Here is a 52,410-nt window from a genome sequence, read left to right on the forward strand (position 1 = left end):
TCAGAATTTATGTTCATTGAGCCAAACTTCCACAATAATTAATCTAAAAGTAAAGCTTAAAGATTTCTCTTGAAGACAATTGATATTTCAACATTAATTTTATGATAAAATCCAAAACAAGAACTGAGGAAAGATCAGGTTTTTGATGAGTTGAAATTGAATGACCCCATATTTAGTGAATTATATTACAAATATACCTTGCGCTTATGGCAGAACTTGCTCTCGTCAATGTGGACGATAGCGTTGACTCCACCGATTTTCTGGCCTTTTTCTTTCCTGTGCCTTTTAAGGCTTTTTAGGCAAATTCTTCGCAGTTTTTTAGACATCATTGAGAGTGTTGCAGTGCTTTTAGTGATGCCATCCTGAAGCATGTCTACCTGCCGTAGCTGCAAACCCTGTGCAAATCTACAAAGAAAACAAAGATTTAATCAGAACTGTTTACATAAACAAAGAAAATATGTGCTTGTTTGATCAATCCGTAAGTCTACTTTTGTCACAAAGCTTTTTCTACTGAAAAACTACTGTTGCAACTTGCAACTATAGTTTCAGCTTAAATTGTACAAACATTTCACACTCTGAACCTAGAGCTGTAATCTGTGAAATACTGGAGTTGGAGAAAACCTAAAATGATTACCTGTGAATGTACATCCATGTGAAGAGACTACAGTGTGAGTTTGAGAAAAGAGACTTGGTCCTTACACTTCTCCTCAAACGTCCACATCTTTTACGACGGCACTCCCTGAAAATTGCAAACAAATTGGAAATTTAAATGATGTCTATAAGTTTGACATATACATACATACATTGTCTACAAACTGCTCAGCCTAAAACATTGTGGCAATGTAAATAACCCTTATTGATGATCATGTCATAAATGATAACTTGATCAAATAGATATCTTAAAACTTAAACTAGCTTGATACTACATATCAAGCTACATGCTTCCGGCTATTCGCTGTGTACAAGCTTATTCATCATTTCAATCATGCATTACAAAGGGGTAGGATTAAGTGTATAGTTCTTCCTACTTGTTTCAGGCATATCAATTAAATATATCTATTTATTTATTTATTTATTTTTTGTGAATTGATTTGAACATAATTTTTGTCTATTGTATTTTCATTCTTTTCATTTTGTTTTGTTTTTTTTGATATGTCTGAAATAATAACATTGAATCAATCAAACCATTCATTAGCATTTGATCCATTACTTACATATATTACATTCAAATGGGAATTGTTAATAAGGGCTACCATACAAATATTTCAATATTAGCATTTGTTTTTTTGGGGCGGTGTCACGTTAAAATTGTACCGGGGGCGAAAATTGTACCGGCCTACGTCATCACAACAGATTACGTAAGGGGTTGTCCGTTGCCAGGCAGGTTTCAATTGCGCTCATGTTGCCGAAGACGAAATAATATAATACCGATAACGGATCGCGCTAGATAACACTTGTTTTTACTTTATATTTGTATTGCATTTAATTGTTTAATCGAATTTAGCTAGTAAACTGAGTGTTTAATGTGTTCATAGTCTAGCTAGCTTGTGTTAATTTAATTTCCTTAATTAAATTTAGAGAATAGATTATAGGTAATAGATAGATAATAGATAGAGAGATAGGTAGATAGGTGAGCAGGCATTTACTAACTGTTTTTATTAGGGGTCCAAGCCAACAGGTTGGATCCCTATTGTTTTTGTACGGATTATTATACTTCCTTCGTTTGAAGTGGTACTACAGCCCAAACCGTAAATGGTGCACACAAGCCAATTACATGACTAGATCCAGGTCCGTGAGCTGACGGCAGACGACAAAATCCAGACATGCCGGCCACTAGGTGGCGCTATACCAAGGAATACGCGTTTGGGGCTATAACTCCCACACCGAACCTCCCACAGTCAAAAACTTGTACCCACATATTCACTGGAGTCTGCTGCATCTTTTGACATAGGCCACGCCCATTTGCGTCTATAATCTTTTTTCGCAAAATCGCGAAAACCGCAAAACTGCTGTTTTTTCCCTACTCCTCCCACATTTCTTGACCAATCGACACCAAACTTTGCACACGACATCTTCAGACGCACACGCAAAGGAATCGTGAGACAGTTTTTTGATCCGACCTTCGACGACGAAACGGTAGCGTTTTGAATATTGGTTTATGAGCTAAATTAGACGTGGAAAATCAAAAATCCAAAGAAATCCAAAATTAGACATCGGAACGAGTCCAAATTGTACACACATGTTGGTGCCAACCTTAATGTCGTACGATAAAAATTTCGGATAATTTCGCCATTAGGGGCGCAATAAACGAGGAAATTGTATATCTTCTAATTGGCCAAAGGAATGTTCTTCAAACTCAAGGGAAACCATCAAGGGGCAAACCCGAGTCTATATAGAAAATATGGCCAAGAATTATTAATGTGGGCGGGAGTTATTTGGCAAAGGAAAATTGTCTTTGGAAAATGTCGCCATAGGGCGGCGCCAAAAAACGACGACATTGTCTATCTCCTATTTGGCCAATGGAATGTTTTGAAAACGCGTTTTAGGCTATAACTCCCACACCGAAGCTCCCACAGTCAAAACCTTTATATCCACATGTTGTTCACGGTAGCGTTTTCAATACTTGCTTCGCGTTGTGCCGGCGAAACGCACATTTCTTGTCGCGTTGTGCCGGCGAAATGCACACTTCTTGGACCCCTGCATAACTGCTTGCAGTTCTAGTTATTATTATTCACGTTATCCCCATAACATTTAGCTGTTACTGTGTAGGGAAATAGATAAATACAATGCCATACAATACAAATATAAAGTTAGGAACGCTAATAAATGTAATTTGTAAAATAAGTGTTATCTGTCTTGTCGCGCTCAATGAACGAGTTCGCGAATGTTCAAGAACCTTCCACGTCATTCGACGCGATCCCCCGTTGCGATCGTCTGTTGCCAGGCAGGTTTGGAATGGATTACTATGGATGACGTAGGCCGGTACAATTTTCGCCCCCGGTACAATTTTTAACGTGACAGCACCAAATCCTATGGCCCCAAAATCTGTGTATCTTCCGTTCAATCCATATCCGTTTGGAAATCAAAACACGAAAAACGAAAAGTGACTTTTTAAAAAATCATCCTCGTTGGGATAGCTTGACCAGAAATTCATCACATGTATTTCTCTTTTAAAACATGTATACCGGTGTAATAGTCTCTGTATGAGCTTTTACCAATAATAAAGTCGAGAGAACAGTTTGGGAAAGCTGAGCGGTAGGGAAACCGCCTCCCCTCTGCCGCGTTCCCTCTTTGAAATGAAGGGAGGCGACGAGCTGCAGCGCGGTGGAGGCGCGGAAACTCGCAATAATATCATATTCCAACCTAAAGGGTTGTGCCGATTGCCAAACAACTGATGGGCCCATGAGTTAACAATAATTAATAACATTAGCACACTTACCAGATGTGGAGGTCTGTGGACTGTGTGTAGTAGACCATCTTCATTTTGTGTCTGCAGTTTTTGCATTTCACTTTTCTTTGCAGCAACCTTTTCTTTTGCAACCATGTTATCAACTTGAATGATGTTTTTTTTGACTCCTTGACATTCACTTTTCTCAAAAGTGTTCCCACAAGCGAAGCCATAGCAGGAAATAACTGATGTTACTGGCCCCGATTTGAAAATCTGGCACACTTTTCTGTTATTAGTTCAATATGTGGAGGTACGCTTGATTTTTACATCTAAACACCTCCCACCGCAAAGGTTGGGCTGACTCCCTGGTTGTTGCCTGACTCAATCATAATAATCAAGCGCTTCTACCGTCCGATTGGCTAAGCCGCACCGCCAACTCTGTGCCGTTGAAAGAAGCTATTAGTCCGCGCAAAATAAATTGGATCTTGTCGCTATGGTAAGTATCAACCCTCTCTCAACAGTTATTGTTTTATTTCGAAAGCAGGCGCCATTACTTGTATGTGTGAACCACTTATGTTAGGCCTACCTTTTGTTTCAGTACCAGCATATGATTTTCCATCAGTTAAGTTCGGCGTTGCCTGGAAATATGATGGAAAGGCCTTAGCGCTCTACCCGGGCAAAAGGACAGCGGGGGAATGAAGGAGAAAGCTCCGATATGCCTACTGCTGGTAAGTTGGGTTGACACATTTGTAAAGTTATTGTAATACTCAAACTGTTTCTGGCCGGGCTCGGCAAGAGCTATTACCGTTAGCTTTGCTTAGCTGGGGGTTGACGACGTTATTACCCATAGATAGATATAGAACTAGATGTCTCGTCCACGCTGCTGGCCAATGGAGTTGAACGTCACCACTGGCGGCCATCTTACCACAATAAGCTGCTCACCCGTAACATTGTGTTGGTAGTGGTACATGTACTTTTTAAATAACCATAACTTGCTAAACTTTCAACAGATTTTCAAACGGTTTGGTTTATTATAAACGTCAGAGATGTAGGTATGACGGTACATACTTACGAATAATTGTTAGGTTCTAAGAAAAATAGAATAATGTTCTAAAATAGGTACAAGATTTCCTTTTACAAATATACATCAAGAAAGGCTGCATGTTGAAATCCCCACCCTGTACAGAGATTTATTCATGCAATTATTACCATGTGTTTTCTTATGAAATTATCATTAAACAGAACAGATAGGTGCAATAAATATACACATGCACAAGGTATTCATGTTATTTATGTTAAAGCAATACATGGGTTACTAAAACTCAGCAATCTATTGTGTTGGTAACTTCACTCAAATCTATCTACAGTCTAGTATGCATTTAGACAAATACGATAGAATATGAATATAATATGTGCAACCTTTGTGGTTGTTCAAGACACACTGAAGGCATGATGCCGACATAGGTTTGCAGAGAAATGTATACAATATGCACACTGATGGCCGTTGAAACCCCAGTGTCCATCCTCACGGGAAGGTGTGTGTGTGTGTGTGTGTGTGTGTGTGAGCCTGAATGAAGTTTTAGGTTCTCCAACAGAAAACACAACAGCATACTTTTCAGAATTTGTACAGGCTTCTCCACTTATAATAGGGGTGTGAATCTTTGGCTTCAGACGATTCGATTTTGATTAATGATTCAGTAGGCGATTCGATTCAAGGACAAATATTATATTTTGGAACGATTCGATTCGATTCTGTAAACCACGATTCGATTCAGTAACTTTTAACCAAAATTCTATATCTGTGAAATAAACATGCAATAATGTGACACCCCTTGTCAATTTTACCACTATTCTTTGCGAAGCCAAAATGCTTCCACACTTTGGATTTCAAGTTTGCTGGTGCATTAACAATCTCGCTGCCGCTCTCTGCCATGTTTGAAATGCACCATTAGAGGGTGAGGGAGAAAAAAAACTTGTGGGACTTCCTTGCAAGCTGACTAGCTGATGACAGAGTTACGGATTACCGAGCTGCACTTCACAAAATAAACGTGTAAACTAAGTCTTAAAACATTAATCATGATCGATTCATACGTTTTAAAGCATTTATATCGATTATTGGTGAAGCCAAAGCGATTCATTCTATTTATTTATTTTAGCAGATCGATTTAGTTGAATCGGTAGGACTGACAATCGATTCATCGATTTATCGCATGAATCGTTACACCCCTAACTTATAAGGCGTTTTGTGGCTCTGGACAAAAATATAAAGGTTGCCTACCCCTGGGTGTAGTTTCAATGTTGACAAATGTTTATTCATTCAAGTGTATGAGTGACAGAGAAAGTGAGGTAGCCAGTGGTTTTCAAACTTTTTAACAATGAGTACCCCCTCAGAAAATATTTGTCTCTTCAAGTACTGTACCACCATTGTGACTAACATTGACCCACAGTCACATGGCTTGTGAAGGGCAAAGTGTTGTAGCCTTACTGTTACTGTTCGTCACTTTACTTCACGCTGCTACAGTTGCAGCTTGAAGTCGTGCTGGTATTAAAAAATATTGTGAAGGTATTAAAAAAGGTAGTAAATTCAACTCAAGAATCTTTGTATAAACCCTCCCAATGACACTGATCTACTACCACTAATATGTAACGTAACGTCTGACTGGTAAGAGTCGTCCCTCCAGAGGTGCCTGTTGAGCCAGCGGTGCACCCAATTAGTGTTGCGAAGATTTAGAGAATTTGTGCGATGTGATTATGGTGACCAATATTGCGATTTACGATGCAATATATAAAAAGGAATTATGATTGTACTGGCTTGGTTTTCAAGGAAAATGTGAGAATTGATAGTTTTAAAACCTGTATATCTCAATTTAAAACATACACATATAAATAATCAAAATATGAATGTATAAAAGCTTGTACTATAGGCTAATGCCTTTAATGTGTGAAAGCCTTTATGTGTGTGAAAGTGATTCCACAGTGATAATGCCCTTTTGTCCTGTCTCTAAATTTCTTTATTTATAACATGCACTTCATTTGCTGTTTAACAATGCTAAATGTATTGTTTATAACCAACAATTTCTTGTGTGATTTTGGACACCAATAACATTAATATAGCCATCTGGTGCATTCATTTTGATGCATCAACTTCTGTCAGTAACCATCATTTTCCGTTGTGTGTCCTGATAATTCACCTATGACAAAGGATAGTAGTATGCCAAAACTGGGTAATACATGTATAGTTCATACCATTGTACAAAAGTTAACATGTTAAATTTTCCTACAAGTTTTGACTTGTTTATTCTATTTTTTATCCTATTTTGCAGTTAGTAATATCGAAAATTTTCAACCACACAAAGTGCAATGGAAGAAAAGGTCGGAAGAGCTGCAGTCCCGAATCAATGAGCTGGAGGAGGAGAATGCTTTGCTCAAGCAGCAGCTTGAGCAAAGGCCTTCAGCAAATCAAGGTTAGTAAAGCTGGAGTAAAGTTTTACTTAAGGACTTTCAAGAATGTATGTGGCTTCACTAGAATTTTACAACAATATACCACAACAATATTGGGGTTCACCCATCGTATGAGGGTCACTCTATGTCACAACGTCTGATAGACATATGAGCATATAAGCTCACATCGTGTAGCGACAGTACCTTTAGACTTTGTCTCACTCCGTTTTTCAAGGAAATCATGTCATTCAGATCTTCCTGAGTGGAAGCTAGCTTAACCCCACCTCCTTTACAGCCACCCCCTTCCCGACTATCAGCCGTCAGAACCTTGGTCAGAACGTATTTTTCGAAATTGTGCAGTGGGAGAAGTTATGCTGAGACAGGGGGTAAAGTTGTACTTTAAGGTTGTTTTAAGTTTTATTTTTCTGCTTTTTGTCATTTCTCAGGTGAGAAAATGGACAACACTGCCACCGACCCAGAGTCAGACACTGACTCGAGTTCCAACTCCAGCACTGACTCCACCGATTCCAGGAGCAGTGATACAAGCTCTTCCTCCTCTGATGGCCGCAAGAAAAAGAGGAGGCACAAAAAGAAGAGCAAAAAGGCTTCAAAGAACAAAGGACTTCGAGGTAAAGTAAAATATAGAGTTGTGCTGTATTTCTTTAGGTTTGGAAATTAAATATAGTGTATACAGCTTAGGGCAGAATTATTAGCACCCCTATGAAAATTTCATTTTTCTAAAAGTACATACTAACCCTTACCCTGCAACTAAGACAAACCACAACCATCTTTGGGGAGAAGTAAACTGTATATATATTAGTGTTTTATTGTTGTTAATTTATTTTCCATTTTCAGTGACAACAATATCGGATGTTGTTAAAAGGTACCGCTGGGTCCTTAAACTAATTCAAAAAGGACGCAAGATGTCGAGGGCATTCCTGAAGGCACGTGTTTCTAGAAATGCAGTTAAAGACACCGCAGCAATCGCGGAGCTCTACATTGCAGAGAGGAGTGTCCTGGATGGAATCAAAGGCGAACAGAGGCTCCTTCATTTAGCAAAGCTCTGCCAGTCCAAAATTGTTGGAGAACTTGCCCTTAAAATTGAAGAGCTGAAGAGGAAAAAAAAACTCATACCATTCTCCAAAAAGGGTTAAAGGGACAGGGGTGAAAGGAGAGAGTTTTTTTAATTAAACGATAAATCCTGTGTAAAATGGATCTGGGATATGTTTAATATGATAATGAGATGGGATGTTCGTTTGGGAGCAAAAAACCACATGCAGACGCATTCTTAAGTTGGCTGTTTTTAGCCGATTCTACCAAAACCCTATAAGCTTGGAACGATGTCTCGTGGTAAAAACAAAATCGCTATTTTAAACAGTTTAAAAGGCTAGAAATAGCCCGACACTTCTTTGGTAGTATAGTAAGGGTCTTAAAATATAAAACGATTTTAAATACAAGATGGTGTCGATGGGTGAACTTCTGATGGTATTGTGTGCTTAAAATATCATTTTTAATAAACAATCTGTACACTTACAAAGTTATCAATGCCTCGTTTTATATTTTAAGACCCTTATTATACTACCAAAGAAGTGTCGGGCTACTTCTATCCTTTTAAGTGGTTTAAAATAGCAATTTTGTTTTTACCACGATACTTGCCCCCATCTTTCCAAGTTTATAGCGTTTTGGTAGAATCGGCTAAAAACAGCCAACTTAAGAATGCGTCTACATTCACTTTTTTGCTCCCATATGAACATCCCATTTCGTTATCATGTAAAACATATCCCAGATCCATTTTACACCGGATTTATCCTTTATTTTTTTTTATTTTTTTTAAAAGTTCAAAGTAAGCCTGGTTGAAGTTCTTTGACTTACTATAAATGTACATTGCCCTTTGAACTCTTCGCCTTTGAACCACAATTTCTGATTACGTTTAGTTATTTATTTTCAAATAATAAAGTTGTTTTCCGTGTCTGATATCCTGCTTATGTTTTGTTTATTTCACTTTGTGGTCATCCAGTGTTACTGATTAGTTTTGCAAAACTTTTTTTCTATTTTGTACTGTTACTAGTCTGTAGACTACTGTTCTCAACTGTTTTCACTTTAATTTGACAGTCCTAAGACCTGTCTACTAATGCTTAATTGAATATCGACTGATAGTTTGTTGATCATCAACAGATAGTCAACTATTTTCTCTGTTTTGCTCTGTTAATAGCTTGTAGACACTAAACTGTTTTCACTTTAATTTGACAGTCCTAAGACCTGTCTACTAATGCTTAATTGAATATCGACTGATAGTTTGTTGATCATCAACAGATAGTCAACTATTTTCTCTGTTTTGCTCTGTTAATAGCTTGTAGACACTAAACTGTTTTCACTTTAATTTGACAGTCCTAAGACCTGTCTACTAATGCTTAATTGAATATCGACTGATAGTTTGTTGAGAATCAACTGATAGTCAACTATTTTCTCTGTTTTGCTCTGTTAATAGCTTGTAGACACTAAACTGTTTTCACTTTAATTTGACAGTCCTAAGACCTCGTCTACTAATACTTAGGTTGAATATCGACTGATAGTTTGTTGATAATCAACTGATAGTCAACTAATTTCTCTGTTTTGCTCTGTTAATAGTGTGTAGACACTAAACTGTTTTCACTTTAATTTGACAGTCCTAAGACCTGCTCTACTAATGCTTAATTGAATATCGACTGATAGTTAGTTGAGAATCAACTATTTTCTCTGTGTTGCTCTGTTAATAGTTTGCACACACTAAACTGTTTTCACTTTAATTTGACAGTCCTAAGAACTGTCTACTATATGCTTAATTGAATATCGACTGATAGTTTGTTGAGAATCAACTGATAGGTCAACTATTTTCTCTGTTTTGCTCTGTTAATAGTGTGTAGACACTAAACTGTTTTCACTTTAATTTGACAGTCCTAAGACCTCTCTACTAATGCTTAGTTGAATATTGACTGATAGTTTGTCGACAGTCATATGACAATGAACAGTGTGTCACCTACACAGGGTGCCTATTGATTGATAAAATATTCTCATCTTTATTTTGCAATGAACATATATGATCAACAGAGGGTTGAATGTTCGTTCATTAGATGTGTTCCTTGTGAGTGGAGGAAAGTTGATCCATATGAAACGTAAGTTGAGAATTGGTTAATAACAGCAGTTGATAGTCAACTTACTAGAGTTGACACTCAACTGATAGTTGAATATTTGTAAAGAACAGGTAGTAAAAAGCACAATGTCTGTTGCAGACTGTTTTTGTAAAAATAAATGAACAAAATAAAAATATACTATAGTTAACTAACACTTAGTTGAATGCATGTTACATATTTGTTGACAAGCTCTGTAGAGTATCAACTAACTCACTGTTGAATATCAACTAAACACCAGCTAATAGTGCAACGTGTAGTTAACTTAGTTAGTTGAATGCTTGTTTCTTATCTGTTGAAAGCTTTGTTGATTATCAACTAACCATCTACTAATAATGCAACTAATAGTTAACTGACAGTTAGTTGAATGCATGCTACGTGTACAAAACAACATCTACTAATAGCGCAACTTATAGTTAACAGACAGTTAGTTGAATCCATGTTTCTTATCTGTTGAACAAGCTCTGTCAATATATCAACTAACCATCTACTAATAGTGCAACTTATAGTTAACCTTAGTTAGTTGAATACATGTTGCTTATCAGTTGAGATAGTTCGGTTGAATGTCAACTCATTCACTGTTGACATGCAACTGAATATCTACTGATGGCTTGTTGAGTGTCAACAGTGGACTATCAAACTAAAGTGTTACCATTTTTTTGATCAGTGTTGGGTAGCTGAGGTCGTTGCTATAGAGACCATGTCCGTCCGCTTTGTTTGACAACTGGCAGAGCAACCCTATCTCATCAAAATTACGTTCCCAGAGAACTATTCGTCATTCTCAATTACGTTTGTCTGAAAAACGTATTTTGTCCGTGATTACGTTTTATTGAACATATCGCAAATACGAATTTGTTCTCAGCCTATTTTTTGCCATTTATTTACCTCTAGGATTATGTTTGGTTGAAACGTATCCCAGATATGTTAAATGTCAACATATCAAACATTATTGTCATTAAGGCATATTCCCCGAACGTTTCATTGAACGTATTTCGTCCCTGATTAGGTCTTATTGAACATATTGCAAATAGGTTTGTTCTCAACATATTTGTTGTTATTTATTTAGGCTCCCTCTTGGATAGTTTACATTAAATTGAAACATATCCTCAATAGGCTACGTTAAACATCGATAACATATTATTGTCATTAAGGTATAGCCTATAGCCTACATCTCGGGGTAGCCTACGTTTGATTGTAATGTTAATAGTCCTACGTTATGTCACAAGTGGCAACCCAGGCGTCAAAAGCATACGCTGACAGTGTACGTTTTCTTGAACACACTGACGCCTTGCACAGGCCCTGGCCATCTCCTACCACCTGCAGGAAGCTCCCTGTGGCGTAGAATCGGAGGGCGGCCAAGAGCTGCACTTGCGGTGTGAGCGCAAAGCTCCTCCTTGTAGCACGTCTGAGGTCTTGCCTGATCGCCCCAAGCAGCTGTCTGATGGCCTCCCTGGGCAGCCTGTAGCGCTGTATGACTGCTGCGTCAGTGTAGGACCTCGAGGGAGGTTGGGGCAGCCGAGGTGGACTGGTGGGCGATCCTGGGTTCATCATCCTCCTGCCATTGCTCACGTGAAGGATCTCCCTCTTCCGGGATACCCGCATGGATATCCATTCCCCCGGGATGCCGCGGGAGGCAGAGAAGCCTATGATGGCCATGGCTCGCTCTTCCTCGTCGTTGAGGGCCTGCGCCGTGTTCACCCCCGCACCAGTCAAATTAGTTTGCTGTCGACATTCAGACGCTTTCTTTTCGTTAGACTTACAAAGTCTTGCCATTTTTTCGGACATCCACATCGGACCTAGTGATGCCAGTGAGCGCAGTCATTCTCTCTGCTATTTCTCCCCACTTCTTAATTTTTTGCTTGTTGGTGTGGGCACCTTTGAAGCGGTCAAATAATAAGCCTTGGCCTCCACCTCCTCCAGCAGAATGTTAAGCTCTTCTGCCTTAAACAAAGACCTCCTCTTTCTCCCTTTCTCCGCCATTTTCTAGAGGCCTTACCCTTTTTCCGGAGGGTCTTTTATAGCCAATCAAATGATCAATCAAGGAAACTTTATGCGGAATCAGATTAAGTCGGCTCTCTTTGCTGCGCAAAGCATGTTTCAGAAATCAGCCCATTAAGATAAATGTAGTTGTCACACAAGCTATTTTTAATTTTTTGTCATATGGAATTATTTCAGGGGGGAAAATGCCGTGAAAACGCACAGTGCATTCAGGGATTAGGACTGATATATGTCGGCTTAAGCCTAATCAATTGTGTTTTAATGTCTTTAGCATTTATATAATTGTAGTCTATTTTTTTCGTAGGCTACTCTGCTGTTTTCCTTGATGGGGAGATATTTTAACCCTTTTTAACACAATTTTCCTGCGACATTCCTGCGTCTCCCCCTCCTACGGAGCCCATTTCAGCACCGTGTCGGTAGACAGTTACAATCCTACGACGTCGTTAGCGCAGTGCATCTTGCAATTTTTTCAGCTGACCTTATCACCCTCTGCAGCCTTTTCCTGTCAGCCACTGCAGGGCTGTACGCTTACTTTTTAAAATGGTAGCACTGGTGCTAGCATATAACTATATGAACAGAATAGGACGTGTACTGTATATACAAAAGTAACACAATATGACAAACAACAAATTTAACAACAATAAAGTGACAATGCACATATTAAATAGTAAAGTGACTATGAGAGCCTCTTTTAAAACATCAGCAGACAGAAGTGGTGAACACATTCAACAAAATTAAGTAATTATTACAAATTAGACAATATAGACTTCTTGGATTGGTCGTAGACCAGCCAATTGAACGTTTTTAACCACTGGGGGTTAAACCTGTACGTTTTCCCGTTGGCCGAGACGGAATCATGGGTGGAGTCGGGTTCGTCCGAAGGTGCCGGTTCCGTGCTTGTGGTCGCCGAGTCAATCTCTTCCATACGTGGATTTTTTTCCAAGTTTCCATCTTTATTTGATGAAGAACTTCCGAATACAGAGAAATACCTTTTCATTTTTCTCTTTTGCTTAAAAAGGAAATTTCCCGCGACCGTTACAAAGCCTCTTCCTCAATGTGCGAATGTTCTGGAAATTTTGTTTTTTTGTAGTTCAGCGGAACTGGCGAGCCTATAATTCAAAATACATTTCCCTACATGCATCGCTCCCATCATGCTCCCACACACTCGCCCTTAGCAGTGCCATTGAAAGTCGTACAGAAAGACGTATTTTTTTTCGGCACGGGTCCTTCTCACCCTTTCGCACCGGTGCGAGTGGACTTATCTTCGCACGTTATATATTTTAATAGCAAATGCGATCAAAACTGTCGCACTGTACAGCCCTGCACTGTACAGCCAGCATACCACACAGTGATGGAGAAGGCCAGCACACTCTCGATGGTGGAGCGGTAAAAGGTCACCAGCAGCTTCTCCTCCAGTTTGTTTCTCTTGAGTACCCTCAGGAAGTGGAGTCGTTGTTGGGCCTTCTTCACCACCGCTGATGTGTTAGCTGACCAGGATATGTCCTCAGAGATGTGAGTTCCCAGGAACTTGAAGGTGGAGACTCTCTCCACACAGTCACCATTTATGTGGAGAGGGGCGGGGTCAGCTCTGTGACGCCTGAAATCCATTATTACCTCCTTTGTTTTTATTGTGTTAAGGGTCAGGTTGTTTGCAGCACACCACTCCACCAGCCGCTGCACCTCATCCCTATAGGCCGACTCGTCTCCTCCGGTTATGAGCCCCACCACAGTCATATCATCCGTGAATTTGACTACTGTGTTGGTGGGGTGGGTGGGAGTACAGTCATGAGTGTAGATGGCATACAGGAGTGGGCTCAGCACGCAGCCCTGTGGAGAACCCGTACTGAGCATGAGGGTGGAGGAGCTGTGGGTGCCAATTTTAACAGACTGCGGACGATTTGTAAGAAAGTCTTTCATCCAGGCACAGGTGGCGGGGGGGAAGTCCAGGGCAGCTAGCTTGCTCACAAGGATGTAAGGGATGATGGTATTAAAGGCCGAGCAGCAGTCGACGAAGAGCATCCTTACGGAGGTCCCCGGGTGTTCCAGGTGGCTGAGTGCAGTGTGGAGGGCTGTAGAGATGGCATCATCAGTTGAACGGTTTGCTTTGTATGCAAATTGGAATGGGTCAAAGGTTGAAGGGAGGCATTCTTTGATGTGATGAGTCATAAGCCTCTCAAAACATTTTGCAACCACTGGTGTTAGTGCAATGGGTCTGTAGTCACTGAGGTTATTGATAGTTGAATTTTTGGGGACAGGGATTATGGTAGCCGACTTGAGACATGGTGGGACGATGGCATGTGTCAGGGACAAGTTGAAGATCTTAGTGAAGACCACTGCCAGCTGATCAGCACAAGCTTTGATTACTTCGCCAGGCACTCCATCAGGTCCAGTGGCTTTTCTTGTGTTCACTGACCTGAATACACGACTCACTTGATGTTCCTGGATAGTGAGTATAATATAGAACGCATCCCAGACAGCAAAATAGTGTTGAATCAACGGTGAATCAACCTCCGCATTTTCACCAAAACATGTTGATCAGCGTTGAGACCGGGCGTCGATTCAACGTCAGTTGCTCATACTGTCCATCGTCGATTCAACGTTGAATGGGAGACGAACGACGACGGCGCGTCGATCCCTTTTCAACCTTTATTCAACTAGTGATTATGGTCGAATTTAGGTCGATTCAACGGCAGTTTGCTCATACTGTTCCAGGTCGATTCAACGTTGAATGGAAGGCGACCGACGACGGAGCGTCGACCCCCTTTTCAAACCTTTATTCAACTAGTGATTATGGTAGAATTTTGGTCGATGTTGGTTCTTCACTCACTGATTTATTTAAAGGACATCATGATATGACTCTACAATTAAATTAGGATTTTTAGGCTACTGAATCTCCTTCAAGGCTCTAATGAATATATGAATACACAGAACATAGGCTATTGTTGTCAAACATATTGTAGCGGCGGCCAAGAAAAGCACAGTCAGGCTTTATTTAACTGTAGTTCTGCGCCCCGTACACCCCTCGACGCAGACTACTTTTATTAAAATCCTCTCACATAGAGCACCCAACAAACAAACATGACACAACAACGGTGGCGACAATAATGAACAACACAACGTGATAACCGAACACGAACAACCCAAACCCAATTAACCCTACTTATTCTAACGAATATAATTATTATTTACACACACACATTCATTCATGGTCGAGGATCCTGCGGCGCCTGAAAATAATAGAGGAATATTAAAGGCCCACTATGCAACTTTTTTAGCTAAAATTACATTAAGTATGCAGGTTGAGAGTTATGCTGATGGTTCTGCATCCATTTCTTGGTCGATTGGTGGGTGTGTCATTTACCCATGTCGCCTCTCCAGTGAAAAAGCGCATATGCAACTTGCTCTGTTCGGACCGACACAATCCGGATGTGACGCAGCGGAAGTATCCTCGAAAATGTAGTCAGATTGTAGTTTCGCAAATGCTTTACGGCACAGACACACACCCAAACATGGCACCGGCTAGATATAAACAGCCAGTTGCGAGGCAATTGTTGCATTCATCATGGATCAATCGACTGATAAGGGACCCAAGAGGCGACCGTCGACGGAACAAAAGAAGAATGGACCAGAAAAGAGATCAGACACGAGTGAAAGGGGAACTATGCAACTTTTTTGGCTTGATTTACCTTAATATAACAGGCTAAGAGTCATTGCGATGGTTCTATTATACATTTTTGTTCGATTGTTCGTTGTTTCGACTCACCCTTGCGCATCTTGGCGGAGAAAAGGAATATGTTTCTGCCGGCGACCCGCCGCCCACTCTCGCGGGAGTCTCGGGTCTCGCGAAGTAACGAATTGCTTTACGGCACAGACCCCCAAACACGGAACCGGCTCGATATAAACACAAGTCACTAAGGGATTGTTATATTCATCATAGATCAGCCGAGAGACAGAGAAGCCCAATGTCGGAGGAACAGAAGAAGAGAAAAGGGAGACTGACCGGCAGAGAGGCCAGACACGAGTAAACGTTGGGCAAGCTTTTCAGGAATAGCGTGAACTGAAAGAAAAAGAAGACTGCAAATCAGACGCCGACTCGGCCGTGTTGCTTTTGAAATTGAAAGTACCCTTGGGTGGCCTTTGTCTTCGTGGTATTCTTGATGTTGATAGTCTCTGTACAAATGTGTTTGCTCAACCATTTTGTTGTGAGCCCTGTAAAAATTGTTTTCTCGACCGTTTTGTTGTGAGCCCTGTATGTTTCTAGCTTGCTTGGTTGCAACCATATAAACACCTTTGTTTCCATGGGTGTTTTGCTGTTCGTCTGTCTCGTCCCCCAGATACAGACTGAATCCCCGAATCCAGGTTCTTGTTTATTTAGATTATTATGTTGGCCAAACCTCTTACACTGATTGTTCTGTTCACCTAAGATAAAACAATTATAATCTAGGATATAAATTCTCCCCGTCAACTATAAAAAAGGATGGATTTATGTTTATTGCAATACAAATACACCCTTTTATGTATAACCTTGCCTACACTTTATGAACATCTACTTCGGACATGGCTCCACGCATTCGCCGGCTTCTTTGAAAACAAATGCACATGGCTCGCGTAGAAGTGCATGGGGAAGGGTCGTCAACGAGTTGTTACGACAGTGTTGTAAAGTATCTACTACAAAGCTGTAGGGGGCGCTGTGTAGAGAAATGTGCGTGCCAAAACCAAGAAAACAGCGAAGAAATTCCCGAAGTTGCATAGTGGGGCCTTTAACATAAGCGGTATAGGCTACAAAATGAGTCCAGCAATACGACTGAATGAGGTTTGTTTCAAACTACACCATGCGTCCGTGACTGGCATTGTATGGAGCCAGTTTCCTGCCATAATTCAAACCTGAAAAAAAAAGTTTCAAAGGCTTGTAAATCTGGATATGAAAACTCAACACCTTGTAAAAAAGGTTTTGCAACACTGAAAAAAGAGATTATAACCTGAGAAAAATTCAAACAACTGTAAAAATGATTTTGTGTTCTATTTTATCTTCTTCATCATTTTCACCAACACATTTTCAAAGTATTTTTTTTTTTCACAAACATGTTTTCAAAGTTCAAACAATATCACCAGCGCATTTGTAGAGTTTCAAATCTGGCACTGTTCTAACAGTGTATTTCATTGTTTCCCGGTTTTGAAACCTTGTAAATGGGATTCTGTAAACAGGTGTTCATACATTGAGAAATACGTTTTGAAAGGTTGAATATTTATTTTTAAAAACTTGTAAAGGTGTACGTTACGCCATTGCAATGTATTTTTTCAGAAGTGACTTTTCACTTTCAGAGATTTGACCACACAGGCGCAAGCTTTGAGTCACGTGAATATTGGCAGTGTTCTTTCGCGCATTTGTTTTGAAACTCCTGACAGTCAAGTCTGAAGAGAAAAAAACTTTCCTGGGGGCGGGACCATTTAGCTCTAAACCTATTGGTTGCTCTCGGCTGACGTACATTCCAATCACATTCTTGTCATCGGCAGAGCACTGTCAATCACGCACTAGCCCGGTGAACGGCACATGTACACATATATGATGTCTATGCATGTACATCCTTCGTCCCTCCCCATGCGGGTGTTGGCGCGGATGGGGGAGTCTGGGCGGTGGACTGCGACGGTATGATAGTTGTCTGAACGCTTGGAATGTACTGACGTACATTCCAATCACATTCTTGTCATTGGCAGAGCACTGTCAATCACGCACAGGCCGGTGAACGGCACATGTGATTGGAATGTACGTCAGCCGAGAGCAACCAATAGGTTTAGAGCTAAATGGTGCCGCCCCCAGGAACATTTTCCTTTTGACTGTCAGGAGTTTCAAAACGAATGCGCGACAGAACGCTGCCAATATTCACGTGACTCAAAGTTTGCGCCTGTGTGGTCAAATCTCTGAAAAGTCACTTCTGAAAAAATACATTGGAATGGCGTAAACGTACACCTTTACATATTTTTAAAAAAAAATATTCAACCTTTCAAAACGTATTTCTCAATGTATGAACACCTGTTTGCAGAATCCCATTTACAAGGTTTCAAAACCGGTAAACAATGAAATACACTGTTAGAACAGTGCCACATTTGAAACTCTGCAAATGCGCTGGTGATATTGTTTGAACTTTGAAAACATGTTTGTGAAAAAAAGAAAAACTTTGAAAATGTGTTGGTGAAAATGATGAAGAAGATAAAATAGAACACAAAATCATGTTACAGATGTTTGAATTTAGTCTGATTTTTTCAGGTTATAATCTCTTGTCAGTGTTGCAAAACCTTTTTTACAAGGGGTTGAGTTTTCAAACCCAGACTTACAAGACTTTTTTTTTCAGGTTGGAATTATGGCAGGAAAGTGGCTCCATAGCAATGCGCTCTCGAAATGCATTTTGGGTCCGTCCGTTCAGACCTGTCCATGGTTCACGCCTCGTGCCCACTGCACCGTCAGGACGTGGGAAGGCGTGGCTGACGGATGGGGGAGTAATCTTTGCAGATGCATTCGTCAGCCAATCAAATCGGTTCGCCGGGTTCTTCCCGCTTCTTCCTGCTTGTTGCGAGGCAAGATGACCCGCTTTCCCGCTTTCCAGTATCGTCAGAGCCCGAGTCGCGTCACAGTGCTTACATTTGCATACGCGATCTGATTGGATGACGGAACCGTCGCTGCCGAAAAAGTTGAAAATTTTTCAACTTTCTGACGGTGGCGAACGCTCCAACTGAACGGATGGATCAACAATGCATTGCGCGTCCGTCCCCATTCAAAGTCAATGGGCAACGGTCAACTGACGGAGGTAGTGGGCACGGGGCGTCACGCCTCGTGCCCACTGCACCGTCAGTCAACGGACGTCAGAAGGCGTGGCTGACGGATGGGGGAGTAGTCTTTGCAGATGCATCCGTCAGCCAATCAAATCGGTTCGCCGGGTTCTTCCCGCTTCTTCCTGCTTGTTGCGAGGCAAGATTACCCGCTTTCCCGCTTTCCAGTATCGTCAGAGCCCGAGTCGCGTCACAGTGCTTAAATTTGCATACGCGATCTGATTGGATGACGGATCCGTCGCTGCCGAAAAAGTTGAACATTTTTCAACTTTTTGACGGTGGCGAACGCTCCAAGTCAACGGACGGATCCACAATGCATTGCGCGACCGTCCCCATTCAAAGTCAATGGGCAACGGACAACTGACGGAGGTAGTGGGCACGGGGCGTCAGTGTCGCACTCGTGACTCGCGACGCTCATACCGTCGAAGGACGCATGGTGTGTGGAACAAGCGATAGGCCTACCTGATCGCGTTCATTTGTTCGCCTCCCTCCACCTCCCTCTCTCTCCGGTGCATATTTAAGCCACTTCTTCAGTGTCCCTGAAAAAACAATATGGGTGGTCCCTGGCAGCTGTTATTGGAGTGCAGCTGAAAGAAAGAAAAACAAAACCCGGTCAAGAATTACCAACATGGCGACGGTAAGCTGTAACATGGCCATGGCCACCATGGCATAGTGCACCAGGCAAAAAGTCAGCAATTTGTTTCCTAACCACAGACCCTTAACGCTGGTACGCAGTGCAGTGGTTTCACTGTCCTCTCAGTCTCATTTTACTGCACTATGGGTTACCACATCGACTCCATCCCAGTTACTTCTTTGATTACAGAATGCATGCATGCAGGGTTAAATTGGTAGGCTACGGGCATGTATGGCCGTAGCCCGACATACCACGTGTATTCAATGCTAGCGGAGTAGCGCGTTGTTACATTCTTATGTGAATGTAGGATTTCGGTGCAAGATAGCTAGATAGTAAAAGTAAAATAACGTCAAACTAAAGTGTTCTAGTGCTGACGGATAGTCCAAGAGTGCAGTGCAGAATATTGTCAGTGTTAAAAGCATTGCTTCATCTGGACACAAAACTGAGATCGCATAGTAGCCTATAAATTGACTTTTTCTGATTTTACATGAAATAAGCATAGCACAGAAGACTACCCATAGTGCATATTAAAAAATCGACTTGCTGTTTTAAAAGCATTTATTTTAATCAGTGGTATCTGTGTCTAATGCTTGTGTGGTGTGACTGAGTTTTGACAAACATACCGAACAGTACATCACTAAGGACAGTGCTTTTAAAGGCTTCCTTGAAGCCTTTCCCTGCCCAGTTGAAGCGACACGCCAGGTTATTTGTTAGGCCACTCTGCAACATCCTTCTTACGGGCTCTTCTGCAGTGTGCCCTCCAATTAGACTGAATGTTAAGATCTGACAAGACATAATAAACCAACACACAAGTGAAACATTGATAATTATAACATGTATAATTACAATATCTCCCAAAAGTGAATAGGCCTACACCCCTCCCATTTTTGCAAATATTTTATTGTATCTTTTCATAGGATAACCCTTGGCATGAAACTTTATTATAACTTAAACTAGTCATTATACGTATTGTAGAGAACTAGATTTATTGTCCTCAGAATATGACTAAAAACGCATCCATTAACAACTAAACAGCTGGCCACATAACTGAGTACACTTAATTATGAACATGACCATTGCGCCCATGCATAGTGACAATAAATCTATCGTAATCTACAAACTCTACACTGACTTCTTTAAGTTACATCAACGTTTCATGTCTATGGAGTTATCCCATGAGAAGATACATTTAAACATTTGAAAAAATGGCATAGGGTTTTGTGAGATACTGTATGTAACATTTTAGGTTAGGTGAACTCCTCACAGTGTTAATTTTGTTTTGAAAGATAATTCCTACAAATAGTGAGTGATGTAGTGGATGGCTGGAAAGAAGAGGTATGGTTTTATTAATTTACACGTATACTTTGACTAGCTTTTGGGTAGTGCAGATTTGTACCTACCATCTTTTGTTTTTCGCAGGGGGTTTCTCTCATAACAGCCTCTGCTAATTGAAACTCCTCCATTGTCCTCAGAGGCAGCTTGATGGACGAAGCGGCAGCTTCTGGTGCTACCGGCCTCACCATCTCTCTCCTAAGCGCCCTCACTTCACTCCCCAGGTTGGTAATTTCCGCTTTCATCAATTTATTTTCTTCCAGCACTTTGGAAAGCAGCTCCACGACTTTAGATATTCCCATATCTGTTCATGGAAGTTACTTATTAGAAATGTTTTCTGGGGTTTGGTGTACTTTGGTGTACTTTCCCATTTCATCTTAATAATAATGTGCATGATAATGATAAACAATGGTTAGAATGTTTATCTCCTCGACTTACCATGCAATAGCTGGTGGCTTGGTTGGACTGTATCTATATTCAAAAGTCATTGATTAGTGTCAAGTGCCAATGATTATATATTTTTTTCAAAGTAGTGTATTTAAGGAAGAGTTTGTAAGATTTACCTTGTAAGAAATGAATATAAATACATGTTCAATCAATACATGTTGAAATGAGGTGTTCTACTGACGCCAACACTTACCTAGATGTAGTAGCTCAATTCTCTGGCTGCCAGTTGATTGAGCTGGAATAAAAAATAATTAATTGCATCCATGTAATTCTGTGTAAGTTACAATATTTTAAGTTTACCTTGTTCAACCATCTGTGTTTGTGTGTGTGTGTGTGTGGTGTGGTGTGTGTGTGGTGTGTGTGTTGTGTGTGTGTGGTGTGTGTGTGTGTGTGTGTGTGTGTGTGTGTGTGTGTGTTGCACAAGAGGAATGGCTTGTATGCAGTTGGGTAGTCCTTCAACCATTCAGACAACAATGAAATGTGTCAAAAAAAACGTGTTGGTTGAAGCAATGATCAACGGGGCAGATGGGGAAAACTGTATGAGGAACAATTATTGATAAGTAAAATTACCTCCTGGGTGGTCGATGGCCCAAATAGCCACTCACTATTGATGTCTGAAAAAAATGAAACACTTCAAAACTGAATAAGAGAGCCAAATGGTATTTCTAACATATGTGTTAAAGATCCCATGCCATTCTATTTTATGATGCTTTAATATAGGTATTAGTGGGCCACAAACACAGTATTCAAAGACGTCCCCGAATTCAGCCGTGGTGCAGAGTTACAGTCGCACATTGAGCTTCCCCCAAACGCGCTGTTTCGGTGGGCGTGTCAAGGCAGGTCAAGGGAGGGGGGTGGGGGTGTGGCCCTGAGCAGCTTGTAGCCACTACCATGCGCTCTGTATACGGTGGGCGTGTCAAGGCAGGTCAAGGAGGGGGGTGGGGGTGTGGCCCTGAGCAGCTTGTAGCCACTGACAGTACCATGCGCTCTGTTTACGGTGGATGTATCGCAATGGCTCTTAGAAACCCATATTATACATAGATATCTATATCATATAATATATATTATCACGGCCAAAAGCTGTGTGAGCCTCCAGACGATAGGTATTATGAATCTCAAACGACCGCGTCTACTTCAGATTGATGTGGAAGTGGAAGAACCAGAGACGTCGGAGAACCGACGAAGTCCTTTGTGATTCATTATATCGTCTGGACGCGGAGACAGCTTTTGGCCGTGATAATATGTATTATTTGATATAGATATCTATGTATTATATGATATTATTTAGATATAGAGCAGAGCTCCAGGACGCAAGTGTTGTACACTTACTTGTTATTTGGATAACCGTTCTGCTGTTGGTGTGATGGCGCATAACACGTCGGACTCTCGTCTCTGGTATTTCTACAACGAGACTCGTAGTGGGGGTTATCTCAGCCATGGTTGAGAATGAATTGGGGGAAAGGAACTTTGGCTTTGACTCCCTGAAGTAGGCTACATGAACCACGACATGGAGGAGAAAGGGATTGTTGGCCGCGAATGTATCCCGCTTGAGCCCTGCTTCCCGCCGCCTCGGCAGCGGTCAGCGCTAATCACCGCCTCGGCAGCGGTCAGCGCTAATCACCGCATCCTGAAGCCGAGGCGGTGGTCCATCGGCAGCGAGGCTCCGGCGGGAGACGACCGCGGTCAACAATCCCTTTCTCCTCCATGTCGTGGTTCATGACTTCAGGGAGTCAAAGCCAAAGTTCCTTTCCCCCAATTCATTCTCAACCATGGCTGAGATAACCCCCACTACGGGTCTAGTTGTAGAAATACCATAGATGAGAGTCCGTCGTGTTATGCGCCATCACACCAACAGCAGAACGGTTATCCAAATAACAAGGAAGTGTACAACACTTGCGTTACAGTCCTGGAGCTCTATATCTAAATAATATCATATAATACATAGATATCTATATCAAATAATACATATTATCACGGCCAAAAGCTGTGTGCACGTCCAGACGATATAATGAATCACAAAGGACTTCGTCGGGTTCTCCGACTTCTCTGGTTCTTCCACTTCCACATCAATCTGTAGTAGACAGAACCCTGCGCTGCCTGCTGCCTGCTGCCGGCGCGAGGCACCACCACCCGGCTGCCCGCTGCCGGGCGGTGGTGCTTCGCGGCGGTGGTGCCTCGCGGCAACTGGCGGCAGGCAGCATGTCGCAGTTCATGTAGTTCGATGTCGTTCTGCCATTGCATTCAAAATTCTGTAACTAGCCTGTTACTACGAACTAAGCAACTACCGTACACGTATTAGCATTTAGCACTAGCTCAATCACGACTCCTTCAGAATTCTTGTGGGTGGTTACGAACCAACCAAGTGGGCAGGGCCATGAATAATAATTTGACAACGCTACGTCACAGTGTCACCTTATCCAGATCGGCTCATTTCTTCTGCCTTTTTCCTTTCATTGCCTATTGCATTCAGCAGACAAACTGCATAGATTTCAAACTTACCACAGCACACAAACTTATTCAGACCTATGTTATTTAACAAACAATAGGAAAAATGTGATTTAATGGCATGGGCTCTTTAAACATAGTGTTGTTTGAAATGGTGCTTCAAAGTACCATTTGTACTGGCATTAACCAGTAAACACATACAACATATTTTTACCTACCTGGCCCCTTCATCTACAGATTGTCGTTCTGTTTTCCTTGGGGGGGGGGGGGGGGGGGGTGGTGCCTCGTCATCAGTGTCCACACCTTGAAGCATAGTAAGTGCCAGTTTAATTTCAGACTAAATGGGCAGTCAAACAGCAGTTTTTGAAATATTTGTATTTTAATTTCTAAAATGTTTCATTGCTGTTCAGTTTAACTCTAAAGGTCTGCACCTTCAAAAAAAGTGTTGCGGCGGGCCCCTAGTGGTCTGGACTCTTCCAGCTGGCTCCTGCAGGTAGCGTGAGTTTGGCCTTTGGAACAAAGCAAGGACAGTCATGGCAGTCAGTGGGTAACACCAGAAATATTAACAGAGAACATATACATTTATGCATTTAGCAGATGCTTTGAGCTGAAGCGATTTACAACAAGAGGACTAACATTTAAGCTACAACACTATTTAAAACCTTGCTAAGAGTGCCAAAAAGTGCCACTAGTCACCCGAACACTGTCTGAAGTTTAAGTGCAATAGAAAGATGGAAGAGTGCATTGAAAGTTAAAAAGTGTTAGGACAAGAGTCATTCTAGGAAGAGCTGAGTTTTTCAGGAGCTTTTCGAAGGTAGTGAGGGATGATAAGTTGCCCTGTGGATGGTTCAGAGAACTGCCTGCTATTAGCATCCACTTTGTCAGTAAAGAATGAAGCATAAGAGTCTGCTGTGAGGTTTGTAGCAAGAGGGGAAAGGTTTAGTAGATATTTGAAAGTAGAGAACAGTTTCCGGGTGTCAGTTGTATTGTGAAACTTGTCATTGTACAGTGATGTTGATAGGTTTTCAATGTAGTGAGTCCCCGGGACCCACAGGTGGCGAGTTGGGTGGGTCCCTGAGAAATTCAATGGGTCCCGACTCCCCAGTTTAAAAATATGTGTTTCTTTTTTATTATTATTCTATTTATTAAATTAAATTAATACTGAAAAGTTTATTGCAGAACTGTAACAGTGGCGTGACATATTACATTCAAATCAACAGGATTTTTGTGATTTTGTGATTTTCGGGATCTCGTTGGAAGCGCGATGTATGCGCAGGAGCCGTTTGGGCATAACAATATGGCGGCTGCCGTTCAATGTAGTTTTCATCACCACCACCGGATTATGTTTCTTTTATTTCATTACAGCACGTCCCCTAAACGTTACAACATAATCGACAACGAATGAGCACGGCATCGAGCAGTGGAAACGTGGGTTTATTTACTATGAAGTTCGTATTTTTAATTGTTGAAATGAAATCAGCGGTGACGAGCTAGTTGTTTTGGTAGCGGCTAAATTAGCATGTCGCGATACTTTGTACAGGGGATCACGTCTGCGCAGAGGGTTGAAACAGCGCTTGTCCGGTCTGCTCACAAGAAGGTTTCTTTGGCCAGTTACTGTGATTAAACACGAGTTGTTTAATGTTAACAATGTATCGTTTTTTCAAAATGAGATGCGTCCCCGGGACGCATGGATAGTGAGTTTAGTGTGTCCTTTCAGATTTTAATGCGTCAGCGACGCAGGACGCGTACCTAGCAACATCACTGATTGTAACAAGACTTTTTTCGCTGCTGTGACATTGTAAGCAAAAGATGATAATAGTTACTGGTATTGGGTTAAATCTGATAGGTTGTTAGTTTTATGCCATTCTCTCTCAGCAGCCCATGAGGTTAGAGCGCATCGATTGAAGGGAGTCGTTTATCCAAGGAAGGGGCTTAGAGGGTTGGGAGGGTCTGATGGATAGCGGGAATGTGTGGCCCCATTCACCTCTGGAGAGGAGAATTTTTTTTGTTTTTTTTCCTTCTGATAGGGTCTTCAGCCTCTGACTGTATGTCTGATGTTAAACACTGTAAGGACTTTTTCAGGTAGTCCTTTGCCTTAACATATATGTTAAGGCAAAGGACTACCTGAAAAATGAATGGAATGCATGAAAGTGAATGGCATGCATTAGTAAAATTTAGCAAGTTGAATCTTATAGAAACGTTTTCATATGCAGCCTTTTTCCTTACCACAGCTAACCAAGACCCTCACGTCACCATGCACGTCCCACGCTGCACCTGGAGGAAGGTGGTGCGCGACTGCCTTCTGGAGGCGGTTATGATCGTAAGAACTAGGAGGCCAGAAACAATTCCATGACTCCCCGGCCTCCTCCAACCTTGCTTGGCACTATGGTAGTGCTCCTATCTTTAAATTTGACGACCTTCCACACCTGTGCCATCTGTCAATGAGGTGAATGAAAGAAAATAAAAAATCGCTGTTTTTTGAGTGTGAAAAAGAAGCCGTAGAAATATATTTGGCCTATATATCAGTCATTGTTGTTATATATAACATAGTGTGTATGTTGCAAGATCAACAGTGATCACAGTTGATCACAGTCTCAGAAATATTTGGCCTGTTAAGCCCTTTGAGACTGTAATGGTGATTAAGGGCTATACAAATACAATTTAATTGAAAATTGAATCACTATCATAAGTGGTGAGAGAACTGCATACACCAGAGGCCTGTTTCAGGTAGCTGGTTTAACATACTCTGAGTTTAATCCTGCGCTCTGAGTTGGTTGACTCAGAGTTCAGGGTTGAAAAGCAACTCTGGGTTTTCGGTTTCAGAACAGGCGATCAGCGTTGGCTTAATCAACTCGGGGTGTGTTCACGCTGGGTTGAGGGCGTGCCTGTTGACTATAAAGAGCCAGCATCAATGGATCTCTGATAACATGATCAAACATGGACCAAAAGCGGAGATCCACTTACTTTTCCCCACGGAATTGGAGATTCTAATGAACGCCTATGCCGAGCAGTTACCCCTTTAAACAAAGAAAAAACAATACCGCCGCGGCAGCGAGAGCGCGAGAGATTGTTTGGCATGAAATAGCTGAACAAGTCAATGCCTGTGTAAAATAAATTAGTAAAATAAAATAAGAGGATAGTTTAATATCTTCCACTAATTCAATATGTATATTGTGTGTATCTGTGTGTGTCAATTTACGCAACCCCAAGTTGCCCCAAGAGGACTTGGCAGCAAATGAAGATGAAGTACAAAAATATAGTTTAAAAAATGTAAACTAATATTTAATTGAAATCAAATCAATTGTGCTGTTTTGCCTGCTCTACCTAATTTAACAGCTATATTCAACATGTGATGGGCCTATATTTAAGCAGTAAATGTAAGTAGTACATTTCCCAGCCACCCCAACACTGCCAATAGTTAATAGGATTTAGAAATATTAGAAGGCTACACCTAGGCCAAATGCATTACATATATATATATATATATATATATATATATATATATATGTATATACATGTCTTCAAAATAGTGCTAAGTGAATTTTAGGGTAACATTTTCCTCCATGTTAGCAAATCGAAAAAAAGCAGAGGCCCGGAAGACTGGAGGGGGTCCACCTCTGCAGCCCTCACAGAGGCTGAGGGGATGGCCCTCAGCGAACAGAGTATGCGTCCTGTGGCTGAGGGCATCCCTGGGGGGAGCTCCTCTGACCCCCCCCCCCCCCCCCCCCCCCCCCACCCTCCAGGATAGAAATGCCTTTATAAGAGGTTGGTTATTCAAAATAATTAAATATGTACACGCAACACAGCACGTTACAAATTAGATGGGGCAATATTCTGGCTCAAGTAATCATTTCACTGTCTAATCATCTTCTTCCAGTTACTGATGGCGTCATCGCCCTAGGCTACTTGAACCAGATGCCCTCACCAACCTTCATGCAATTGTAACAATTCAAAAGATGCAAAAGGATGCTTTGGAGATCCAAATTTTGGAACATAAGTTAAAGGTGGGTGAGGTGGAAACTGGGATACTGTTCCCTGCTCTAAAAACATACCCAATATGAATGACTTTGTGCTTTCAGGAAATAAAGAAATCCTCATAAAAAGTAGATTGTCTTTATTAGAACACGGGCTGTGGTGGGACGAGTTATTTTGTTGAACAGTTTACTCAAAGGGTTTTACTTCAGTGAACATTGCATACGATTATGCTGAGCATGTGCGTGTAGAGAAGAACAGCATCTGGTTAAAAGCAGTACCAGGGACTTTTCTGCCTTGCATTCTTAAAATGAGTTTCTTGACTTGCAGCAGTTATAGGTCTGTGGTTAGTCAGCTACTCTGATCATGGGAAAGCCACAACGTTAAAGTGACTGTAGTAGCCTACAGAGCGGGTGGGATGCACGGGGCAGATCATTCTACTCATGCGTTAATTGCGTCAAAAAACTTAAACTTAAACTTCAAGCATGCCCCCGGTGCGTTTGACAGTTAACATGGGGGCTGAGAAGGTGGTCTAAATAAATGATGGATTGCGCTTTAAAAAGATAGCGCTCGTGAATAAAATTATCAGGAAAATAAAGTATATCCAACCGGGGTCTTAATAATCGTTCCTCACGGAGATTCCTTCTGAGGATCGAAGCCTCTACGTACACAGGCTCTCGTAGAAAAGGACATGCCATTTCTAACACTTCCTTCTGTCGGAGAGCTGCCTTCAGCCTTATAGACAACAAACTCAGAGTAGGTCTAACCACCTCCCGAGCAGGTTAGGTCCACGGCGTATGTTGCCGCAGCAACTAACTCTCGGTTGCGCTGAACCTGCTACTTGAAACGGAAAATCCAGAGTTTCCACTAACTCAGAGCGAACAAACTCGGGGTTACCTCAAAACCAGCTACCTGAAACAGGCCTCAGCTTAACTTGGGTGAAGACGTACTCTGAAACCTGTCGTCTCTAACTACTATCTAAGCCTAACTATCTACAACCTAACTATCTTCAAAGGCTTGCCGGGCTCGAGGCAAATGCCCCCTCCCCAGAATTACCTTCACAAAGTCAAAAAAATAGAAAGAAAAAAAAAGCACTTCGCAGGAAGAGTATACAATGCTACTCAGCTGAAGCACTCTAACTACTCAGATCATTCACAGCTGATTTACAGCAGTTTGTCACCACTCAGATATATATTTTTTGGCTATTTGTGTATATCGTTTTTTTTATTTTTTTTCGTTCATTAATTCGATTTTAGGACTGGTGCATTTTATATAAAGAAAAAACAATTTTTTTTTTTTTTTTTTTGGATTGCAGAAGACAAGGAATTAGGATTGGTGAAGAAGAGGGATGATAACATAATGGTCTTGGTCTGGAAAAAGCACACATTTTCTGCTGACATCCCCAAGGAGCTCAACCTCAAGATCATCTACCAACGTATGGACCTGAAAACAGCCTATTCGAGAGGAGGGGCAGGGATATTTAACTATTTATATGTGTAGATCTATATGTATATATATATTATATGGATAGGGAGAAACTACTTTCACTCCAAACAATGGGACGTAACGGCTTTTTCCGTCGGTAGTATCACCGCCGTTTGTCTGGCGCTGGAACAGCAGATGATACGAAGGATGGACGGAGAGTCAGTCAACCTATTGGAACCCAATACGGGGATGGCAATTTATACCCTTTATGGGGATCCGCAATTTAAATACAAGGATAGATCGTAATAATATAATCAGCACAAATCTATATCTATCTATCTATATCTATCTATCTCTCTATATATCTATATCTCTCTATCTCTATCTCTCTATCTCTCTAGATAGAGTATATATCTATATATATATCTATATAGATATATATCTATATCTATCTATCTCTATCTCTATCTATATATAGTGATATAGTGATATATATCAAATTGTGTGAGTGTTTAAATATGGTCGCTAGTGTTTACATGTGGTCGATAGGGTTTAAATGTGGGCGATGGTGTTTAAATGTGGTTGATAGTATTTGAATGTGGTCGATAGTATTTGAATGTGGTCGATAGTATTTGAATGTGGTCGATAGTATTTGAATGTGGTCGATAGTATTTGAATGTGGTCGATAGTATTTGAATGTGGTCGATAGTATTTGAATGTGGTCGATTGTGAGGGACCGGCGTGGTCGCCCCACGTATCTGGGATACGCGCAACTGGGTATCGCGAGTGTGGGCAAAAATGAGGGCAATGGACTGACGACTCAGAAAAGTGAAGTTTTAATCTCTCCAAACATTCACAAAAACAGAGCAACGTTCAAAAATGAAAAGGAAATGACTACATCAGTCAGCAAACCAAACTAAGATAACATAAAATAGCATACCATAACATACGTTTCTCGTACCGGCCTCACTCCAAGCCAGCACCACCTTCAGCCTCAAACACCAAATGAAAAGGCCCTTAAATAGGGAAATGGTAATTGGACCAATCACGGCCATATGGGCCAGACCATTAGCTGGGGGAACATTTACCTAAAGCTAACATTACTATAGTGCCCCCTACCGGGACGGATGACTAACTTCCACCAGCCCAATCTAATATACACACAATATAAGAATAATAATAATAATAATAATAATAATAATAATAAAAGCTCTAATGCGAGACAGTGAGAAGGGGGAGGATTTCACCTTCTCACATTTCCCACCACCTCTGGAGTTTCGCCAACAGGATGGCGAGACAAAAAGTCTGCCTCAGTATTCTGCCTTCCCGCTCGGTACTGCACCCTGAAACGCAATGGTTGCAGTGCCAAGAACCAGCGGGTGATGCGAGCATTCGAGTCCTTCATGCTACCCAGCCACTGTGAGGCGCGGTGATCCACAACGAAGGGGTCACGCCCCCTGTCTCCCCCTTAGCAGCCTCTGTTACACAATCACAGAAAGGCCGCTTTACCAAGGGGATCAGTGGCATGACCCATGTTCATCGCCACATAGGCGCTGCGTGCTTTGCCGGCGAGGTAGGGTACTATAAAGACGGCCCAATCCTCTCTTGGCCAGCCAAAGCCATTGCTAACCTCACAAATGTCCTGAGGTACTGCTCAAATGTCGTCATCCTCTTCCAGCCTGGGAATGGCCGCCCTGGGCCAGGTCACAGGCGCTACTGGTGCAGTTGCTGGTGCAGGTGCCAATGCCGGCGCTGGTGCTGGATCTGGTGCAGGTGAAGACCTCCGGTCAGCCTCGACATCCTCCTTGAGTTGGTTCAGCTGCATATGGACACTCCTCCAGTGCTGCTCCTGCTTGGACGCCTCCCGCTCCAAGATCCTACGCACCGCGGCAAGGTCAGACCCCTCAAGCGGGTATCCGCCGGATGCCTGGTCCTCTCCATGGCCGTCTTCCTCCTCGATCTGCAGTAGAACTCCTCGGGACAGCGTCTGCTCAATTCGTCGCCAGATTCGGCCTCGTCCTCGCTGTCCACCGAGTCCTCGTCTTCCCCCTCGTCTCTCCAGTTCCTCAGAAGCGTCGAAAAAAAAGATCCCACCACTCCCACCAAATGTGAGGGACCGGCGTGGTCGCCCCACGTATCTGGGATACGCGCAACTGGGTATCGCGAGTGTGGGCAAAAATGAGGGCAATGGACTGACGACTAAGAAAAGTGAAACATTCTCTCCAAACATTCACAAAAACAGAGCAACGTTCAAAAATGAAAAGGAAATGACTGCATCAGTCAGCAAACCAAACTAAGATAACATAAAATAGCATACCATAACATACGTTTCTCGTACCAGCCTCACTCCAAGCCAGCACCACCTTCAGCCTCAAACACCAAATGAAAAGGCCCTTAAATAGGGAAATGGTAATTGGACCAATCACGGCCATATGGGCCAGACCATTAGCTGGGGGAACATTTACCTAAAGCTAACATTACTATACTGCCCCCTACCGGGACGGAAGACTAACTTCCACCAGCCCAATCTAATACACACACACACACACACAATATAATAATAATAATAATAATAATAATAATAATAAAAGCTCTAATGCGAGACAGTGAGAAGGGGGAGGATTTCACCTTCTCACAGCGATAGTGTTTGAATGTGGTTGATAGTGTTTAAATATGGTCGATAGGGTTTAAATGTGGTCGATAGGGTTTAAATGTGGTCGATAGGGTTTGAATGTGGTCGATAGGGTTTGAATGTGGTCGATAGTGTTTAAATATGGTCGATAGTGTTTAAATGTGGTCGATAGTGTTTAAATATGGTCGATAATTTAAATGTGGTCGTTAGTTTAAATGTGGTCGATAGTGTTTGAATATGGTCGAGAGGGTTTTACATGTTTAAATGTGGTTGATAGGGTTTACATGTTTAAATGTGGTCGATAGTGTTTAAATGTGGTCGATAGTGTTTAAATGTGGTCGATAGGGTTTACATGTTTAAATGTGGTCGATAGTGTTTAATTGTGGTCGATAGTGTTTAAATGTGGTCGATAGGGTTTAAATGTGGTCGATAGGGTTTACATGTTTAAATGTGGTCGATAGTATTCATATATGGTCGATAGGGTTTACATGTGGTCGATAGGGTTTAAATGTGGTCCATAGTGTTTAAATGTGGTCCATAGTGTTTAAATGTGGGCGATAGTGTTTAAATGTGGTCGATAGGGTTTACGTGTGGTCCATAGTGTTTAAATGTGGTCGATATTGTTTAAATGTGATCGATAGTGTTAAATGTTGTTTTCCCTCACTCTCCACCTCATCCCTAACTCTCCACCTCATCCCTAACTCTCCACCTCAAGCTGGTGTGTAGTGAGCGTTCTGGCACCGATTGGCTGCCGTGCATCACCCAAGTGGGTGCTACATATTGGTGGTGGTTAGTGAGGTCCCCCCTTCACTTTAGGCGTCTTTGAGTGTTATTAATTATTATTATTCTTCATGTTTAACCTCTGTTTTCCTTTTATTCCTAGTCTGTTTTACATAGTTTTGAATGATGACTATATGCTCTGTAAGGTGACCTTGGGTGTCTTGAAAGGCGCCTCTAAATTAAATGTATTATTGGGTGTCAAGCAACTATGTTGCGATGCAACCTATTGTTTTTGTATGAATTCCTATTATTGGGTGTCAAGCAACTATGTTGCGAGACAACCTATTGTTTTTCGTACGAATTCTTATTATTGGGTGTCAAGCAACTATGTTGCGAGACAACCTATTGTTATTGTACGAATTCTTATTATTATTGGGTGTCAAGCAACTATGTTGCGAGACAACCTATTGTTATTGTACGAATTCTTATTATTGGGTGTCAAGCAACTATGTTGCGAGACAACCTATTGTTATTGTACGAATTCTTATTATTATTGGGTGTCAAGCAACTATGTTGCGAGACAACCTATTGTTTTCGTACGAATTCTTATTGGGTGTCAAGCAACTATGTTGCGAGACAACCTATTGTTATTGTACGAATTCTTATTATTATTATTATTATGCTGCCATTGGAGTCAATGGCAGCCCATAGAACCGCTTGGCGAAAAGTTGTGAAATTTGGCACACTTGTTCAGGACTGCCCCATTAGCCCATTAAGCCAATCTAAGGTCGCTAGCCCAACAGCTCTAGCGCCACCAACAGGTCAAAGTTGGGCATGCATTCATGTTCATAACTTTTGACCTATTCGACCAATTTTCACAAACCAGGTATCATTGGATTCCTTGAACCAAGCCCAGTTCAACACATCCTATGACGTCATTGCGCCATGACGTATATGTCCGCCATCTTGGTTTATGTCAAAAACCTTCAAAATGCTACTCCTATCACAAATCTTGTCCAATCATCTCGAAACTTGGCACACATGATCTTCTGGCCATCCTTGATGAAAAACATCGAATAGATTTGTCAAATTCAAAACCGTTTGCCCGCTAAAGCCAATCAAATTTTGCAGCGCAGCGGCCAAACCGGAAGTAAGCCCATATCTCAGCAGTTCTTTGACATATCATAACCAACCTTGGTACATAGACCCATGACCCCATAAAGGTTACACTGGATGAATTTGGTGACCTTTGACCTCTAGGTGGCGCTGTTATTAATGTCGATGTGTTTTGACTCCTTTCTCTTCACATGAGTCCATTTAAAACTTATTTTCAATGTCTAGTGATACTATTAGACCTCCCCGTATAGCTAGTATATTATTTCTTGCAGAAATATCCGCGACAGCCAATGATATTCGACCGCGAACCCGCCAAACCGGAAACACGCCAATATCTCAGCATCCCTTTGACATATCATAACCAAACTTGATACATAGACCCATAACATCATCAGGGGGACACTCAATGAATTTGGTGACCATTGACCTATAGGGGAAGCTATAATTAATGAAGACGTGTTTTAACTCCTCTCTCTTCACATGAGTACATTTCAAACTTATTTTTAATGTCTGAGGATACTGCCAGACCTCCTTATGTAGCTTATGAATTATTTCTCATTGCATCAGAACTTGGCCGCCATGTTGCAAGTTGTCAAAATCAGTTGAAAATTTCCACAGGCCACAAATTATGTCTGTGTTGTCTCTCCTGGCACTCATTTAATATTCTTACATTGATTTCTTAAATATGTATATGTAAAAACGGATGTGAATAATTACTTTACAGTTAAAATAAGCCAATGTATAAATTCATATTATTTTGCCGTTTTAGGTTTGTTATTATTTCACTTCCGGTTTAGTCACTTCCTGTGACGTAATTTCCTGTTAAAAATCTTACCTCTGTAGAAGGAATGGCAGACATGTGCATCTTCTGATTGTAATCCGCTAGCATCCACATGAAAGCATCTAAGAGGCAATGCCGTAAGTTTGTTTAATCAATGCAAGACATGTTTAAGATAATATATTAGAGTGGATTTATTTAAAAATAATGTTTGATGTGTTGTTAAAAACGTTTTGGTTAGCAATTGTGTACAAACTAAAATCAATGCAATTGGCATCAGAATGTCTTCATGCAGTGTTAGACAGTTCATATTATTATTTACAACTATGTACAACATGCTGTTTAGTCAAATGTACATTCAGTATTTTTGTATTCTTTTATTTGCAGTTTTCACCGTCTGTTCATGAGGAATTGTGACAGTAAATGGTCAACCTTACTACGACTCTGTCTTCATTGGCTACGGTTTAACTCTGTGTTAAGTCAGGGTTACAACACACTGCACGAGAACACTACAATGTCCAATCTTCATAGAACTTGGCAAAAATGATCTTCCGACCAAGCTGAACAAATGTATCAAACCGCTTTCTCAAATTCAAAACCGTTTGGCCGTGACAGCCAATCAAACTTGACGACGCTCATTAATGGGTAGACACTGCACTCGTGTGGCGACAAGCGGTACTTAATGTATACTACAACAATGACTATATTTACCATTACGCCGATTTACAATATAAACTTCAATTCCCGATGGATTAGATGCTTCACGAACCACCTCCAGAACGGGTGCTTGTTTACATTGTGTCTCTTTTAGGAATATTGTTCCGAATACCCCTATGTATTTGTGACATTTGTTCTGTCAGGCAGACTGTATTGCGCCCTTACCTCTAGGTGGGGTCCTTTTCCCATTTCCTCATCCCACCGGCTGTCGGTATTGCCGATTTCCGAGACGGTCGTCATGTAGCCCCCTGGCCGATTACGTCCGCCCGGCAAAATTAGCTTACCGAGTCCCATTATGCTTGACACCCACATTGCTGCTCGCAGCTATATTTATTATTATTATTATGCTGCCATTGGAGTCAATGGCAGCCCATAGAACCGCTTGGTGAAAAGTTGTGAAATTTGGCACACTGGTTCAGGACAGCCCCATTAGCTTATTGAGCCAATCTCAGGTCGCTAGCCCAACAGCTCTAGCGCCACCAACAGGTCAAAGTTGGGCATGCATTCATGTTCATAACTTTCGACCTATTCGACCAATATTCACAAACCAGGTATCATTGGATTCCTTGAACCAAGCCCAGTTCAACACACCCTATGACGTCATTGCGCCATGACGTATATGTCCGCCATCTTGGTTTATGTCAAAAACCCTCAAAATGCTACTTCTATCACAAATCTTGTCCAATCATCTCGAAACTTGGCACACATGATCTTCTGGCCATGCTTGATACAAAACATCGAATTGATCGATTGATTCAAAACCGTTTGCCCGCTACAGCAAATCAAATTTGGCGGCATAGCCGCCAAACCGGATGTAAGCCCATATCTCAGCAGCCCTTTGACATATCATAACCAACCTTGGTACATAGACCCATAACCCCATAAAGGTGACACTGAATAAATTTGGTGAGATTTGACCCCTAGGGGGCGCTGTTATTAATGTCGATGTGTTTTGACTCCTCTCTCTTCACATGAGTACATTTAAAACTTATTTTCAATGTCTAGTGATACTATCAGACCTCCCCGTATAGCTAGTATATTATTTCTCGCAGAAATATCCGCGACAGCCAATGATATTCGACCGCGAAGCCGCCAAACCGGAAACACGGCAATTTCTCAGCATCCCTTTGACAAATCATAACCAAACTTGAAACATAGACCCATAACATCATCATGGGGACGCTTAATGAATTTGGTGACCATTGACCTCTAGGGGGCGCTATAATTAATGAAGAGGTGTTTTAACTCCTCTCTCTTCACATAAGTACATTTCAAACTTATTTCTAATGTCTGAGGATACTGCCAGACCTCCTTATATAGCTTATAAATTATTTGTCATTGTAACATCAGAACTTGGCCGCCATGTTGAAAGTTGTCAAAATTAGTTGTAAATTCCCACAGGCCACAAATTATGTCCAATCTTCATGAAACTTTGCATATATGATCTTCCGACCAAGCTGAACAAATGTATTAAACAGCTTTCTCAAATTCAAAACCGTTTGGCCGTGACAGCCAATCAAACTTGACGTTGCTCATTAATGGGTAGACACTGCACTCGTGTGGCGCTCATTAATGGGCAGACACTGCACTCGTGTGGCGTCAAGCGGTACTTAATGTATAATGCAACAATGACTAAATTTACCATTCCGCCCACCTACTATATAAACTGCAATTCCCTCTGGATTAGATGCTTCACGAACCACCTCCAGAACGGATGCTTGTTTACATTGTGTCTCTTTTAGAGATATTGTTCCGAATACCCCTATGTATTTGTGACATTTGTTCTGTCAGGCAGACTGTATTGCGCCCTTACCTCTAGGTGGGGTCCTTTTCCCATTTACTCATCCCACCGGCTGTCGGTATTGCCGATTTCCGAGGCGGTCGTCATGTAGCCCCCTGGCCGATTGCGTCCATCCGGCAGAATTAGCCTACCGAGTCCGATTATGCTTGACACCCACATTGCTGCTCGCAGCTATATTTATTATTATTATTATTATGCTGCCATTGGAGTCAATGGCAGCCCATAGAACCGCTTGGCGAAAAGTTGTGAAATTTGGCACAATGGTTCAGGACAGCCCCATTAGCCCATTAAGCCAATCTCAGGTCGCTAGCCCAACAGCTCTAGCGCCACCAACAGGTCAAAGTTGGACATGCATTCATGTTCATAACTTTCGACTTATTCGACCAATATTCACAAACCAGGTATCATTGGATTCCTTGAACCAAGCCCAGTTCAACACACCCTATGACGTCATTGCGCCATGACGTATATGTCCGCCATCTTGGTTTATGTCAAAAACCCTCAAAATGCTACTTCTATCACAAATCTTGTCCAATCATCTCGAAACTTGGCACACATGATCTTCTGGCCATGCTTGATACAAAACATCGAATTGATCGATTGATTCAAAACCGTTTGCCCGCTACAGCAAATCAAATTTGGCGGCGTAGCCGCCAAACCGGATGTAAGCCCATATCTCAGCAGCCCTTTGACATATCATAACCAACCTTGGTACATAGACCCATGACCCCAGAAAGGTGACACTGAATAAATTTGGTGAGATTTGACCTCTAGGGGGCGCTGTTATTAATGTCGATGTGTTTTGACTCCTCTCTCTTCACATGAGTACATTTAAAACTTATTTTCAATGTCTAGTGATACTATCAGACCTCCCCGTATAGCTAGTATATTATTTCTCGCAGAAATATCCGCGAGAGCCAATGATATTCGACCGCGAAGCCGCCAAACCGGAAACACGGCAATTTCTCAGCATCCCTTTGACAAATCATAACCAAACTTGAAACATAGACCCATAACATCATCATGGGGACGCTTAATGAATTTGGTGACCATTGACCTCTAGGGGGCGCTATAATTAATGAAGACGTGTTTTAACTCCTCTCTCTTCACATGAGTACATTTCAAACTTATTTCTAATGTCTGAGGATACTGCCAGACCTCCTTATATAGCTTATAAATTATTTCTCATTGTAACATCAGAACTTGGCCGCCATGTTGAAAGTTGTCAAAATTAGTTGTAAATTCCCACAGGCCACAAATTATGTCCAATCTTCATGAAACTTTGCATATATGATCTTCCGACCAAGCTGAACAAATGTATTAAACAGCTTTCTCAAATTCAAAACCGTTTGGCCGTGACAGCCAATCAAACTTGACGTTGCTCATTAATGGGTAGACACTGCACTCGTGTGGCGCTCATTAATGGGCAGACACTGCACTCGTGTGGCGTCAAGCGGTACTTAATGTATAATGCAACAATGACTAAATTTACCATTCCGCCCACCTACTATATAAACTGCAATTCCCTCTGGATTAGATGCTTCACGAACCACCTCCAGAACGGATGCTTGTTTACATTGTGTCTCTTTTAGAGATATTGTTCCGAATACCCCTATGTATTTGTGACATTTGTTCTGTCAGGCAGACTGTATTGCGCCCTTACCTCTAGGTGGGGTCCTTTTCCCATTTACTCATCCCACCGGCTGTCGGTATTGCCGATTTCCGAGGCGGTCGTCATGTAGCCCCCTGGCCGATTGCGTCCATCCGGCAGAATTAGCCTACCGAGTCCGATTATGCTTGACACCCACATTGCTGCTCGCAGCTATATTTATTATTATTATGCTGCCATTGGAGTCAATGGTAGCCCATAGAACCGCTTGGCGAAAAGTTGTGAAATTTGGCACACTGGTTCAGGACAGCCCCATTAGCCCATTAAGCCAATCTCAGGTCGCTAGCCCAACAGCTCTAGCGCCACCAACAGGTCAAATTTGGGCATGCATTCATGTTCATAACTTTCGAGCTATTCGACCAATATTCACAAACCAGGTATCATTGGATTTCTTGAACCAAGCCCAGTTCAACACACCCTATGACGTCATTGTGCCATTACGTATATTTCCGCCATCTTGGTTTATGTCAAAAACCTTTAAAATGCTACTTCTATCACAAATCTTGTCCAATCATCTCGAATCTTGACACACATGATCTTCTGGCCATGCTTGATAAAAAACATCGAATAGATTTGTCAAATTCAAAACCGTTTGTCCGCTAAAGCCAATCAAATTTAACCGCCAAGTTGCCAAACCGGAAGTAAGCCCATATCTCAGAAGCCCTTTGACCTATCATAACCAACCTTGGTAGAGAGACCCATGACCGCATCACGGTGACACTGAATGAATTTGGTGACCCTTGACCTCTAGGTGGCGCTGTTATTAATGTCGATGTGTTTTGACTCCTCTCTCTTCACATGAGTACATTTAAAACTTATTTTCAATGTCTGGTGATACTATCAGACCTCCCCATATAGCTCATATATTACGTCTTGCAGAAATATCCGCGACAGCCAATGATATTCGAGCGCGAAGCCGGAAAACCGGAAACATGCCAATATCTCTGCAGCCCTTTGACATATCATAACCAAACTTGATACATTGACCCATAACATAATCATGGGGACACTCAAAGAATTTGGTGACCATTGACCGCTAGGGGGCGCTATAATTAATGAAGACGTGTTTTAACTCCTCTCTCTTCACATGAGTACATTTCAAACTTATTTTCAATGTCTGATGATACTGTCAGACCTACTCATATAGCATATAAATTATTTCTCATTGCAACATCAGAACTTGGCCGCCATGTTGAAAGTTGTCAAAATCAGTTGTAAATTCCCACAGGCCACAAATTATGTCCAATCTTCATGAAACTCTGCATATATGATCTTCAGACCAAGCTGAACTAATGTGTTAAACAGCTTTCTCAAATTCAAAACCGTTTGGCCGTGACAGGCAATCAAACTTGACGGCGCTCATTAATGGGTAGACACTGCACTCGTGTGGCGATAAGCGGTACTTAATGTATAATGCAACAATGACTATATTTACCATTCCGCCCACTTAAAATATAAACTGCAATTCCCACTGGATCAGATGCTTCACGAACCACCTCCAGAAGGGATGCTTGTTTACATGGTGTCTCTTTTAGGGATATTGTTCCGAATACCCCTATGTATTTGTGACATTTGTTCTGTCAGGCAGACTGCATTGCGCCCTTACCTCTAGGTGGGGTCCTTTTTCCCATTTACTCATCCCACCGGCTGTCGGTATTGCCGATTTCCGAGGCGGTCGTCATGTAGCCCCCAGGCCAATTGCGTCCATCCGGCAGAATTAGCCTACCGAGTCCGATTATGCTTGACACCCACATTGCTGCTCGCAGCTATATTTATTATTATTATACTTCCCCCCGTACTTGTGGGACTACAGCCCAAACCGTAAATGGTGCACACGCGCCAATTACATGACTAGAACCAGGTCCGGCACCGCTACTCAGATTACCAAATCCAGACACGCCGGCCACTAGGTGGCGCTATACCAAGGAAAGACGCGTTTGGGGCTATAACTCCCACACCGAACCTCCCACAGTCAAAAACTTGTACGCACATATTCACTGGAGTCTGCTGGATCTTTTGGCATAGGCCACGCCCATTTCCGTCTATAATTTTTTTTCGCAAAATCGCGAAAACCGCAAAACTGTTTTTTCCCTACTCCTTCCACATTTCTCGCCCGATCAACACCAAACTTTGCACACGACATCTTCAGACGCACATGCAAAGAATGCATAAAAACACTTTTTTGATGCGACCTTTGACGACGAAACGGTAGCGTTTTGAATATTGGTTTATTAGCTAAATTAGACGTGAAATATCAAAAATCCAAAGAAATCCAAAATTAGACATCGGATCGAGTCCAAATTTTACACACATGTTGGTGTTAACGTTAATGTCGTTCCATAAAAAATTCGGAAAATTTCGCCATTAGGGGGCGCACTAAACGAGGAAATTGTATATCTCCTACACAATTTCGCCGCGAAAACGCCACACTGACTTCTCGCTACTCCTACCACAGTCAAATCCTTTGTATCCACAGGTTCAGGGTAGCATTTTGAACACATGCTTCGCATCGTGCCGGCGAAACGCACATTTCTTGTTAGGGGTCCAAGCCAACAGGTTGGATCCCTATTGTTTTTGTAAGGATTTTTATACTTCCCGCGGTGAAAGTGATACTACAGCCCAAACCGTAAATGGTGCACACGCGCCAATTGCATGACTTGATCCAGAATTGGCACCGCTACTCAGATAACAAAATCCAGACACGCCGGCCCCTAGGTGGCGCTATACCAAAGAATACGCGTTTGGGGCTATAACTCCCACACCGAACCTCCCACAGTCAAAAACTTGTACCCACATATTCACTGGAGTCTGCTGCATCTTTTGGCATAGGCCACGCCCATTTGCGTCAATAATTTTTTTTCGCAAAATCGCGAAAACCGAAAAAATGTTTTTTCCCTACTCCTCCCACATTTCTTGACCAATCGACACCAAACTTTGCACACGACATCTTCAGACGCACACGCAAAGAATGCACGAAACACTTTTTTGATGCGACCTTTGACGTCGAAACGGTAGCGTTTTGAATATTGGTTTATTAGCTAAATTAGACGTGGAAAATTAAAAATCCAAAAAAATCCAAAATTAGACATCGGATCGAGTCCAAATTCTACACACATGTTGGAGCTAACCTTATTGACGTTCGATAAAAATTTCGGAATATTTCGCCATTAGGGGGCGCAATAAACGAGGAAATTGTATATCTTCTACAAAATTTCGCCGCGAAAACGCTACACTGACTTCTCGCTACTCCTACCACAGTCAAATCCTTTGTATCCACAGGTTCAGGGTAGCGTTTTGAACACATGCTTCGCGTCGTGCCGGCGAAACGCACATTTCTTGTCGCGTTGTGCCGGCGAAATGCACACTTCTTGGACCCCTGCATAACTGCTTGCAGTTCTAGTTAGGGGTCCAAGCCAACAGGTTGGATCCCTATTGTTTTTTATTATTCCGACGTGCTAATCCTAAAAGTGTGCCCACAGCCCAAACCGTAAATGGTGCCGACACGCCAATTGCATGACTAGATCCAGGTCCCTGAGTTCTAAGCAGACGACAAAATCCAGACACGCCGAACACTAGGTGGCGCTATACCAAGGGAAAACGCGTTTGGGGCTATAACTCCCACACCGAACCTCCCACAGTCAAAAACTTGTACCCACATATTCACTGGAGTCTGCTGCATCTTTTGGCATAGGCCACGCCCATTTGCGTCTATAATTTTTTTTCGCAAAATCGCGAAAACCGCAAAACTGTATTTTCGCTACTCCTCCCACATTTCTTGACCAATTGACACCAAACTTTGCACACGACATCTTCAGACGCACACGCAAAGAATGCACGAAACACTTTTTTGATGCGACCTTTGACGACGAAACGGTAGCATTTTGAATATTGGTTTATGAGCTTAATTTGATGTGGAAAATCAAAAATCCAAAGAAATCCAAAATTAGACATCGGAACGAGTCCAAATTGTACACACATGTTGGTGCTAACCTTAACGGCGTTCGATAAAAAATTCGGAAAATTACGCCCTCAGGGGGCGCAATAAACGAGGAAATTGTATATCTTCTAATTGGCCAAAGGAATGTTCTTCAAACTCAAGGGAAACCATCAAGGGGCAAACCCGAGCCTATATAGAAAATATGGCCAAGAATTATTAATGTGGGCGGGAGTTATTTGGCAAAGGAAAATTGTCTTTGGAAAATTTCGCCACAGGGCGGCGCCAAAAAACGACGACATTGTCTATCTCCTATTTGGCCAATGGAATGTTCTGAAAACGCGTTTTAGGCTATAACTCCCACACCGAAGCTCCCACAGTCAAAACCTTTATATCCACATGTTGTTCACGGTAGCGTTTTGAATACTTGCTTCGCGTTGTGCCGGCGAAATGCACATTTCTTGTTATTATTATTCCGACGTGCTAATCCTAAAAGTGTGCCCACAGCCCAAACCGTAAATGGTGCCGACACGCCAATTGCATGACTAGATCCAGGTCCCTGAGTTCTAAGCAGACGACAAAATCCAGACACGCCGAACACTAGGTGGCGCTATACCAAGGGAAAACGCGTTTGGGGCTATAACTCCCACACCGAACCTCCCACAGTCAAAAACTTGTACCCACATATTCACTGGAGTCTGCTGCATCTTTTGGCATAGGCCACGCCCATTTGCGTCTATAATTTTTTTTCGCAAAATCGCGAAAACCGCAAAACTGTTTTTTCGCTACTCCTCCCACATTTCCCGACCAATTGACACAAAACTTTGCACACGACATCTTCAGACGCACACGCAAAGAATGCACGAAACACTTTTTTGATGCGACCTTTGACGACGAAACGGTAGCATTTTGAATATTGGTTTATGAGCTAAATTAGACGTGGAAAATCAATAATCCAAAGAAATCCAAAATTAGACATCGGAACGAGTCCAAATTTTACACACATGTTGGTGCTAACCTTAACGGCGTTCGATAAAAAATTCGGAAAATTACGCCCTCAGGGGGCGCAATAAACGAGGAAATTGTATATCTTCTAATTGGCCAAAGGAATGTTCTTCAAACTCAAGGGAAACCATCAAGGGGCAAACCCGAGCCTATATAGAAAATATGGCCAAGAATTATTAATGTGGGCGGGAGTTATTTGGCAAAGGATAATTCTCTTTGGAAAATTTCGCCACAGGGCGGCGCCAAAAAACGACGACATTGTCTATCTCCTATTAGGCCATGGAATGTTCTGAAAACGCGTTTTAGGCTATAACTCCCACACCGAAGCTCCCACAGTCAAAACCTTTATATCCACATGTTGTTCACGGTAGCGTTTTGAATACTTGCTTCGCGTTGTGCCGGCGAAATGCACATTTCTTGTCGCGTTGTGCCGGCGAAATGCACACTTCTTGGACCCCTGCATAACTGCTTGCAGTTCTAGTTAGGGGTCCAAGCCAACAGGTTGGATCCCTATTGTTTTTGTAAGGATTTTTCCTATTATTATTAGGGGTCCAAGCCAACAGGTTGGATCCCTATTGTTTTTGTAAGGATTTTTATTATACTTCCCATCTAGAAGTGGTACCACAGCCCAAACCGTAAATGGTGCACACGCGCCAATTGCATCACTAGATCCAGGTCCGTGAACACTACGCAGACGACAAAATCCAGACATGCCGGCCACTAGGTGGCGCTATACCAAGGAATACGCGTTTTGGGCTATAACTCCCACACCGAACCTCCAAGAGTCCAAAAACTTGTACACACAGATGCACTGGAGTCTGCTGCATCTTTTGGCCTAGGCCACGCCCATTTGCGTTTAGAAATATTTTTCGCAAAATCGGGAAAACCGCAAAACTGTTTTTTCCCTACTCCTCCCACATTTCTTGACCAATCGACACCAAACTTTGCACACGACATCTTCAGACGCACACGCAAAGAATGCATGAAACACTTTTTTGATGCGACCTTTGACGACGAAACGGTAGCGTTTTGAATATTGGTTTATGAGCTAAATTAGACGTGGAAAATCAAAAATCCAAAGAAATCCAAAATTAGACATCGGAACGAGTCCAAATTTTACACACATTTTGGTGCTAACCTAACTGTCGTTCGATAAAAATTCCGGAATTTTTCGCCATTAGGGGGCGCAATAAACGAGGAAATTGTATATGTTCTAATTGGCCCAGGGAATGTTCTTCAAACTATGAGGAAACCATCAAGGGGCAAACCCGAGTCTATATAAAAAATATGGCCAAGAATTATTAATGTGGGCGGGAGTTATTTGGCAAAGGAAAATTGTCTTTGGAAAATCTCGCCACACGGGGGCGCAAATAAACGACGAAATAATATATCTCCTAACTGGCCAATGGAATGTTCAGAAAACGCGTTTTGGGCTATAACTCCCACACCGAAGCTCCCACAGTCAAAAACGTTATATGCACAGATTCACTGGAGTCAGTGGCATATTTTGGCATAGGCCACGCCAATTGGTTTTGAACACATGCTTCGCGTTGTGCCGGCGAAATGCACATTTCTTGGACCCCTGCATAACTGCTTGCAGTTCTAGTTATTATACTTCCCCCCGTACTTGTGGGACTACAGCCCAAACCGTAAATGGTGCACACGCGCCAATTACATGACTAGAACCAGGTCCGGCACCGCTACTCAGATAACCAAATCCAGACACGCCGGCCACTAGGTGGCGCTATACCAAGGAAAGACGCGTTTGGGGCTATAACTCCCACACCGAACCTCCCACAGTCAAAAACTTGTACGCACATATTCACTGGAGTCTGCTGGATCTTTTGGCATAGGCCACGCCCATTTCCGTCTATAATTTTTTTTCGCAAAATCGCGAAAACCGCAAAACTGTTTTTTCCCTACTCCTTCCACATTTCTCGCCCGATCAACACCAAACTTTGCACACGACATCTTCAGACGCACATGCAAAGAATGCATGAAACACTTTTTTGATGCGACCTTTGACGACGAAACGGTATCGTTTTGAATATTGGTTTATTAGCTAAATTAGACGTGAAATATCAAAAATCCAAAGAAATCCAAAATTAGACATCGGATCGAGTCCAAATTTTACACACATGTTGGTGTTAACGTTAATGTCGTTCGATAAAAAAATCGGAAAATTTCGCCATTAGGGGGCGCAATAAACGAGGAAATTGTATATCTTCTACAAAATTTCGCCGCGAAAACGCTACACTGACTTCTCGCTACTCCTACCACAGTCAAATCCTTTGTATCCACAGGTTCAGGGTAGCGTTTTGAACACATGCTTCGCTTTGTGCCGGCGAAACGCACATTTCTTGTCGCGTTGTGCCGGCGAAATGCACACTTCTTGGACCCCTGCATAACTGCTTGCAGTTCTAGTTATTATTATTATTAGGGGTCCAAGCCAACAGGTTGGATCCCTATTGTTTTTGTAAGGATTTTTCCTATTATACTTACCTCCCTAAAAGTGGGACCACAGCCCAAACCGTAAATGGTGCCGACACGCCAATTGCATGACTAGATCCAGATCTCTTCGGACTATGCAGACGACAAAATCCAGACACGCCGGTCACTAGGTGGCGCTATACCAAGGAATACGCGTTTGGGGCTATAACTCCCACACCGAACCTCCCACATTCAAAACCTTATACACACAGATTCACTGGAGTCTGCTGCATCTTTTGGCATAGGCCACGCCCATTTGCGTCTGGAATTTTTTTTCGCAAAATCGCGAAAACCGCAAAACTGTTTTTTCGCTACTCCTCCCACATTTCTCGACCAATCAACACCAAACTTTGCACACGGCATCTTCAGACGCACACGCAAAGAAACCCTCAGACAGTTTTTTGATCCGACTTTCGACGACGAAACGGTAGCGTTTTGAATATTGGTTTATTAGCTAAATTAGACGTGGAATATCAAAAATCCAAAGAAATCCAAAATTAGACATCGGATCAAGTCCAAATTTTACACACATGTTGGTGTTAACCTTAACGTCGTTCGATAAAAAATTCGGAAAAATTCGCCATTAGGGGGCGCAATAAACGAGGAAATTGTATATCGTCTACAAAATTTCGCCGCGAAAACGCTACACTGACTTCTCGCTACTCCTACCACAGTCAAATCCTTTGTATCCACAGGTTCATGGTAGCGTTTTGAACACATGCTTCGCGTTGTGCCGGCGAAACGCACATTTCTTGTCGCGTTGTGCCGGCGAAATGCACACTTCTTGGACCCCTGCATAACTGCTTGCAGTTCTAGTTAGGGGTCCAAGCCAACAGGTTGGATCCCTATTGTTTTTGTAAGGATTTTTATACTTCCCGCGGTGAAAGTGATACTACAGCCCAAACCGTAAATGGTGCACACGCGCCAATTGCATGACTAGATCCAGAATCGGCACCGCTACTCAGATAACCAAATCCAGACATGCCGGCCACTAGGTGGCGCTATACCAAGGAGAAACACGTTTGGGGCAATAGCTCCCACACCGAACCTCCCAGAGTCCAAAAACTTGTACACCCAGATGCACTGGAGTCTGCTGCATCTTTTGGCCTAGGCCACGCCCATTTGCGTCTAGAATTTTTTTTCGCAAAATCGCGAAAACCGCAAAACTGTTTTTTCCCTACTCCTCCCACATTTCTTGACCAATCGACACCAAACTTTGCACACGACATCTTCAGACGCACACGCAAAGAATGCACGAAACACTTTTTTGATGCGACCTTTGACGACGAAACGGTAGCGTTTTGAATATTGGTTTATGAGCTAAATTAGACGTGGAAAATCAAAAATCCAAAGAAATCCAAAATTAGACATCGGAACGAGTCCAAATTGTGCACACATGTTGGTGCTAACCTTAAGGTCGTACGATAAAAATTTCGGAAAATTTCGCCATTAGGGGGCGCAATAAACGAGGAAATTGTATATCTTCTACAAAATTTCGCCGCGAAAACGCTACGCTGACTTCTCGCTACTCCTACCACAGTCAAATCCTTTGTATCCACAGGTTCAGGGTAGCGTTTTGAACACATGCTTCGCGCTGTGCCGGCGAAACGCACATTTCTTGTCGCGTTGTGCCGGCGAAATGCACACTTCTTGGACCCCTGCATAACTGCTTGCAGTTCTAGTTATACTTCCCGCCTTGAAAGTCGGTCCACAGCCCAAACCGTAAATGGTGCACACGCGCCAATTACATGACTAGAACAAGGTCCGGCACCGCTACTCAGATAACCAAATCCAGACATGCCGGCCTCTAGGTGGCGCTATACCATGGAGAAACACGTTTGGGGCTATAGCTCCCACACCGAACCTCCCACAGTCAAAAACTTGTACCCACTTATTCACTGGAGTCTGCTGCATCTTTTGGCATAGGCCACGCCCATTTGCGTCATTAATTTTTTTTCGCAAAATCGCGAAAACCGCAAAACTGTATTTTCGCTATCCCTCCCACATTTCTCGACCAATCAACACCAAACTTTGCACACGGCATCTTCAGACGCACACGCAAAGAAACCCTCAGACAGTTTTTTGATCCGACTTTCGACGACGAAACGGTAGAGTTTTGAATATTTGTTTATTAGCTAAATTTGACGTGGAAAATCAAAAATCCCAAAAAAACCAAAATGAGACATCGGATCGAGTCCACATTTTACACACATGTTGGTGCTAACCTTAATGTCGTTCGATAAAAATTTCGGAAAATTTCGCCATTAGGGGGCGCCATAAACGAGGAAATTGTATATCTTCTACAAAATTTAGCCGCGAAAACGCTACACTGACTTCTCGCTACTCCTACCACAGTCAAATCCTTTGTATCCACAGGTTCAGGGTGGCGTTTTGAACTCATGCTTCGCGTTGTGCCGGCGAAATGCACATTCCTTGTCGCGTTGTGCCGGCGAAATGCACACTTCTTGGACCCCTGCATAACTGCTTGCAGTTCTAGTTATTATACTTCCCGCGCTAAAAGTGGGCCCACAGCCCAAACCGTAAATGGTGCCGACACGCCAATTGCATGACTAGATCCAGGTCCGGCACCGCTACTCAGATAACAAAATCCAGACACGCCGGCCACTAGGTGGCGCTATACCAAGGAAAGACGCGTTTGGGGCTATAACTCCCACACCGAACCTCCCACATTCAAAACCTTGTACACACATATTCACTGGAGTCTGCTGCATCTTTTGGCATAGGCCACGCCCATTTGCGTCTAGAATTTTTTTTCGCAAAATCGCGAAAACCGCAAAACTGTTTTTTCGCTACTCCTCCCACATTTCTCGACCAATCAACACCAAACTTTGCACACGACATCTTCAGACGCACACGCAAAGAATGCACGAAACACTCTTTTGATGCGACCTTTGACGACGAAACGGTAGCGTTTTGAATATTGGTATATTAGCTAAATTAGACGTGGAATATCAAAAATCCAAAGAAATCCAAAATTAGACATCGGATCGAGTCCAAATTTTACACACATGTTGGTGCTAACCTTAATGTCGTTCGATAAAAATTTCGGAAAAGTTCGCCATTAGGGGGCGCAATAAACGAGGAAATTGTATATCTTCTAATTGGCTGAAGGAATGTTCTTCAAACTCAAGGGAAACCATCAAGGGGCAAACCCGAGTCTATATAGAAAATATGGCCAAGAATTATTAATGTGGGCGGGAGTTATTTGGCAAAGGAAAATTGTCTTTGGAAGATTTCGCCACAGGGCGGCGCCAGAAAACTACGACATTGTCTATCTCCTATTTGGCCAATGTTCTGAAAACGCGTTTTAGGCTATAACTCCCACACCGAAGCTCCCACAGTCAAAACCTTTATATCCACATGTTGTTCACGGTAGCGTTTTGAATACTTGCTTCGCGTTGTGCCGGCGAAACGCACATTTCTTGTCGCGTTGTGCCGGCGAAATGCACACTTCTTGGACCCCTGCATAACTGCTTGCAGTTCTAGTTATTATTTTTCCCCCCTAGAAGTGGGTCCACAGCCCAAACCGTAAATGGTGCCGACACGCCAATTGCATGACTAGATCCAGGTCCCTGAGTTCTAGGGAGACGACAAAATCCAGACACGCCGGCCACTAGGTGGCGCTATACCAAGGAAAGACGCGTTTGGGGCTATAACTCCCACACCGAACCTCCCACAGTCAAAAACTTGTACGCACATATTCACTGGAGTCTGCTGCATCTTTTGGCATAGGCCACGCCCATTTGCGTCTATAATTTTTTTTCGCAAAATCGCGAAAACCGCAAAACTGTTTTTCCCTACTCCTCCCACATTTCTTGACCAATCGACACCAAACTTTGCACACGACATCTTCAGACGCACACGCAAAGAATGCACGAAACACTTTTTTGATGCGACCTTTGACGACGAAACGGTAGCGTTTTGAATATTGGTATATTAGCTAAATTAGACGTGAAATATCAAAAATCCAAAGAAATCCAAAATTAGACATCGTATCGAGTCCAAATTTTACACAAATGTTGGTGTTAACCTTAATGTCGTTCGATAAAAAAATCGGAAAACTTCGCCATTAGGGGGCGCAATAAACGAGGAAATTGTATATCGTCTGCAAAATTTCGCCGCAAAAACGCAACACTGACTTCTCGCTACTCCTACCACAGTCAAATCCTTTGTATCCACAGGTTCAGGGTAGCGTTTTCAACACATGCTTCGCGTTGTGCCGGCGAAACGCACATTTCTTGTCGCGTTGTGCCGGCGAAATGCACACTTCTTGGACCCCTGCATAACTGCTTGCAGTTCTAGTTAGGGGTCCAAGCCAACAGGTTGGATCCCTATTGTTTTTGTAAGGATTTTTCCTATTATTATTATTATTAGGGGTCCAAGCCAACAGGTTGGATCCCTATTGTTTTTGTAAGGATTATTCCTATTATTATTCTTACCTCCCTCAAAGTGTGACCACAGCCCAAACCGTAAATGGTGCCGACATGCGAATTGCATGACTAGATCCAGATCTCTTCGGACTACGCAGACGACAAAATCCAGACACGCCGGTCACTAGGTGGCGCTATAACAAGGGAAAACGCGTTTGGGGCTATAACTCCCACGCCGAACCTACCACAGTCAAAAACTTGTTCCCACATATTCACTGGAGTCTGCTGCATCTTTTGGCATAGGCCACGCCCATTTGCGCCTAGAATTTTTTTTCGCAAAATCGCGAAAACCGTAAAACTGTTTTTTCGCTACTCCTCCCACATTTCTCGCCCGATCAACACCAAACTTTGCACACAACATCGTCAGACGCACACGCAAAGAATGCATGAAACACTTTTTTGATCCGTCCTTCGACGACGAAACGGTAGCGTTTTGAATATTGGTTTATTAGCTAAATTAGACGTGGAATATCAAAAATCCAAAGAAATCCAAAATTACACATCGGATCGAGTCCACATTTTACACACATGTTGGTGCTAACCTTAATGTCGTTCGATAGAAATTTCGGAAAATTTCGCCATTAGGGGGCGCAATAAACGAGGAAATTGTATATCTTCTAATTGGCCAAAGGAATGTTCTTCAAACTCAAGGGAAACCATCAAGGGGCAAACCCGAGTCTATATAGAAAATATGGCCAAGAATTATTAATATGGGCGGGAGTTATTTGGCAAAGGAAAATTGTCTTTGGAAAATTTTGCCACAGGGCGGCGCCAAAAAACGACGACATTGTCTATCTCCTATTTGGCCAATGTTCTGAAAACGCGTTTTAGGCTATAACTCCCACACCGAAGCTCCCACAGTCAAAACCTTTATATCCACATGTTGTTCACGGTAGCGTTTTGAATACTTGCTTCGTGTTGTGCCGGCGAAATGCACATTTCTTGTCGCGTTGTGCCGGCGAAATGCACACTTCTTGGACCCCTGCATAACTGCTTGCAGTTCTAGTTATTATTATTATTCCCAACTAGAAGTGGTACCACAGCCCAGACCGTGAATGGTGCCGACACGCCAATTGCATGAATAGATCCAGGTCCCTGAAGACTATGCAGACGACAAAATCCAGGCATGCCGGCCACTAGGTGGCGCTATACCAAGGAATACGCGTTTGGGGCTATAACTCCCACACCGAACCTCCCACAGTCAAAAACTTGTACGCACATATTCACTGGAGTCTGCTGCATCTTTTGGCATAGGCCACGCCCATTTGCGTCTAGAATTTTTTTTCGTAAAATCGCGAAAACCGCAAAACAGTTTTTTCCCTACTCCTCCCACATTTCTTGACCAATCGACACCAAACTTTGCACACGGCATCTTCAGACGCACACGCAAAGAATGCTGGAACACTTTTTTGATCCGACCTTCGACGACGAAACGGTAGCGTTTTGAATATTGGTTTATGAGCTAAATTAGACGTGGAAAATCAAAAATCCAAAGAAATCCAAAATTAGACATCGGAACGAGTCCAAATTTTACACACATGTTGGTGCTAACCTTAATGTCGTACGATAAAAAATTCGGAAAATGTCGCCATTAGGGGGCGCCATAAACGTTGAAATTGTATATCTTCTAATTGGCCAAAGGAATGTTCTTCAAACTATGAGGGAACCATCAAGGGGCAAACCCGAGTCTATATAAAAATTATGGTCAAGAATTATTAATGTGGGCGGGAGTTATTTGGAAAAGGAAAATTGTCTTTGCAAAATTTCGCCACAAGAGGGCGCAAAAAAACGACGAAATAATACATCTCCTAATCGCCAATGGAATGTTCTGAAAACGCGTTTTGGGCTATAACTCCCACACCGAACCTCCCACAGTCAAAACCTTTATATCCACATGTTGTTCACGGTAGCGTTTTGAATACTTGCTTCGCGTTCTGCCGGTGAAACGCACATTTCTTGTCGCGTTGTGCCGGCGAAATGCACACTTCTTGGACCCCTGCATAACTGCTTGCAGTTCTAGTTC

At 42.3% G+C, this 52,410-nt stretch overlaps 1 protein-coding gene and 1 long non-coding RNA gene across 2 annotated transcripts; one reads left to right on the forward strand and one right to left on the reverse strand.

The window, feature by feature from the left end:
- Window positions 1-3,784: 3,784 nt before the first annotated feature.
- Window positions 3,785-8,078, forward strand: LOC115538002 (uncharacterized). The gene is made up of 4 exons (XM_030349828.1): window positions 3,785-4,116; window positions 6,712-6,852; window positions 7,276-7,458; window positions 7,685-8,078. Exons 1-4 carry the CDS (start codon window positions 4,104-4,106, stop codon window positions 7,981-7,983), a joined length of 636 nt encoding a protein of 211 aa, XP_030205688.1. The 5' UTR covers window positions 3,785-4,103; the 3' UTR covers window positions 7,984-8,078.
- An 11,928-nt stretch (window positions 8,079-20,006) lies between these two features.
- Window positions 20,007-21,358, reverse strand: LOC115538004 (uncharacterized). The gene is made up of 3 exons (XR_003974989.1): window positions 21,224-21,358; window positions 20,854-21,089; window positions 20,007-20,236 (listed from the first exon to the last, which is right to left on the reverse strand). It is a non-coding gene; the product is annotated as an uncharacterized LOC115538004 (long non-coding RNA).
- Between the last annotated feature and the right edge of the window lie 31,052 nt (window positions 21,359-52,410).

Source organism: Gadus morhua, unplaced genomic scaffold (genome assembly GCF_902167405.1).
Source record: "Gadus morhua unplaced genomic scaffold, gadMor3.0, whole genome shotgun sequence".
NCBI classification, from domain to species: domain Eukaryota; kingdom Metazoa; phylum Chordata; class Actinopteri; order Gadiformes; family Gadidae; genus Gadus; species Gadus morhua.

Bases quoted from the DNA above. Each gene is read 5' to 3' on its own strand.
- LOC115538002 (XM_030349828.1), top strand. The intron at 6,853-7,275 runs GTTAGTAAAGCT...GTCATTTCTCAG, and splicing joins AAGGCCTTCAGCAAATCAAG to GTGAGAAAATGGACAACACT. The intron at 7,459-7,684 runs GTAAAGTAAAAT...TTCCATTTTCAG, and splicing joins AAAGAACAAAGGACTTCGAG to TGACAACAATATCGGATGTT.